The following is a 72,089-nucleotide window of genomic DNA, read 5'->3' as shown; positions in this document are numbered from 1 at the left end:
CAACCTCCTGCTGCTGGAAGAGATTGAGCATATCTCCCACAGTTATCCCAAAGCTTCTATCACCTGTGATGCTGTGGATAAGGAGTCCACCCTCACTCTAGAAGAGCTGCCCCCACCCATCCCTGACCAGAACAACAGAGGAAGGTAGTATCTGTAGTGCACATGCAGTTGAGACAGGTAGAGATACTGTCACTCAGTCCAGGGTAATATTTCCACCCTGGTGCTTTGCTTTCTTTAGGGAAAAACAAGAAAGATCTGTCTACAACTTTTCTACAAAAACAAAAAGAGCAGAGAAACATGAATGGTCCTCTGTGGAGCCAGACTCCTGCATATTTCTTGCCAGGTCCTCTTTGAATATAAGAACATTTGTAGGATTGGGGGAGCACAAGATGTTTTTCCACTAAAGCTCTGTTTGACTATTAAAACATGGTTATCATCATAATTATTATCATCTGTATAATTAATATTATTATTTCATTCTACACCTCAATTCATGATCACACATTTCTACATTAGCCTCAGGTGCCTTTTTCATAAACCCCGACTCTGGCCTTCTTCAGACCCAAGAATGTCTGTTCCCACCATGGACAAAGCATACTCCTGACTGAGCTCTTTCCCTTGGATTCAAATGGAGAGATCACAGGACCTATCACTCCTTCCTGAGATTCCCACTAAATCCATCTTTAATTAGTAAGACTCAGTCATTGCTTTATGTCATTTATGTCTGAAAAACAAGTTTCCAAAAGTCACCAGTGGGGATTCTGCCATGCTCTTTAGCACTGGCCTGGCTTTTGCTTGTTCCTGCTTCATTGTTGCCTAATCCCATTTCCTGAGCAGATGAGTGACAATTGTCTCATGGACACTTCTATCTGGGGCAACTGAGTCTTAGGAGATACCAGGGGCTGAAGGTTGAGGAGACTGTAGGGCTCATCCTTAGGGTTTTGCCCTGTTCAGCATGTGCAGGGCTGAGCTCAGGGTCTAGGTCAGGCTCTGGGTTCGGTGGGTGGGGCTAATCCCACGTGCAGAAACTTGGTAATCAACTGTGCAGAAAGGAGCAGGAGAGCCAGCCATTCAGGTCATTGTGGAGATACCCCAGAGCATTGTATCTTGAGTGCACAGTTATACAGGCTCCTTGTCTTCTGTCATCCACCTAGAAAAGATGAGGCTCTGGAGTCAGTGGCCTATATTGAGGTAGGTCTGCTGTACATGGTTCTAAGGTAGCCATCCAGTACCTACTGTTGGCCCACACTCACACCACAGAGGGCATAACCACATTGTCGCAATGGCAATAGTGGGAGGAACCATAATGAGTATAATGAGTATATGAGAAAATTATCTAGAAATTTTAGATTTTTCTCTTCAAATATTGCCACATTTTCACTTTGGGGTTCAGTTCTGGTGAAATTTAGATTCTTTACAAGCATTACACTGAAAAAAATGAATGAAAAAATGAATATTAATAATTTATCCTTGTTAAATTCATTGTCTTAATTTTTATTTTGCAGTAAATTGTTGAGTTACCATGAATAATAAGGATGGATGCCAGGGATACCGATTTGGTTACAAAGAACCTTTATCCACATAGGAGATTTGGGCAGATGAAGCGAGGCATGAAAGCAGGAGGCATCCAAGATGACTTCAGATTCTCAACTGAGGCTCAGTTGGTCAGGGACTTGCTAGGGGGGTCCTGCTAGAAGGTCCTGGTATATTAGATGGTTCCCAGAGAGCACAGGCCAGAGAAGCAGTGATGACCAGGCTCCAATCCTCCTGTGTTTTGCTATAACTCAGATCAAAATCTGTGAGCCTCATTTAGTCAATCCTGGTCCCACCCTAGCATCCACTTTGGATGACTTTTGCAAAGTCATTTGAATCTGGGGGAGGATAAGACTGAAGGTTGGGCTTGCTGATCCTAGAGCTAGAGGTGTGTGTGTGTGTGTGTGTGTGTGTGTGTTTCCCTCTGGAAACCTCACATTTTCCTCCATTGTTTTGTTCACTGTCATTCTACAGTGAATCTATGTTGGGGCTATGAACCACTTTTATCATCTTAAATATTGGACCCATGGCTCTTGTGCCCAGGAAGATGAGGAAGCAAACAATAACTATCTGCTTCAGGACGTTTCTGAAAAGCAACTGAACACAAACAGTTGGCTGCTCTGTTTTTTTTTTTTAAATGAAGAGAAGGGAGGAGAAGATGGTGGGCCAGAGGTAGGCAGCATTCTATATCACTCCATGATACAGATTTCACCTTGTTGGAATACTGCCTCTCTGAGAGTATTAGAGGACCCCTATACAGCTGATTTCTGCAGAAATTACCAGTGCTGTGACCCCTGTTCAGGGCTCCAAGTCTCAGCATTAGAGTAGGACTCCAGAAAACCCAAAGCCCAAAGTTCTAACCCATGCAGGGCTTGGGAGTACCTTAGCAGAATCATGGATCAGCACCTCTGCAGAATTCCAGACTGTGCTCAGCTTCCACGCAGGCCACTCAGCTGCTACTTACCCCCACACAACACCATTGCCCAGCTCCCCTGCCTCACCAGACACCCCAGCGTTGGAAGCAGGCTGCCTCCATCTTGGATAACCTTTCTCACCATATTTGATGGGGGTAGTTCCCAGATTGGATCTCCACCTGGCCAGGTACCAGGTTTCCAACTCCACCTCCCTCTCCCTAGTGGTGGTAACTCAACAGAGTAACTACCCATCACAAAACAGCTCTCAGTTGGACAGGTGTGCAGTGCAAACAGGGAACCACCCTCCTTGGTATGAGAGGTCCCGCAGTTGGAAACTGCTAAGGGAGAGGGAGACAAGGCTAAAGTTCAGCGAAGCCTAACAGAGAGACCAGGAATTGCGAAATTTCCAGGCAAGATAGGGAGATAGTACTGGGCGCTCAAGTCATATGAGTGGTCCCAAAAAAAGAGCCTTGTGAGGGGCTGGAGCTGTGGCTCAGTGGTAGAAAGCTTGCCTGTCATGTGTGAAGCACTGGGTTCGATTCTCAGCACCACATATAAATAAACAAAAATAAAATGTCTAATGAAAACAAAAAAATATTTTTAAAAAAGCCTTGTGAGGTGCAGTCTCCCTGCAGGGACTGGAAAGTGGCACTCCTGCTTCCAGGCACCCTGCACTTGGACCAGTCTTCCTACCCTGGCCACCTCCACCATCCTGAGGGCAGTGACACCAGCTTACAACAGACACCCCAACTATTGGATGAGAAGAGAAGCAGGAAAGAAACAGATCTCTCAAACCAGCAAAAGCTCTGGTTTCTTCCTTTGAGTATTTTTTTTTCTCTTTTTCTTCTACCCCTCTGTCCTCTGGCCCCCACATCAGATAGAGCACAATCTCTAGGGTATATGAAGAACGCCAAAAGAAAAGCACCAAACAAACAAACAAACAAAATGAATAACCAATCAATAAATGGGCCAAGTACATGAATAGACACTTCTCAGAAGAGGATATACAATCAATCAACAAAATATGAAAAATTGTTCATCATCTCTAGAATTAGAGAAATACAAATTAAAACTACTCTATCATCTCACTCCAGTCATAATGGCAGCTATTATGAAGATAAACAACAATGAGTGTTGGCGAGGATGTAGGGAAAAAGGCACACATTGCTGATGGGACTGCAAATTGGTACAGCCAATATGGAAAGCATTATGGAGATTCCTTGGAAATCTGGGAATGGAACCACCATTTGACCCAGCTATCCCTCTCCTGGGACTATACCCAAAGGACTTAAAACAGCATACTATAGGGACACAGCACATCAATGTTTATAGCAGCACAATTCATAGTAGCTAAACTGTGGAGCCAACCTAGATGCCCTTCAGTACATAAATGAAATTTAAAAAAATGTGGCATATATACACAATGGAATATTACTCAGCAATAAAAGAGAATAAAATCATGGCATTTGCAGGTAAATATATGGAGTTGGAGAAGATAATTTATCTAATTAAATTTAGCCAATCTCAAAAAAAAGCCAAATGTTTTCTCTGATATAAGATGACTGACTCATAGTTGGGTAGGGAGGGGGAGCATGGGAGGAATAGATGAACTCTAGATAGGGCAGAGGGGTGGAAGGGGAAAGGAGGGTACGGGGGTTTAGCAATGATATGGAATGTGATGGACATCATTATCCAAAGTACATGTATAAAGACATGAATTGGTGTAAAATACTTTATATACAAACAGAGATATAAAAAATGTGGTCTATATATGTAATAAGAATTATAATGCATTCTGCTGTCATGTGTTTAAAAAATAAAGTCAATTAAAAAAATAAAAGATGGCTTGAGGTCATCTCGGGAATTGCCAGGACCACTCCTATCTCAGGCTCAAGGGTGTAAAGCTAAAAATCCCTTTGAGAAGAGACCTGTCGTCCACCATACTTGCATGGGATGGCCCAGGATGTAGCTTCACCATGCTTAGCTGCCTAGGCACTCAGAGACTGCTCCATCCAGGGTCTCAAGAGATTTGGCTACTGTTTGAGATCATGGCAGACCTTGATATCAACAGCATAGTGCTGATTCAGCAGGATTACAGGATATTGGACTTAAGGAGTCATGAAGGCTTCCACCATGATATCAATGGAAGGTCTGGAAGGCCAGACTACATGTAGCAGGGTCTGCATGCCTGTGGGCTGCCTGAGAGCGTGATGCATGGAGATACTGGAGCTAAATTGCATTGGAGACCTCCTAGATTAAGAGATGACAGTACCATGGTATGTCTGCTGAGGAAAGTTGCAAGGATGAGCAGAAAGAAGTCAAGAGAGAGGCCATGGGGACTGCACCCAGCAAAGCCATAGGAGTGTAGCTACATAAGCCCTTTGGAGAGAACATCATGCTGCTACGTGCCCCAGATGATGGATATGGGGCTACAGGACTTGTTTGCCCGGTTGTGGATTTTGGTTTTATTTTGCTTTTATTTCTTCTTTCTTATGCCCCTGTGCTCCTGTTTCTCCCTTGGGAATGGAAATATTACTTTGTGCCTGTGCCTTCAGATGTTTTTTTTTTTTTTTTTTGCACTGAGACTTGAACCCAGAGGCATTTTACTTACCACTGAGATACATCCCTAGCCCTTTTTAAATATTTAAGATAGAGTCTCACTAAATTGCTTAGTGTTTTCTAAGTTCCTGAGGGCCTCACTAAATTGCTGATGTTAGCCTCAAACTTGCCATCCTTCTGCTTTAGCCTCCAGAGTTGCTGGGATTAGAGGCATGCAGTGCTATGCCTAGCTGGAACTTGCTTTTGATTTTTATTAGGGCTTGGGTGGAGAATTTGCTTGAGTCTCAGAAGACACTTTGAACTTAGATTTTTAGACAATGCAAAAATAAAAATGTTAAGACTCTGGGGACTCTTGAAAATGAACTAAATGTATTATTCATAGTGAGATGAGTGTGAGCTTTTGGGGACAAGGGCAGAATTTTATGGTTTAGATATGAGGTGTGCCCCCAAAGCTCATGTGGGAGATAATGCAAGAAAGTTTATTGTGAAACAATTGAGCTATAAGTTTTAACTTAATCAGTATATTAATCTCTACTAGCTAGACAGTAACTATAGGTAGGTAGGGTGTGGCTGGAGGAGGTGAGTGATTGGGGGCATGCCTTTGGAGTATATATTATGTTCTTGGTGAGTGAGGTCACTCTAAGCTTCATAATAGTCATGTCCTGAGCTGCTTTCCTCCTTCACACACTTCCACCATGATATTCTGCCTTTCCTCACCCCCACAGTAATGGTGTTGGTCATCTGTAGACTTAGACTCTGAAATTGTGAGTCCCAAATAAATCTTTCCTCCTCTATGTAGTTCCTGTCAGATATTTTGGTCACAAAAACAAAAAAGCTTACTAAATCCATGTTCCCACTAGAACTATACACCTTTAGATTGCCCCTGGCCTTTGTGTCAACACAGCAAGGAAATCTAGAGTCAGCCATGTCTGATCCAGGTATAATGCCTCTAATGGATTGGGAAATCTTAGGGATGCCAGCCAGATTCTGAGGCTCAAACTCAGAGCCTGAAACTCTTTATATACAATCTTTCTTCCTTTTCTTCCTATTCTTTGTTCACAGATATCAGATCTGCATTGTTATTGCTCCTTTACTTTCACTGGTGTTTCTGTAAATACATCTGTTGAACCTTTCATCCTTCCATGTTGTCTACTTCATGAAATTTCTGAATGTGGGCAAACAGCTGGCTTATCAAATAGAAATTTACTAATCAACACCCACAGCAAAGCCTCCCGTCCCTATTGTGCACCAACTCCATGCAGTATGATTCTGGTTACCTGAATACTAGTCAAACCTTGACAGACCTGTCTTAAACCTTCCTAAGGCACATCCTTCAACACTTGAACCATTCCTTGTTCTTCCCCTTCACACCATAACTAAGACCCTGCCATAGTGGAATTCTCGTCAATACTAAGACTGGGTTTTGTATGACGGAAGACTTTCTGTGGCCTTTGGGAGTTGGCAGTTCAGGTTCCATTGGAATCAACTGATCATGGAGAGGTGCAGGAACCTGACCCCTATCTCAGAAACATGGGGGCATAGAAGGGAGCAGAAATCTCCACTCAATGTGTTATAGTCTCTGCTATCAGGGTGGCCAGGGCAGGGAGGGGCCATGGGTGCCATGCTGGTAGCAGGTTTTTGTCTCACTTCCCTGTCTGCCTGTGTCACTGTGAGCAACAGGGTAATTCCACACCTGACAGTAATAGTCAGCCTCGTCTCCAGCCTGGGCCCCACTGATGGTCAGGGTGGCTGTGTTCCCAGAATTGGAGCCAGAGAATCGATCAGAAATCCCTGGGGGCCTGTTGCTACTACTATAGATGACCAGTACTGGGGCCTGTTCTGGCTTCTGCTGATACCAGTGCACGCTATAGCTGCCAATGCTGTTGTCTTCACAGGTGATTCTGGCCATCTGTCCTGGGGTCACAGATACTGAGGATGGCTGGGTCAGCACATAAGAGGCTGTAGTTCCTATAAGAAAATAAAAGCAGAGGGGGAATTAATGGTGAAGTAAACTTCCAATGAGATGCCTGCTTTCTATGTGGTCTGGAGGAGCTTCAGGAATATTGTATGCCCAAGGGCTTGCCCTGGCATCGAAACCAGCCATAGGGGCCCATGAGCCTGACTGGAAGATGGAGGTTTTAACCCATGAGCAAACCTAACCCCTTCCCTCCTGAGGCTCACACAAGTCAGAGAGCACAGGGTGGGAATTTCAGCCCAAATTCTCATCCTACAGCAGATTCCTGAACATCCTTCCCACCACAGATAAAGCCCTGCTGAGCTCAGAATTGGGACCAGGTTGGTTAGAGGAGGTTTGGGCTGGGGGAATCGGTTGGGGCCTTGGAACAGCACCTGTGCAATGAGCCAGGAGGCTGAGGAGAAGGGCCATCCAGGTCATGGTGTCCCTGTGGCTGCTTCTTGAGTCCCACATGGGCTTTCTTAAACCAGGCCTCTCTTATTCCCTTGTTGAGGAGAGCTGCCCATTATGCGAATCATCCTAGGTTAGGGCTGCTACTATAGGAAGCTGTGTGGTGTCCAGAGCAGGGCTCATCCCCAGGGACAGATAAAGGGGAGGGGAAGCTCTGAAGATCTACCCTCAGCCCACAGAAGACTTCTTTTTTGATGGTCCTAATTTCTGGGCCATATCTCCACCCTAGGTAGTCTTCTTGCATTAATACTGGGATGGCCTGGTTATATAGAGATGAGTGTCTTTGTTATCTGAACCAACAGTACAGTTGACAGAGGCTTTGTCAGCTTTGGGATCCTGTCCCAGGTACAGATCCTAGGCTGTGTGAGTCAATCAACTTCTTCTGAAAGTGTACATGGTATCTTAAATATTCAATGTGGTGCTATAACTCTCTGTCCCTGGTATGAATGCCTCACGCAGATCTTGGGTGTTCTGCCTCATATCAACAGCAGGCTCTAGGCAGATTCAACACCTATGTTGTAATACTTACTGAAAATTATAAAGCTTCAATGTGGACTGGGAAATACTAGACATTCTACAAAGGTCAGATCAGAAAGACACAGACCTCAAAAAATAGTGCATCCATTTTGAAAACAATACTGGAGAAAAATCCAGCATATTCTTCAGGTCTCATGTCAAGGTCACTAACCCTCCCACTTGTGAAATCTCCCTTCTAGGATGAGATCTGGTGTTTGGGACATGTGTGGTAGAGCCAGAATTTAGACGAGCTGGGTGTGGGAAGGAGGTGTCAGGAAAAGCAAGAAATTTCCTGTGTAAATACCTAACAAATAGGAAAATTCTAGAACAGGTAGATATGAGAAAAATGGAGACCACAACTTTTTACTTGTTTCAAAGATGATGTTGTAGCAAAATGATGCCTTTTCCTCTAGATTTCAGTCTATGCTTACTAACCCTCCTGTGTGTTAGAATACTGAAATCCAGGCCCAGCCCCATGCCAAGGAGGCTTTGTCAGGTGGTTCTCCACTGCCACATGGTGGCCACTCCACGCTGGCTGCTACATGTCAGGGCATCCTTGGTCCAAGTGAAGATTCAGAACCTGCCTCTCAGGCCCAGGATTTCTTGATCTTTGACCAGGGGAGGAATTTCATCTTCTTAATATGGTTGTAAGAAGTCTCAGGACCAGAAAGGAGCATGCTTATATTACACAGGAAAATATGAACAGGTGCATTTGAAAGAGGAGGATCAGAGCCCACCTGAGTTATCTCAGCATATTTCTCTAGGGTGGTGAGTGGTCATGGAAATGATTCCAGGGCCTGGTGCTGGGTGACACCAGATTCAGGAACTGGCTCTTCCTAGGGTCAGCTGCAGGTGCAGAGTCAACGTGGGTGAGTGGTGACTCCAGAACCACAGACCCAGGCAGGAGTCCATTCACTACCAATGGTTATTCAGACCCATTGTGATCTCCACAATGCTGAAAATTCAGGAACATAATGAATCCTTTGCTCTAGGAGCTTCCATCTTCTGTCTGGCTCTGTGCTATGGACACAGTTTGCCAGCTAAGCAGAATCTCCTACCCACCAAAGCCTGTGCTTTGTATCCTCTGTTTCTTGAAAGTCCATATGTTTTTCCAAGTCTCAAGAAGCTAGGATTGACCATATAGTACATTGCATGAACATGGAATGGAACACTCAGTTGACTGGAGTTCCTTGTCAGTGCAAGTCTGCACTTGTGAGGGAGAGAAATATGTTGGTTTTTGCATCATTTTGTTTTGTAAGTATGAAAGTGATGACTAGAGCTGCAAGAACCATCCTGGGGTCTTAATTCAACAAGAAAAAATGTAAGAATAAGATGGTAAGAATGGTGGAACAGAAGCTGAAAATCACACCAGGTCCCAAGTTAAATTGGTGAGTAATTGAAATCAACAAACATTATGCCTCAGACTTGTGTTTTGGATGAGAAAAAAAAAATAGTCTCCATGTGCTCATGAGTCTGTTTTTGTGCATTTGATCTTGCATTTAAAAAAATTCCATGACCCACTAGGGAAATAATTAGCATAAATAAATCAATTAACTAAAATGATTAGGGAAAGAAACATGCAGGGGTAATGATAAGTGAAAAATTAATACAGTTATTAGAGAGAGTGACAGGCAGGCTGAGATATAACCTGAGGCTGGAATTCCCCTGCAGATGTGTCACTGGAGCTGCCCTCAGGACTGGTGAGAAATCACAGCACATGTGTGGGGACTGCAGAATCCATGAAGTGGGGGAGGAGTCTGGGTGTGTGATGATGGGAGAAGAAAGTGGCAATGTGAGGGGACCAGGACTGTAACCTGTTTAGTCCAACACAATATTTTCTCCTAAGGAGGTTTGATGGTAGGACAAATGCACAGTCATAGCTGTTGATGGGGAAATTTCCAGGTAATAAACTTGGTTCAATGGCATCTTTGTAGAACATTAGGAGCCTCAACTACAGGGAGAGATAAGACACAGTGGGTTCCCCAGTCACAGTCCTGCTTACCTGAACTCAATATACCCAGAGGCTGGTTGCTGGTTCCTCTCCTCTACCCTGTACCCACCATGTAGCCAGGTGGGAACTTAGGTTAGAGCCTGTGCCTCCTTTCCTGAGACAGGTGTTGAGTGTCTTCTAGTGTCTGGTGAGTGACAGCAATGTTTTCCTTGACAAGATTCCCTGACACTGGTAGTACAGAATATGGGTAGTGTACTTCATAGGAAAGAAAAGAAATGAGACTGAAAAAGGGAGTGACAATCCCTAGATGACTCAGGGAGGAGATCAGAAGCCAAGGTATGTTGATGGCAAGGGGGAGCAAATAGTCCTCCAACTATGGGAATAGAGAATATGCATCCTGTGTGATGAAGTCAAGGTGCTTCGCATGAAGATGGCCCTGGAAATGTATCCCAACTCAGGTATTGTGGTCATATTGCACCCATAATGGCTTTGGTGTGATCAGGTGTGTCCCAGATGTTGTGGTGAAAGGTGGATACAGACAAGTCTCCTCATACATATTTCCTGGCTATGGATATTTTCTATCCAGGTATGACCACATGCATTGATGGATAGCCAGAAGAGATCCACTTGGGTCTTGCTCCTGCCTAGAACCACACTTCTGTCAGTAAGTTCCCAATAAATTATACTTTGTGAAGATCTATAACTGTATCTTTTTTCAATCTCATGGCACCTTGAGCCCAGTTCTCTTATACTGTGGCTGGATTGTTCTTGAACCACGCCTACTTTCGAGTTGGTATCCCCAAACAAATTCAACCAGTTACATGTGAAGTTGTGCAACATCTCTGTAACTATATGTTTAGTGCTTCCTCCATTTTATTGATAATATGTTGGATAGAATCAACAAATGATGACTTGACCAGAGGTTCCAAAGTATACAGAATTAAAACAGGTCTTCTTTCTTCTTGAGTTTATTTAGATAACACTTAGGCTGTAGGCTGGGAGGCATACTTTGTTTATGTGCACATGTATGTGTGTCTGTGTGGGTGTGTGTGTATTTGACATGGAGTTCTTGCTGTTTCCCAGGCTGACCTTGAACTCATGGGCTCAAGCAATCCTCTGGATTCATTCTACCAAGCATTGGGACTGTAGGTGCATATCACCAGGCCTGACTATATAACATGTCTAAAAGGAAGAAATCATTTTTTCATTTTTCGATGAAATCCAAGGTGCTTACCACTGAGTAACATCCCCAGTCCTTTTTGTATTTCATTTGGAAGCAGGGGCTCACTAAGTAACTTAGGGTTTCACTAAGTTGCTGAGGCTGGCTTTGAGCTTCTGATCCTCTTGCCTCAGGCTTCTGAGCCACTGAATTCCAGGTGTGTACCACCCACACCCAGATAAAGGATGCAATTCTTACAGGGCTTCTCAATGACAAGGGAGAATCTTTCCTCTTAAAGTAAGATAATATGAGATGCATAGCTGTTTTCATGTGAAACAAATTGTGTGATTGCAATATAAACATTTGAACATCTGGATACCTCTCTGAACTAAAATTCAGAGATGAACACTATTAATGACATTGTCAATGTGGGGTATCTGTGGATGATGAGTGAGAAAAACGGGGGGCATGAAAATAAAGGATCCATTTCCAAACAATAGTCATATGGTTTCATGTTGAATTTCAAAATTGTCTGAAAATTCATTCCCATTGATCTCTGTTTTATTTGTTAAGTCAGAGATGTGTTTTTCTGCATTTTTTTTGGTGTGTGCTCCTCTGTCCATGGTAAAACTGACTCTGAAACTTGCAACACAGGAGAAACAGAACCTGAGAAAATGTTTCTTCCTGATGTTTCTCATGAAAATTTATGAAATTATCTTTATTCTCTGTATTTTCAAATTTATTTGGATTATAGTAATTAGATTTTCATGATGAAAATTATTTATTTTTTGCAGGTAAGATGAAATACTGCCCAGAATGCATAGAGCAGCTGTATGTGAACCCTGAAACACAAAGCACAGAAGGGAAGGTAGAGAGAAAAGACACCAGGGTGTCACTTAATCAGAGATGAGCTGTTTGCTTGTCCTTTCTTCCTCCTTGGTCTGGACTCCACACAGCCCTGGGACTTAAATCAGCACCACACGAGACAGGACAAGACCAGTGTTCAGTGTTGCATCCTAAGAAAGTGACTCCTCATGCTCAGAATAGGATTGAGAAATCATTTTTTGTTTCCTTTGTCTTCCTACTGTTCATTTTCAAAACCCAGCCACCAGGACATTCTGCTCCACTGACAGCAGTCACAGCAGAGGGAAGAAGGACCTCATCTTCTAGGAAGAGGATGGCATGAAGCTCCTTTGGTTTTGTTTCTGTGTCTTCTTGGTCCTCAATCTGAACATGTTCACAGACACAGATGTATTCAGTAATAAATGTGCACATTGTTTTAGCAGAGGAAGAAGGGAGATTACCACAGATAAGGTACAATTAAGAAGGTTGTTGAAAGAGATGAACTTGGGAAAGCACCTACCTGGATCACTTATGAGCTTCTAGTCTTATGTCTATACTGCATACACAAGGATCTGATGCTAAAGAAAATAAAAAAAAATAAAAAAACAAACAAACAAAAAAAGAACTGAAAACAAGATTTATGGGTAGTCCACAACCAATTCCCAGATGGGAGACTGCATGGTGTATATACCAAGTTAATGGAAATAGTATTGAAAAGCTTTTATAAAGTGACCTGACATAGAAACCATAACCCACCCATGGAAAGTTAGAACTCATATCCTGAACTCAACTTGGCAGACTGCCTGCTAAAGCAGAAATATGCAGATATGATCTGAACAAGATGCAGAGTTCTATAAAATAATATTGGAATGGGATAGTACAACTTTCTTGATATATAATGGATTAAGAAAACCTCAACATTCATGTGAAAGTGAAAAGGAGATGACAGAGGTGTGGGGTTTCTCTGAGAAAGGCTTTAGGCAGCCATTGCAAAACCCATCCCAGAAATAAGTTCAAACACTTTTCAAGTGAATGGAAGTCTAAAAAAATATAGGAAGGAAATTAAAGTTTAAAGGCAAACAGTTTGAAAAGATTACAGATGGAAGCTCTCCTGGAAAATATGAAATGAAGATTAGATGCTATACAGGAGTCACACTGATAGCCTTACAATATAAAGTGATCAAGGAAATACAAAGAAGGGAAATTAAGAAAGCAGAATCCTCCCGACTTCCCCAAATAAAACTTATCAGTAACCTTTGTTATTATCATGTGACCTATTATATAGGAAATGAGTGTGTTCACAGAAGAAGAAGCAGGCAAAAATTATAGTCTAATCTCTGGTTCTTCAAATCAACAAAATCCACACATTTAAAAAGTTCAGTACATGTCAACACAGGAACACGGAGGGAGCCACATGGAGGCTCATCAAATGCATCTTCTTGTTTTCATGAAAACGTTTTGGAGCCTCATCAGGCTTCAGCAATATTTTTATGGTTAGTAAAATGTTAGCTCTGAACTATGTTCCCTGGAGATTCTATAAGAAAGTTTCCTTTACTCTCTCACTCTCCCCAGCCTCAAGCACAACATAAACTCCAGCCCTGAGACACCTCCTCACCCTCCCAGAGTGGGTGCTGGATTCTGTTCATAGCATCACTGGTGAGCTTTTTATTCATGGCCTTGAAGACTATATGAAAAAATGCCTCTGAGGCATGTTTTTAAAAGTTTCACATACAGGGCTGGGGATGTGGCTCAAGCGATAGCATGCTCACCTGGCATGCATGTGCCCAGGTTTGATCCTCAGCACCACGTACAAACAAAGATGTTGTGTCTGCTGAAAACTAAAAAATATTAAAAAATTCTGTCTCTCTCTCTCTCTCTCTCAAAAAAAAATGTTTCACATACAAGGGTATCAGGAACAGGATAGTGGAGAGCTACACTGATTTGAAGCATTGAACTACAATGAAAATTGTCGATGGACTTAGACTTGAGAATGCCATGATCCCCATTGTGCAGTGAGAGCCATCCTGAAATGCTTGTACTAGTCTCAAGGCCTGTGGATAACAGGAATGGCCCTAGAGCTTAATAAAATTAGAATCAGTGAGTGAAGCTGGGTAGAGAAGCCGGTCAGTTTCCATCCTTTCCCTCTCTGTGGCTCTGCCTATCAGGCTCTCTCTATCCTGGAATTTTCTCTGCAAAAAGTCAAACACAGATTTGTGGAAAGTGAGACCAGGTGGAGTTGGTGATATGGTATCAGGGAGAGAACCCTGTGTGCCTTGTGAATGCTAAGTGTGACCATTTCCTTCTCAGAAATGTCCTATTCAGACTTGTTCAACTGGGGAAGCAGACTTTCAAAGGCACTGGCAGCAAAGACATCATGTACTCCTGAGGATGCAATGCCTGGTTGAGGCTCAGATTCTTGTCTGTACTTTCCTATCTCTGCTAGTCTCATGAGGATCCTGAGCAGGAATTTCCTAATTTTCCTTCTTACCTGAAGCCCCATGTTATTGTTTGGATGTGAGGTGTCTCCCAAAAGATCACATGTGAGACAATGCAAGAAGGTTTGGAGGAGAAATAATTGGGTCAGAGCCTTAACCTAATCAGTTAATTAATTCCTGTTGGGATTAACTGAGCAGTAACTGGAGGCAGGTGGGTTGTGGAGGAGGTGGGGCAGTTCCACCACTGTTCCCTGAATCCAGGAACAAAGGAAATGAAAGGATAAAATCTGGCATGAGGGCTTAACACTGTCACCTCATGCTGCTTATCATGAACCTGAGGTGGAAGCTTGGTCGTTCCTCCTTTCTTCCTCCTCCAGTAGGTCCGGGACAGATCCAGGCAGCAATTGGAAAAGAAGAAAAGATGCATCTTAAGGTAGAATTCTGGAGGTTCCAAGAATGAGGCAAGAATGCAGCCTTGGCTCTTAGTCATGGAATTTCCTAAGGAAAGTGGGAATTAGACTGAATGCCGAGTCCCCTATGGCATTAAAGAGTGAAACATTGGCAGGCATTTTGAAATATGAAAACTTTAAAATTCAAATTTCTCATCCATATTAAGCATTTTCTCACATATATACACATATACATACAGTTTAATTATTGGAGAAAGCACAGGAAAATATTGATGTGTGCTGAATCTTCACATCCAAAAGCTGCAAAGTGCAATGATAGGTGCAGAAATGATGTATTGGAGTTAACATATAAGATGTCAGGGGATGGAAATTTCATTGCTAACACTGGAAATTTTTTGTCAAACTAGTAAAGGTTGTCCTATCTTGTCTGGGGCCTCCACCTGCTGTTTAAAGAAATCCTGAAAATATAATCAAATACATATACATATACACACACACATACAGACATTACAGTGAGCAAAATTTATATTTCCAGTTTTCAATTTTGATATTTTCCCAGTGTAGTTACGTGTGCATTGTAACTTGACTGTGATGCTGGGGAGCTCCAGTAAGCCTTGCAATCATGAGAGAAAATAACATACTGCACAGTATTTGGAAGTTATAAGTAATAAATTTCAGCAGGCTAGGTGTATGAAAGCAGTGTTTACCTTTATTTTTTATTTATTTGTTTTGTCATGATGTAACTATCATTGCAGACCAAATGCCTGTACATATAATTAGCCTTTCAGTCTAATTGGGGTTCTTCCTGGTCATTGGATTTGTATATTGTGTAAATCATATATATTAAGAATCCCTGAAGAAAGGTGTTCTAACCCACCCAATACCTTTTCATTACTGAAAAAAAAGGAGCCCCTTAATTAAGAGTTTATACTATCCAAGAGAAAATTCAGGTACAGTAGTTGTGAGTGTATAAAAGAAGGAATTTCCACTCTCATTCTATCCCACTTTGTTTCTTTCATATGAGTTTAGAAATGAGTAACATTGATGAAAACCTGCACTTACCCTTCTCTCATTCCCTTTAAACATCATTACAACTTGTCTAAATTGAACTTCCTTCAAGAAAAGCAAAAGAAGATCCCGGACCCCAGGCTCACCATGACTAGAGTGTGGTAGATATAAAATGAATGAAACAATGTCACTGATGCAAACCAAGGCAGGCCTGCACCATGGAGGAACCTAGAGGCATTTACAATGAAGTTTCCCCTGAAAACTGGAGAAATTGTACCTTTAGGCATGGACTTGGTCCTCTTTCAACAAATGAAGAGGTAGAGAGATATACATCTGCTAAGACCACATCTCACAGATTAGAGCAAGCTGTCACTGTCAGAAGGATATAAAACAGTGGCTACATTTTTTTTTCATTATTTCAACGTGGACAGGAGGGAAGCTGAGAGAAAACTGAGTTTCTAATCCATTCATAAAGCAGTCTCTGTATAAAGTTGAGGAAGCCTTGTCAAAGCAAGGAGATTGTGTTGAATCAAACCTTGGCCTAGATAAATCTGAGCAGGAGGAGGCAAAAAATTACTCCAGATGTCCCCAAAACCCCGTTTCTGAAGATGTCACACCTGTACCCTGATTGAGGAGTTTGAGGATAAGCAGAGTCTAGGCCATGATGGTGATGTCCCAAAGCACTCCCACCACTGGACCTGGCACCTCCAGAGTTCTTTTATACCTTCCATTGCCTCAGATAAATGAAGGAGGTCCTCAAAACAAATCTGCTTTCTGAACCTGCCTCTCCTCAACCCACTCTGGCTTGTCCTGGACTCTATACATTTTTGCATCCATTTCCTGAGGAGTTCAGTGGAGGGGATATAATCTCCCTGCCTTAGATTTCCTGAGAATCAGAAACTTGAATTGTCTATCCTTGATTGCACAGGAGAGAAATATCTGCTGGAGTCCATCATCTCTGTGATCTCCTAGCTCTTCAGTGTCTCTGCTGAGATCTTACTGTGTCTCAGACCTCCAAGTCATACCCCACAGTGCCCTCTTCTGGTGTTCATCCTCCAAGATCACTCTACTGCTAGTAAACTAGGTTGCTGGCCCCAGGAAACACCTGCTATGGTTGTTGTTGGTGGGGTGTGAACGTCTAGAGCGTTCGGGTCCCTGGGTAAGGGTCACAAAATAACCGGGACACAGGGGATGCAGAGTCAAGGCAGCAATCGCAACTGCATGCTGAAGTTTATTTGTAAGTTCCTTTTATACACTTCTTCTAACAAAGCAAGCAATTCTTTAATATCACGTTGCCCACATTGCCCAAATATCATGCCTCAGCGGATACACAGAGCTAGATTCAGATTGTTCCTGTTTATTTGATAAGTACACTCTTAAAGTTCTTTGTAGACATTATCTACTCCTCTGAGGATGCATTTATTTCTTCAGAATGTACTGTTCCCAGGATAAGTATGCAGGAAGCTTCTTCCTCTTGGCCAAACCATGCAGAACTTGTGACTTGCGATAAGGGGAAGAGAACTTTTCCTCCTCCTAACTGAGGTTTGCCTCAGCTGACCTAAATCACAGCCACAGCTCTTGCAAAAAGTCAGGCCTGAGGGAGCTAAACTCTGCACACTTAAACCCCAACAGTGGGGTCTCCCCAGAGGCAGCTGTGTTTCTGCCCCTCCCCTGTGCTATGTGTGGAAGCACATGCAGCATCAAATTCCACCAGTATGTCAGTCACTCCCTGGTCACTCACCACATGCCTCATGGACCATCTAGTTGTCACTGGGAAGGAGTGTCATGGAGGGAACAGGGTGCCACACCAAGGGTCATAGTCCTGACCTGATTTTGCAGCTTTGTTCCTGTCTGACCATATCCTGGTAATGACCAGTTCTTGCTAAGTGGCTGAATCTCAGTCTCAGAAGTGAGTTCCCAGAATCCTACTTCGTGCGTAGGGTATCTACAAGGAGATGAGGGAAAAATGGGAAGGGAAAGATTTAAAAATGGGTTATTTCTATTCAAACAAGGGTTATTTATTTATTTTAAAATATTTTATTTTATTTGGTACTGAGGATTGAACCTATAGTTTCTGAACTACTGAGTCACATCCCCAGCTGTTTTTAATATTGTATTACAGGAAGGGTCTCATTGAGTTCCTGATGTCCTAGGCATGTTGCTGAGGCTAGCTTTAAACTTATGATCCTTCTGGGTCAGTTCCTCAAGCTGCTAGCATTACAGGGATGTGCGCTAACTTGCCTAGCCAAATATTTTATATTTTATATCACATCTTATGTTGTCTGGTACAGTGTGGTATTATTATTGAATGATGCATAAATGTTGAATGATTAATTCAGGCTAATGCAGTTACCTCAAAATTTTTAAAGCAGCTTTACTGAGTTGTAGCTCACATATCAACAACTCTACCATTTCAAGTAGACATGCCAATGCCTCTTATTGTGTTTAGAGTTGTGCAACAATCACCATAATTAATTTTAGAGCATTTTTGACACCCAAGAAGGAAAATCCATGACCATTAGCAGTCATTCCCGGTTGCTTTCTTCTTTAGCATATTCATCCACTCTGCCTACCTGTGAATGAAATCACTTATTCTCTTTCCATGGCTAGGTGATTCCCTATTTTAAAATTGCTTTTATGTGAGGAGAATATGTAAGTTACATTTTATTCAATTCTGAAATACATAATATATTAGTATTAACTATAGTTACCCCACTATTCAGTAGAACAACAAAAATTATTTCTCCTGTCTGACTGAAAATTTGTCACCTTTTACTAAATCACACTTTATCCTGTTTCCTTCCCCACCTCACCCCTGTTTTGGAATGATTTTATTCTCCACCACTATGACTGCTTCTCTTATAGATTCCACATGTAATTGAAATCATGTAGTTTTTGTCTTTGTATGCCTCTTTTATTTCACCTAGCATAAGAATCTTTTATTTTTACTATAGACTTCATACTTACCTAAACATTACATTCAATTTTATGTTTAACCTATGCGTCCAGTCAAAGAGAAGCAGTTATTTAGATTATTTTCTACCTTTGTAGTTTGTTTCCATCCTACCCCATGAATGTGGCATGATCAAGCAGAGTCATCTCAAAGATAAAATAAAATCTGCACAAGTGTTACAAAGGGTCTTCCATTCATTTTCTGAAAGCATTTTTAAAAGTGTTTTCTATCTTCCTTTGTTTGCATGGCATGTGGTTCAGATTTATTAAATTTCCTAAGTAAAATTATCATTATTGTTTTTAGATTCCATTTAGGATGGAGTAAGCACACATCATCTTTTCAGATTGAATCCAGCAATTGAACCTCAAACAGTGCACAGGTATGATCTTTGTGACCACCTAGGAAAGAAGATCACAGAAGGCAGACTGGAGGAGACACCAGTGCATTAAAAATACTCAAAGAGCACAGAGTCTTCCACTTCTACCCTATGCCCTTGGCCTGTTCTTAAGCAGCCTGGGACCTGGGACCTGACTGAATTCCAGGAGATGTCCCACTGTTAGAAGCTGTGAATGAATTGTGGGCTTGTCTGAGCCATCTCTTAAGTTGAGGTGTACCCCTCAGACAACTCTTGGTGTTATCTCACCAATATGAGACCACTCTGTTGCCTTGGCAAAGTCCTGCTCAAAGATAATTCTGTAATAATGTGGAATTTATTGGTTCAGACAGCCCTAGTTTCAATCACAACTCCCAGAGTTGGAAATAGATAGATACCAGTGGGCCTTTGAGGGGGCCAACTGCCTGGAGGAGGAAGAATTCCTGCTCATGTGATAAGTCTCTGATCAGGCAAATTTCCCTACAGCCTCTTGCTTCTTGTTTATCTTGCAAAACTTTTCTCACAGTAAATCCTCCTTTGATATGTTTTGCTATAAATAATGCATTGGTGGGCTTTTTCTCTTTGTTAGGGATCAACTCATCAAGTCTGATCCACCCACCAGAACCCCACTGTGAAATTATTTTCTATGTCTTTGTTTTTATCTCTAAATATTATTTCAGATTTTTAATTTCCCAGCGGATTCACATATTCATTTGGTTTACTGATCCCTTCTTGTGCAGGACACAGCGACACCCCACTCTTGTGTCTCCTAGAGAAGAAAAGGAATGCCTCATGCTCTGAGAAATGTGGGATGGGCACATTTTCTTTTTCTTAGGGTTTTTCTCTTCTTCATTGATCTCTTCTCTACTTGATCCTGAATTGGAAAATTCTCTCTGGTCACAATTGTAAAAAAATAAATAATAAAGGGGACACAGAAACAAGGTGCAGAGGCAAGAAAGTGGTAGAGAGACTCATTGTCCAAGTGGCCACATTAATTTATACCAATACGTTACATTGGACCATTAGTACCATAACTACATTACTATTTAGAGTAACATCAAGGTTGCTTATTATGCAGTTACATTCTGCAGTTACAATATGCAATATTAGGAGGTTTGTGCAGTTCTCAAAAAACTTCATTGTCTGAAGTTACTGTTAGGCAGGCAGATCCAGGAGCACCAGAGGTTGGTGGAATGTTGTAGTTATTAAGCAACCAAGTTCCTTTATTCCCAGGAGTTATGTACCTGAGATCAAGGTCGAAACCCTGGTGAAGAACACTGCTTCAGCGGCCAGACATCCCATGTCTTTTACACAGAAGTTTCCCAGCAGCCAGGCATTCTGTACCTTTGCACAGAAACTTCCTAGCCACCAAGCATGCCACAATCATGAAGTTTATCAGAGACCCCAATCTCAAACACAGAACCCCTACACAAAGTGGTGGCAATGGACACTGTGGGGGCTTTCCATTCTCATTTGAGAAACTAATTTCTCAACATATTGTCACTTAATTCTACTACTTTTGTTACTCTGTGTTTTCTTAGTACTTTTAGTGGGATTCTGGCCTCTGTGACCCATATTTCACTTTTACACCCTGTAGTCCATTCCTCATTTGTCAACCATAGAGCCCTTGATAGCATAGCAGACTCATGGAGAACCTATAGGAGATCCCTTTGATATGTCTCTGTGTCCAGATTGAGACCACATTCCTTCCCTGCAGGATCATCTGATTCCATCCATCAAATCCCTTTCTCTACTGAAATCCTGTTCACTCCAATTCTTCTTCAAAGTGTTCCTTTCTGCTCTTCCAGATCCTGAGATGTCCTTGGCCCTTCCTGTTGCAGTGTACCACTCAAGACTAATTTCTGAGAATGGAGGGAAATAAACCTGTTCATTGTCTCAGAAAAGGGCTAAGGAATGGAACAAGTTTTGGATATCCTTAAGTTCAGACAAACTAGGTAGAAGTAATTACTGTATCTCATCTTCTGAAAAAATAAGCCTAAACTCGTTCTCTTGTTCAATGAATTTGTGGCTATATTTCATATTTAGTGAATCTTATAACTGGAATTCTAACTAGAAATTGGTTAGGGTCACCATTGAAATCACAAACTGTTGGGAACTATTGAGGGAGGAGGAGTACACCCTCAAGACATCTCTCTTAATTCTGGAATAAAAGGATCCTCTTAGGACAAGATCATCCTACTGAGAGACATTTCACCTGCAGGACACAACCAGGAAAGGGTCTCAGGTTTCTAAGGGAAGAGAGAATCGTGATTAAAAATACAGTCTCCACTTGACTATGATGACACCTTCCTTGACTATGATGACAAATGTCTTATGACTTAAAGAATGACAGCATCTTTCCCTTTGTCCTCATTTCCTCCGTAATATTCTCAGATTTTCTCAGTGGTTGTTACTTCACCAGCAGACATGCCCTTGAGAGCAAACAGAGGGATGTTGACCTCAGCATGGTGGATGCAGAGTTTATGCAGAAGAGATTCCAGGCAGATTTGCACAATATGGGAGTAGAAGGCAGCAAGAGTGACATTTTCCCTGAGAACTACTGGGACTGAACCAAAGAGGCATCTTCATATTATTCTGCCCCTACTGTAAGGATGTGAAAAAATTTGCACATGTAGATACAGTGTCACACAGCAAATAAAAAGCTGTTGTTGTCCTTACACAATAAATAAGAAATTGTATTTCCTTTTGCACTTCTTGGTAGAACAAAGGTGGAACTTCATGAAAGATAAATGGATTCTCAGGGCCCTGTGCAATGAAGCCCTCTCTGTGCAGGGCTGAGGAAGCATCTTCAGAGTGAAGAAGAAAATGTGAACTCAGGGAAGGTTTTAGACCCACTTCCTCATGAACTTGGAGCACTGTGTAAAGTACTGCTGCTTGTGTATGAGCAGCAGTAATAATCAGCCTCATCCTCAGGCTGAAGTCTAGAAATTGTCAGAGAGGCTGTGTTGCCAGACTTGGAACCAGAGAAGCGATCAGGTATCCCAGAAGGACGATTAGTGACTCCATAAATCAGAAGTGTGGGGGATGCTCCTGGGAGATTTCGATACCAGGAGACACTATTATATCTCCCAATATCATTGCTGGTACCAGTGCAGGAGATGGTGACTGTCTGTCCTGAAGACCCAGAGGCTGATGGAGGCTGATTCAGAGCAGACTGAGACCAGGATCCTGAAAAGAGAGAAAAACACACTCTGGTATGTCAGTGCTGGTCCCAGGTGAGCCAGAGCTGGAGAAGACATAATATTAGCCCATATTTCCTTGTGTCCCTTCCCTGGAGGTGTCACCTGTGCCTTGGGAGAGGAGGGTGAGGACAAGCAGAGCCCAAGCCATGGTGGTGATGCCCTGAGAATGTTGCCTTCTGAGCCTCTAGCTCTGGGCCTGGCTCCCCAGACCTCTCTTATCCCCTTACCTGACTCAGAGCAGGGAGGGGCCTTCATGCAAATTTGTTTCCAGCTCCTTCCTCTCCTCCCCCTACCCTTAGCTGCCTTAGGTGTTCTGGACACCTCTGTCTCCTAGATCAGAAGAGTTCAGTTGAGAAAATTAAATTGTTTGATATTTATTCTCTGAACCAGGACAGATGGAACCTGTGACAGCATCCAGGAATTAGAGCCCCTTTGGGATGTCCCAAACCTTCCAATAGTGGAAATTATATAAAGGTCACCTCATGTTTCCAGGACTTCTGTGTGCTTTGTGGGATGATCTTGAGGACATCATACCAGGATGGTGGTATAGATCCAGTCTCTATTCTTCTCAAGGAGAGAGGTGGCTGGGAGCACCACACATTCTCCTCAACCTGCTCAGGATCCCCTGACCCTGTCAGTTAGGATGTATGTTCAGAGTTTACTAAGTCCTCTGCCTCAGGAAAAAAATGTGGCTGGATTTCTGAAGCTGGGACTGTAATTAACAGTGCTTCTTGAAAATAATTTGTGGCAGTACCACATATTTAGTGCTGCCACCCTAGTGGTACTTTAGGTATAAACATGGGAAAGCACCTGTTTGGACCTCATTATTGTTGGTGGTATACCAGAGCAACTGCTCTTCAGACTACAGCCCCTACTGCCCCCTGGTGGACTCACATGGAATATCCCAGCCTTTGGGGAAGGGCAGGGAATGGAGCTGGGTAAATGGCTCTGCTTCCTCTTCTCAGTTCAGCCTCCATCCCCAGCTCAGGACAGCCCCTAGTCCCTTCTAGTCCCCTCCTGGTGCCTCTTTCTTCTTTTTTATTGTTTCAGTGGTGTACTTGTACATAATGATGGGATTTTTTTTCACATATTTGTAGATGCACACAATATAACAATGCAATTTGGCCAGCATCACTTTACACCACCTAATTCCTTTCCTATATTGATCTCCCTTTGATTTTCATGAGATCTCTGCCCCCTCCACCTTTCTTTACCTTTTGCTCTCTAGCATCCACATATCACAGAAAACATATGACCCCTGACCTTCTTTTTTGGCTTATTTCACTTAACTTAATGATCTCTAGTGTCATGCATTTTCCTGAAAATAATGTAAATTTTATTTTTTGTGGCCAAATAAAACTGCATTGTATACATGTACCACATTTTTTTATCCATTCATCTGTTGATGTACACCTAGTATGACATTCTAATGCCCAGTAGCCACATTATTTGCCTCTAGATAAAAATAAAGAGGCTTGTATCATTTTTAAATAATATATATTATATATCCCAACATAAGAAAAATAATATCATTGTCATGAGAATTCACCGTTTGGGTTAAAACTCTCACAACCTAATCATTTCTCCTCTGAACCTTCTTGCATTGTCTCACACATGAGCTTTTAGGGAACACCTCATATTCAAACCATAACAATGACATTCTCCATAGGACCCCTAAAACTCAGGAAATAATGCCAAGGGTTAACAAGTGGGAATGACATCAAATTAAAAAGCTTCTGGAAAACAAAGGGAACGATTAGCAAGGTGAAGAGAAACTGTAGAGAATGGGCAAAAAATCTTTGCTAATTACTCTTCTGTCAGAGGATTTAGGTCTAGAATATAAAAAGAACTTAAAAAACTTCACACACATACACAGAAAATGAATTAATAAACAGGTAGGTAAGTTAAACAGATGCTTTTCAAAAGAAAAAGCATAAGTGGCCAACAGATATATGAAAAAAGTTTAACATAATTAGCAATGAGGGAAATGCAAATCAAAAGTAAATTGAGATTTCATCTTACACCAGTCAGAGTGGCAGTCATCCAAAATACAAACATAAAATGCTAGAGAGGATGTGGAGAAGAAGGAATACTTTTATACTCTTGGTGGGATTATAAATTATTACAAACACTATAGAAATCAGTATAGAGGCCCCTCAAAAGACTAGGCATGGACCCACCATAAGACTTGGCTATAACACTCCTCAGTATTTATCCTGAAGAATCAAAGCCATCTTACTACAGTGATTCATGCATACCCATACTTATAGCAACACAACTCACAACAGCACAATATGGAATCAGCCCAGGTGTCCATCAGTGGATAACTAGATAAATAAAATGTGGTATATACAGCAATAAACAAAAATGAAACTATGCTATTTGTAGAAAACTGGATGATACTAGAGACCATCATGTTAAGTGAAAGAAGTCAAACTCAGGTTAAGGGTAGTTTTCTCTCATAAGTAGGAGCTAGAGAGGAAAAGGAAAAGAAAGCTAAGACAGGTGGTGGTCCCCCTACTCTGCAGGGTACTAAAGAAGACTGCTTGCTCCATGCAGACAATGTCTTGAGTGCTATCCCCACCTGAGACTGCACCTCAGTGCAGGACTGCAGCCCTCAGTGCAGATCCACTGGGAAGTGGGAGGAGAGGCAGGGAGAGGTGTGCAGCATCTGTGGAAGTGCCAAAGATAGAAAGGTTATTTCTGGGACACTGCTGGACAGTAAGAGAAAGTGCTCAGGGATTGGGCAGAACTCCCAAGCAATAGTCCTAAGAACACAGGCTCTCAAGTTCCATCTTCTCATATGGAAATCCCTCCCAGAGGGATTTTGGTTTGACCCCCTATTGTCTCTCAGGCAACTACCAAGGCTGACACCTGGGGACTAGGCTCCTCTGGGAAATGTCCCAGTTGAGGACCTCACTTTTCCCAGGCTCCTGCTAGTATCCTGGGTAAACACTGTGTGTGTGATGGGCAGAATGTGGTCACAGAAGGTCAGGCATGTGATGTACTCTTGGGACTTCCAGTACAGAGACTATGATCTGGAGATCTGTTGATCCCCCTGGATGGGACTGCCTCTTGTCCTCCCCTTGTACTGCCCCAGCCTCTTCCTGGCTGCTCCTCACTGTAGCTTTACCTCTCCATGCTCTGGAGGACCCTAGGAGCAGTAGCTCCCTTATCTATGTGATTCTAAAGTCCATGTTGCCTGAAATGGTGTGTAGGATTTTCAGCCTCACTCTGAGCTAGCTGCATTCACCTTGCCCTTCCAAGCACAGAATAGAGAGTTGGCATTCATGGGATAGAGTTAGGTGGGTAGTGTGCATTTTCTTTCACCCATTCTGAGAATGAAAGATTGTTTCCTGGTGCTTTGTTTTCTTTAAAGAAAGAAGAGAGAGCTTGCCTTTCAGTTCTTCTGAAGAAACAGAGCTTTAGTAGCTTTGGCTGCTCTTTGATAAAACACCTTAGCAGCATTACTTGGCTGATCTCAGAGTCAAGGCTGGGTTCAGGGTAATGTGGGTTTGTTCCTTGGGACAGGTTCTAGATATAGAGAGCAGAGGTTTTGAAGCAGGGGAAAGGGAGGGAAGTTCCTATAGCTGAGAGAAGTAGTGAGAGTGGTTGTGGAGAAGCAGGCCCTACAGAGGGAGGGAGGAGCCCAAGGAGGCTGCTGGAGTAAAGCTCGAGCAGGGAGGACAGGCATACATCCCTGGCCAAGTCCAGGCATAGAAGAACCTATGGATGTCCATTCCCATCATCTGAACCCTGCATCCAAAACCCCTCTGGGGGACCCCAACTTGGTCATTTCTACACTTGGGGCATAAGTTCTTCAGGACTGGGGCAGCTGAACCAGCACCTCTCAGCCCTGTGCTTGGAGAGGTGTGTGTGTATGTGTGTGTGTCTGTGAATAGCTCATGCTCCTCCTCTCACAAGACCATTGTCAACCTGCAGTGAGTGTGGTTCATGCTGAGAAGTGAGGCTAGGCATTTGTGTCAGCTTCACCATTAGACATAGGAGACTCATGCCCAGGAAGGCGAGGGAGTAAACAGTAACCAAGTCCCATTTTGCTTCAAGCCATTTCTAAAAATCTGTTGTCCACAGTTGAATCCTCTGATTATGCAGCTCTTCCTTGGCAAACTGGAAGATTAACCAATGAATGTTTCCTAAGCATGTCCCACAGTGAGTCTTCTTCCTGCACTGTATCCCCGAGGTCCACCCATCCTATGCATTATGCTACAGATGTGTCCCAATTCCAGGAAGAACCAACCTTGAAGGACTTCCTTAAATCCTAACAAGAACCATTACCTAACATCCTCCCCTTTATAACCATAATTCAGACCCTGTTAAAGTGAAATTCTCCTTACTAACAAGACTTAGTGTTGTATAATTGAGGACTTTTGTGGCCTTTGTAAGCTGGCAGTTCAAGTAAATAAAAATGAACTGCTTAGGTTCCAATGAAATTAGCTGAGCCTGGAGAGGTCCAGGGATCTGCCCCCATGTTTTAGAAATATGAGGGCAGGGGCAGGACTAGAAGCTTAAACTCCATGTGTCAGGCAATCACCTGTCAGTGTGACCAGGGCAGGAAGGAGCAGTGGGGGAGGCAAACTGGCAGATTTCTCTCAATTTCTATGTCACTCTGTGAGCAATGATGCTAATTCCACACATGACATTAATAGACAGTATCCTAATAACATAGGTCCAGTGGATGGCCGGAGTTGCTGTGTACCCTGAGATGGGGCAAAGAATTGATCAGGGAATGTGAGGAACTGGTGTCGTCATTGCAGATGACTATTACAGGGCCTCATCTTGCTTCTGCTGGCAATAGTGCATGCTTTTACTTTCAATAATGCTGCCTGCTTATGTGATCCTAGCCGCTTGTCTTTGGTTCACTGAAAATGACAGTGACAGAATCAACATGTGAGAAGATACAGAGCCTTAAAGAAGAGAGAAGGAGAGGAGGTGGGACTAAAGATGAAGGACACATCCCAAATGACACCAATATTTCACCATGTCTGAAAGAGCTCAGAAATTTTGAAGGCCCTCAGGGCAGCCAATGGCATCAGCATCAGCCCCTGTGGCCCCTGAGCTGCTGGAAGATGGAGTTTCTGAACACTTTAGCAAACCACGCAAAGTAGTGAGCATAGTATGTATTTCATCCTCACAATCAACCATCCTGCAGCAGGTTCTGAGCATCTTTCCAACCACAGGCATAGTCCTGCTAAGTAGAGTCAGGGCCAGGTTTGTCCCACTTTCTTGGGCCTGATGGGTAGGCTGAGACCCTAGGGCATCATCTGTGCAGAACAGGTTGGGGAGGGGGTGACCAAGCCACTGTGGAAGTAACCTTAAGCTATTTCCTTAGGCCCAGGCTGGGCTGACTTCTACCCAAGCCTCTCTTATCCCCTTGCTGGGAGAGCTACCCACTATAGTAAATTAGATCAAGCTCAGGATTGCTTCTGGAGGAGGTTGTGTTGTCTAGAGCAGGGCTCAGCCTCAGGTATACACAAAGGGGAAGGTTAAGCTTACAGACCTACCCTCTGCCCACAGAAGTCTGTTTTCCTTCTTGGTCCTATAGTCTGGGAAGACACATCTACATTAATCTGTGTCTTCACCTTGCTTCAGGGATGGCCTGGCCATTCTGAGCTCAAAAGTAAGTCTATCTGTGTAATTCAACCCAGTCTCCTGATAACAGTGAGAGGCTTAGTTAGCTGTGTGTCCTGCCCAGCTCTTAGCTCTTGGGCTGAATAGTGGGAATAAAATAAAATGTCCATGAAACTTTAAAAGTTCACTACAATGCTATAACTCTGTCCTTGTTGTGAGCTCCTCATGAAGATCTTAGGTGCTATGCTTCCCATCTCCAGCATGCTCTAGGGAGGGTCCACACTCCATGCTTCGATACTGCCCAACAGTTCAGAGAGATTCAGAATGAATGTTGGTCTTGGGTGAGATGAGGAGCCAATTTCGTTGTCCATTTCTGCACCAGCTGTGAAATGTGCCAGAGCAGTATACTTCTCAGGTACTTGGTATAAACCATTGATAGGAAAGCCGCATTCTGCATTCCTCTCAGAGAGCAGGATATGAAACAGTGTGCATTCTTGTGGAGTGGACAAGAGCATACATGGACATTTTATTCCCTCAGATATGTTGGTTCTCCTTTCCATGTCATACACAGTGCCTGGGGGCTTGGCCCATCTGGAAAACCAGGGTAAACTTCTTAGGTCTCTATGTTGTCATGGCAATTGTGCATGAAGTGAAAAGAATATTGAGAAATTTGGGGAGACACATACATTCCAGAGATTATGAAGGAAACCCTAATTTTTACCCTATAATCTAAAACATTCTATGCTTAGCTGTTCAGATCATTTTGAGCCATCTCCCACAATAATGAACAAGTTATTTCTTGTTTCTACCCAGAAGAAAGAAGCAAAAAGCTTCTAACATGACTATGATATCAGGAAATATCATATTTTAATATTGGGGCTGTTGCTCCTATTCACATATTATAAGCAGTGAAATTGCCAAATGAATGGAGTTTCCAGAGTAAGGAGGCTCTGTGGCATATCCCATAATGGTTGCAGTTGTCCAACTATATAATCAATCATATCCAATATACAGAGAAACAGAGGAGTTGCTGATGAGAACAGAAACATTGTTTTTAAGTCCAGGCCCCTAGGAAAATTCCACTGTAGATTATGAGATTTTGGACTTGAGGTGGACTGAAAGTAGGAAGTATACACCTTTTGAAAAATAAGTCTTGATACTTTCCCAGGTTCTTACAAATACAGGATAATGCAATATCATGTGGCCATGCATCCAGAACTGGGGAGATGCACCAATCATAAGGGCAGGCAGTAATGATTATCATAAGGTGGATGGTGTGTGTGCACAGTGTGTCAGGAGCAGAGCTGAGGCTCAGTAAGCTACTGGGCAAGTGGTCCTCAGCTCACATCTCTATTGGTACTCGTGCTTCTCTCTGAGTTCCCACTGTGTCCTATAGATGGTGGCATATCTCCCTGTACCAGATTACTCTGAAGGGACTGTTACTTGAGGGGTCCTGTCCAGTACTGTCCAAAACAATATAATGAGAGCCTCTTATGCATCCTACAGTCTGGTAGCCACATCAATCACTACTAGATAAAAATAATTTTAAAAAATAATACATATATGTTACCAAACACATGAAAAACAGAATCTTTCCACAAGGAATTGGTGAAAACTTATTTATGATATGTATGAAAGTCTATAATTGAAGAAAAATAGTGTTATAATTTCTAAATCTAACAATTTCTATGTTTTTCAGTGTAAGAATAAAATCCAACTTTTAGTTATTCAAAGATACAAGCTGACAATATAAAAATATCATTAACATATAAGGTCATTAAACTATAAATTAATTTTAGGTGTCTGCTTTATTTATTTATTTTTTAAAATACAGAAAAATGCTTGTCAAATTTCCTATGTATTTGCACAGGTTGTGAAGATGCCTGTGTCTTGTATAATGTTAAACAAAGGTAAAAAAAGGATCTAAATGATCAGGCATCTGATGGCTCATTTTTTCAGTAAGCCTCCTCTCTAAAGCACACATCATTGTTCAGGAACAATGTGTCCTTGATGGCAGGAATGGATATTTTTCATGGAGTTATCAATGGAGATTTTCATTCACAACAGTAACCCTGACTGTAGCTACTGCTCTATGTGCCAATGGGAGATTTTTTAAAAAATCCCAAAGTATAATTTTTCATCATGGCAGGGCAATAGAATTTATTCTGGACAGGGATATTTTCTTTGCCTGCAATGCTTACTGTAAAATTGCTATCTGTGGACTTAGAGAACCCCTCCCTCACAGTCACAATATTCCACATGAGACTTTTCAGCACATAACTGAGTTCACAGCCAATAAAGGGCATCAGTGACAGAGTTAGGCTAGACAACAACCTCTGAGCCTTCCACAGCCCAGAAAGAAAGCAATGACAGACACTTGAATAGAACCCCATATTGGACAATTTGATACATAGAAGGACCTGAAATTTGGGTAGCAGAGCAGAAAATAAGGACACAACTCTTTGACAGCAAACTCTAATGAGGATGGTGCTAAGGGGGAAGGGTAACAAAGAAAGAGGGAAAGGAAAGGTACATTTACCTATTTCCATAGCAACAGCTGGAAAGAATAGCAGATCAAGTTAAAACACAACAGAACAGCAAGGACAGTGAAGGAGATGAGGCAGTTTAGCCAAAATGTGGACTGAAAGCCATGTGGGCATCACATTCATTTTGTAGAGTCCACAGCTAGCCAGCCTCCCTAGAAGAAATCAGTTCAGCACAGCTTCTGCTCACCTCCATATAGCAACAAATAAAACTAGAATAGCTCTGAAAAGGTCTCAATAATCTGTCCAGAAGGAACTTGCAGAAGGATCTCTACTAGCCAAAAGTGACTGAAACTCCCTTCCCCTCACTGTGGACAAGGAGCATTAGGCAAAGAAGAACCAAGAGCTAATCAGTCCTGGGGAGAGCTCACCCTGACCCAGAGTACAACACAGCCTTTGAGGAGTCCAGGAAAATATGGGCCAGCTGTCATCCTACCCTCATCATGGTGACAGGTAAAACCCCTGTGAGCTATGCCAGCCATGATGGAGATCTTTGTGCCAGAGATAGCCCACAGAGACCCTACTCCCAAAGACACCACAGTTCTACAGATGTTTATTTAGAACTGCCCTGAGGATATTACAGCATCAGAATAAAGCAGATGCCTGCAATTTGTGGCCACAGTTGTTAAGAACTCAGACTTAGGTGGGCTAACAGATTCTTTATCCCAGTCACAGAGATCTATATCAGCCTGATAGGGAGCTTCTGTGCCATACACAGCACATGGAGAGCTTGTATCCACAGGCCCTGTGCTTGTGGGCAGCCACCAGTGGCTTAGATAGCACCACTCCAGGGGACACCAATCAGAGTGGAGGGAGCACAGAGCTTCAAAACCTGACGCAGTAGGAGTTCAGACACAGGAGGGCCAACTCTCCCTATATCCAATCATATGGATGGTATCCTGGCAATCTATATCAGCCATGGGGGAGGCTTCTGCACCTCAGATGACCCACAGAGAACCTGCAATCACATGTCTTGTGCTTGCCCATAGTCACCAGGCTCTATGCCACTTTAAGGAAGCCTCAGTTAAGGAAAGGGAATGCACAACACCCTACAGCCGTCAGCACAACAGCCGTCATCCCTGCATCCTGTGCCCCTGCATTGAAAAGAAACAGCCAGCAGACACAACACAGCATCCACCCAGCACACAGGTTCAGATATCTGGACTGATGAACAGAAACCAGCTGGTGAGAAATCTATTACAACCAGGGAAATAGCTCCTGTTCCCAAGTAATCTAGGAGGATCCAAGCTGAAGAGTGATGGGCATCTTCTAAAGGTGCCAAATCTTTTTTCTTAATAGTTTTTAGTTGTACTTGGACACAATACCCTTAATTTTTTTATTTATTTTTATGTGGTGCTGAGGATCTAACCCAGCACCCCACACCTGCTAGGTGAGCGCTCTTCTGATGAGCCACAATCCCAGCCTAAGTTGCCAAAACTTGATGAAATCCAATCCAACAAGACTGAATAAGAATTCACTACCCTGGCATGGATTGCTATCAATTTGGATTTTATATATATTATCCTTCATTTTTATTTGATAGTTGCTTTCCTAGTATTTTATATTTTATTCTCAATCAATTTGATTGTATTTCTTCTAATGCTTTAAAGCATTAACTGAAACCATTCTCTGTTTTCTTTAGCTCATGCATACACTTGCTTCTCTAACACTGTAGCCACATTTCCCTTTTATGTTAACAGTGATTGCCTCCAATTCCACCCATCCATAATTTTTCTTTCTTTCTTTTTTTAAACCTTGGTTGTCAGGGTTTTTAGCCCTGTCTCCTCCTGACCAGAGGGAGAAATGGGAAAAGCACGCCATGACCAAGATGAGCCAAGAAAGGTAAAGGCCAACTGGCCGCCCACACCCAGCCCTCCCTCCCTGGAGGACAATCAGATGTGCCAGGGACAACAGTCAAAGCAGGATCTTGTTTAATAAGGAAGTACACACAGCTTATATCCTGCACAGGAGCCAATCAGAATAAAGGTCAGAAGGGTGGAGCAAGTTCACGTGTACACCCATCCCACAGTCTGTAAGGGAAGACACTAGCTGTCCACAAGGGCAGAAGAGTCCTGGACCTATCTTGGCGGTGGTCTGCCTGCTCTGTCACCGCCCACAGCACCGCCTCCTGGCTGATTGCCAGAAGCCATCCCAGCCACATGTGCAGCCTCAAGACCAGGAAGCGGGAAGCCATGCCCTACACTTGGTTGGTATTTTTTCTATCTTTTCTTTTTTCTCCTAATTTAATTTTCCTGTCCTCTTCTTCACTATGTAATGTAATAGCAATTTTTCCATCTTTAATAATTAATTTTTCAACAAATTCCAGATCATTACTACAATTTTATGCCTGGGGTTAGAGGAATTGTGAAGAACATTTTCAACTAGTTTTTGTTTCTCCTAAGGTTGATTAGCTTATGATTTGTTCTGGAGTGATTGTATTAACAGGGTTTAATGTCCTCTCTCAAAGTAGTGCCAATGATGAGAATAGCAGAGGACACACTTTGAGTGTAGTGAGTATGAATACCTGGGTATTTCCTCAACCTAGTTCTCTTAAGAGAAAGCAGCTCACAAAATAGTACCTGGTATAAAAGTAGAAAGAAGTATCATCCTAGCAGATGGATAGATACATAGGTTAAAAAGCACAGGAACAAACCATCTCCAAATAGCCCACAACACTGATCAATAACTGATCCCATTGATATTACAGTAGAGGAAATTATGGAAAGTTCTTAGTTAAAATGTTAGCTAATAAAAGATGTAAGGAATAAACTAGATAGAAAATAGAGGAAGTAAAAGACCATTTAAATACAAAGATTCTTAAAAAGAACCAAATGGAAATCCTGGAAATGAAAGACTCAATAAATCACTTTAAAAATCCTATGGAAATCATTAATAATAGATCAAGCCACTTTGAAGGCAGAATGTCAGGCTTTGAACACAAAGTATATATCTTGAACATAGAGTCAACAATAAAGAAAAGATGTTATGTAATTGTGACCAGAATATTTAAGAAATCTGGGATAACATTAAGAGATCAAATCTAAGAATCATTGGTGTTTCCAAAATACAAACTAAAGGAATGCACAATCTTTCTAATGAAATAATCAGAAACATTTCCAAAGCTTCGGAACAAGAAGAAAAACCAGACTGTAGCCACCTGAGAGGAGCTGGGGGAGGACCAAGGGTCCACAAGGCTTACGGCAGAAAAAGTGGCTGCAATATGCAGGAGCAGGTGGCAGTCAAAGTTGCAAGGCCTTGCTCAGAGCAGAGTGGCCTGGGTTTTAGTCTGTCTCTGGTTCCCTGGAAGCAGACCAGTGGCCAGTGTGGGAATGGCAACAGCAGCGAGGCTGATGCTCCAATGTATATCTCCACCCTTTAGCCTGAGCCAAAGAGTCCAGGCCAGGTGGCCCAGGTAGCTGGAGGGGATCCATTGTACAAGAATGGGAATTCTCTTCACCAGGATATGGAGGCTATTCAATCACCAAGGTCACAAAATTATCATTATTGGACTGGACAATGCAGGGAAAATTACCATCCTTTAATAATTTTCTTTGAAGGAAATTGTACTTACATCCCCTACAATAGGGAATAAGGTAGAAGAGATAGTGATTAATGATGTATATTTTCTAATGTGGGATATGGTGGCCAAGAATCTCTTTGTTCTTCCTGGAATACTTATTCTAACATGGAGTTCGTAATAGTAGTTGTGGACAGTACAGAGAGAGGATTTCTGTAACTAAAGAAGAACTCTACAAACTATTAGTGCATGAGGACCTAAGAAAAACTGGATTACTGATTTTTGCTAATACACAACATGTTAAAGAATACATGACTGTAGTAGAAGTCTCCCAGGTTTTGAAGCTAACTTTTATTAAATATCATCAGAGGCCTATGCAGGCTTGCTGTGCTCTTACTGGTGAGGGATTATGCCAAGGACTTGAATGGAATATGTCATAATTTAGGATTAGATGACCTCTACTGACCTCATAGACTTTGTATAGACAAAGTGCTGGACTTCATCTGAAAGCTGCAAAAAATAATGGTTTAGATATCTTTATAATAGATTTATTTATTTATTTTTTGTATAAGAAGAAAAATTAAGACCTCTTATTTGAAAACAAGATAAAGTCTCACCCTCCAATTTGCTTTCTCATTAGTTCCTTCCAAAGTATAAAGTTGTGATTAATATTTTTCTCAATGAATCCTCTTAAGACAATGTTATAGCCAGTGGTAAGTACAAAGGAACAGGAAGACATTTTGAACATTAAGAACTTTAAAAATGGAATACCCCTCCCTAATGATGAATGTTGTTTTCTTCTTGTTCCATTAAGTCAAAATACAGATCATTACAGATACTGTTTCCAATATTCTAAAATATCATGTTACTTATGAAAAAAATGTATTTTTCTTAAGGTTTTATATGTATTATGTATATGCCTCAAGTTCAAGTTAATGGCTTTGATTTACGTTCTAAAGAAAAGCAAATAACACAAAAATAGTGGTAACCTTAATTATTGCCCCAATGAGATAAGTACTGGCATTTGTGTTAAATGCCACTTTATATTTTTCCTGTATGTTCTCTGTATTATTCTAACCACCCCACCCCAAACACATACCAAATTATTGAGCTGCTCTCAACAACAACAACAAAAAATAGATCCAGAAAAAACATGACAGTGATCAATAACACACATCATGGAAACATGTAATCTGAGTAAAATAACTGTCAAACTCTTGACTTTACCAGTGGACAGAATTGCACAATGAGCCATTATAAAATTATTCCTTGTATTGGTTTAAATTACTGAATATGTTGTTAATCCATTTATCAATCAATCATAAATTTTGAGTAAAATTATCAAGTGATTTCTTAATTGTGATTTCTTTTTTTATTAGTTGTTCAAAACATTACAAAGCTCTTGACATATCATATTTCATACATTTTATTCAAACGGATTATGAACTCGCATTTTTACCCCATATACAGAGAGGGGATAGTAGAGGATAGGAAGGGCAGCAGAATACAACATACACTAGTATGGCAGTATGTAAAAAAGTGGATGTGTAACCGATGTGATTAATTGTGATTTCTTAATTGTGATAAACATCTACCCAAAGAGGTAGCATTCTAAAAATATTATTAAATAATTTAGCTACCATCTTTTCAAGCAGTTAAAATGAATTTGAGAGTACAAATAAGGCATAAAAATTTTCCAAGCAACATTTAAAAATGTTAACTTGCAGATTTCATATTTCTCATTTTAGAAGGTGAACTACTTTTGAGATTTTTGTGTTTCTGTAGATTTTTTAATCTTATTTTATCATGTAAATATATTAATAATTAATAATGCAATTTTTAATGCTGCTGTTTGAAAAATTGATTGAAAGTCATATATTATTTGTACTAAGATATGACTTGATCCAAAGTTACTCTGGTTTGCTTAGGTTTTTTTTTTTCCCAATGTCTGAAAATTGAAGGTATTTTTGTGTTAATTGTAAACAGAATTACCTTGTGTTAAAACACATTCTTAAATACTGTGTTTATATATATTTTTACACAAAAAAATCTGAAGGTTTATCTAAACTGGCATGTTTTATAATATTTAAGAAAAAATAACTACTTTTAATACCAACCTTTTAAATTTCATGAAGGTTTTGGTACAAATTATATACTATAAGCATTGTCAAAATTTCAACAACTTTTTCTATAAAATATAAAATTCTCAGTGTCTAAATCAAAGTCAGGTGTGATATATCAGTGTTAACTTTAGATGTTTTGTGTTTTATATTTATATTATGATATTTAAAATGCAAATACACTTAATATTATTTGTGCTTTTACAAAAGCAAATCCAAAATTACTAAGCACTGAGTACTATGTACTCAGACTTTTGAAACTTTTGTCATATATTAAAAATTTCCTTCAACCCCCATAAAAAAGATGGAAATCCAAATAGTGGAACCAGAGGTATATCACCCCCAAATAGACAAAATTCAAAAAAAAAATCCTACCCAAGACATATTAAAAAAAAAAAAAAAAAACAGGGATTGAACCCAGACAGGCTTTACCATTGAGTCATATCACCAGGCTTTTTAATTGATTAACCATTTTTTTTCTTTTTAGACAGGGTTTTACCAATTTGTTACTATCCTCATTAAGTTGCTGAGGCTGACTTTGAACTTGCAGTCCTCCTGTCCCTGCCTCCTGAGCCACTGAGGCATGCATCAGCATCAGTGTGTTGGCTCCAAGACAGATCTAAATTAAAATGTCTAATGTGCAGAATAACAATAGAATTCTAAAAATCACAACAGAAAAATGAAGGTTACATTTAGAAGTAAGTTAATTTGGATTTCAATTGATTTATTTAAAAGCTAACAGGACTTAGAATTATATATACCAAACCCAGCAGGAAAATAGGTGCTAAGCAAGATTACAACATCCAGCAAAACTATCCTTCATAATTGAAGTTGAAACAGAACAGTCCATGATAAGCAGAAACTAAAAGAATTCAAACAACTAAGCCTCTGCTAAAGTGAAATATAGAAATCCAGAAGAAATAAAGTATAATAGAGATGAATCTCAATGTAAGAATAGTAAATTAAAGGAGAATCAATTCAGAATTAACCATTAGAAATAAATCAAATTATCAGAAAATAAAATTTTCTCTCTCTAGTAACACTGAATATAAATAGTCTAAACTCTCCAAACAAAAGTTATAGATTCACAGGTTAGATTTAAAAATGAGGCCCAATAAAATGTTGTCCACAAGAGACTCACCTTATAGGCAAAGACATCCATATATTGAAAGGTAAAGGGTAGGAAAAGATATATAATGGAAATGAAAACTGAAAGCAAGCAAGTGTAAATACTCTAATACCACAGAAGGTAGACCACAAGTAAAAATTCATTAGAAAAGATAAAGGTCACTTCATACTTGTTAAGGGAATCATCCAACAAGCAATTATGCTAATAAATATTCATTCTCTTTAAAATGATGCACCTATAAACATAAAAAATCCTTCTCAATAGAAAGAATCAAGTAGACCATAATAAAGCAATATTGGGCAATTTCAAAATGCTTCTCTCTTCATTAGGTAGGTCATCCAGTCATAAACTAAAAAAAGACTCTTCAGAAAAAATATTATTCATCAAATGGATCTTACTGACATGTATAGAACATTTTATTCATCAACAACTGAATTCACTTTCTTCTTAGTGCCACAGGGAAGTTTCCTAAAATGGATCATATTTTAGCGTGCAAAGCATATATTAGCAAAAACAAAAATATTGACCTATTTTCTTGAATTCTATAAGAAATTAATGGATTAAAATTATAAATCAGCAAAAAGATTAAAAAAAAACAGGAAACATTTTTACATTAGGAGATTAAATAATTCACTTTTTTTTTTTGTTTTTGGATACCAGGGATTGAACAGGGGCACTCAACCACTGAGCCACATCCCCAGCCCTATTTTGTGTGTTATTTAAAGCAGGGTTTCACTGAGTTGCTTAGCACCTCACTTTTTCTAAGGCTGGCTTTGAATTCTAGGACCTCCTGACTCAGGCTTTTCATCTGCTCTAATTATACGCCACTGAGCCCAGCAAGATAATTCAATTTTGAATGAGAAATTAACCATAGAATAAATCAGGGGAGAAATTATTGGAAACAAATAAGAATAGAGGTACAATAAATCAAAATCTCAGAGACAGTATGAAGGTGCTCTAAAAGGAGAGTTTATAATATTGAGTTCTTACATTAAAAAAAATGGATGATTCCAGATAAATAAGGTGGTGCTACACCTCAAGGGCCTAGAGGAAAAACTTAAACAAACAAAATTCAAACTCTGGAGAGGACAGGAAATAATTAAGATCAGAGCCAGAATTAATGAAATTGTAAAAACACAAAAGATCAATTAATTTTTAGTCTTTTGAAAAGATAAACAAGATTGATAAACTCTTAGTCAAACTATCCAAAAGAAAGAGAAAGAAGAGCCAAATCAACAAAATTATAGATGAAAAAGGAGATATCACCACAGACAATTGTGAGATTCAGAGGATCATTAGAAACTGTTTTGAAAACTTATACTTCAATAAACTAGAAAATCTAGAATATATTGACAAATGTTGAGACACATATGATTGACTCAAATTGAATCATGAGTATATAGTAAACTTAAACAGACTATGATCAAGCAATGTAATTGAAACAGCAATTAAATCCTTCTAACAAAGAAAACATAGAACCAGGTGGATTCTCAGCTGAGTTTTATCTATGAGACTTTTAAAAAATAACTAATGCATCTTTCCTCAAATTATTCCATGAAATAGAAAAGGATGGAATACTGTTAAATTAACTCTATAAAACCAGTGTAACCCTGATACTAAAACCAGATCAAGACCTATCAGACCAATACCCCTGATGAACATAGATGTGGGAACTCAAGACAAAATATAGAAAAACAACATTCAAAATTGCAGTAAGAAGACAGTACAACATGTTTCATCTGTTTCATCCCTGGAATGCAAGGGTAGTTCAACCTATGCAAATCCATAAATGCCACTCAACACATGAATAGAGTTAAGTAGGAGAATCACATGATTTTCTCAAGAAATACAAGGAAACTACCCAAAAAGGTCCAGCACCCATTCATGTTGAAAACACTAGAAAAACACTGGTGTTTAAAACACCAGGGATGAAAGAAACTTATTTCAATATTGTAAAGGCTATGTAACACAAAACCAAGGCCTACATCATAGTTAGAGAGGAAAACTGAAAACATTTCTCTAAAATCAATAATAAGACATGGGGTATCCACTTTCAATCACTTAGTCTTGGAACTCTAACCAGAACAATCAGGCAAAAGAAGAAAATCAAAATGATACAAATAGGAAAAGAAGAAGTCAAATTATCTGTTTGCTGGTGACATGATCTTATATTTAGAAAACCCAAGACACTCTAGGAGAAGACTTCTAGAGTTGATAAACAAATTGAACAGAGTAACAGGATAAAAGATCAACATATATAAATTAATTTCTTTTCTCTTCTGCAATAATACATTTGCTAAGAAAGAAATCAGGAAAACTATCTCATTCACAAAAAATACTTGGGAATAAATCTTATCCCACCTAGCCAACCAACTTATACCACAGACCTGCCCATTTCCATCTATCTCTGATGCTCATTTATACACTTCAGTCTCAGAGAATAGACAATTTGGTAAGACATTAACATGTTTCAAATGTATTCCTGCTCCCCACATTTCATGCATTGGAAACTTAATCCCCTAAACTCATGTTTATAATATATAGGAAGTAGGACTTTTGGGATATCATAAGGATTAGATAAAACTATGAGGAAGTGGCCCCCAAGATGGCATTGGTGACACATCACATGTGTCTTATCATGTGATGATGAATTTACCCTGTTGTGATGCAGCAAGAAGAAACTCACCAGGTGCCAGGGCCCTGCTCTTGGATATCCCAGCTTCCTGAACCAGGAGTCAAATAAATTTCTTTCTTGCTTTTTTTTAATTACCTGGCCTCATTCATTTTGTTATAGAAACAGAAAATAAAATGAGACAAGTATGGCTGATGTGTGCACGTGGATCAGAAGTTTACCACCAGATGTAGGATACGAATAACCATGCCTTGGTATAACTTGTTACGTATCTTGCCATAGGCAGCTATGGTTTGAATTGCTCCTGGTGTTCATACAGTCTGTAGTATTCTGTTATGCTAGCAAAAAACAGACTAAAACAGAAACCCTAGGCAAAGAGAAAATATAGAAATTCTTACACAAAATTCAGGAGGAAAATATAATTATGGATACTGAATTATGAATATTTTCCCTTAAAATGTTTTATTATTTATACAACCTCATACAAGTAATGAAGATGCATTAGAAGAAACATAAATTTATAAATTATGAATAATATTTTACATCAATTTTTATATACTACAAAAATAACTCTTCCTCAATATTAGCTTGATAAATCATTAAAAATTTTAGCATACATTTATGTAAATTTGTTCATTATTTCATGAAAATGTATAGTATACATTTAGCCACTTTATTGTCAATTGATATACTTGAAAGCAACATCAATCACTCCTTGAAGGAACTGCAAGATAACAAGCTCAGTAGCTGAAGATCTGTCAGAGCCCAGTGTGGAAGGAGCCCTGAGGGTAATGGGAGTGGAGTGTGTGGCTTTCTGGGGGCTGGTATACAATAGGCCCTACTGGGTTTTCAGTTGCCAGGAGCAGCAAGGCAGTGAGGCCTAAAGCCATGGAGGCCATATAGCAAAACCAGCACCCTCCATGGACCCCCTCTCAGCTGTGCCAGGGCTGCAGAGGAAGCGGACACAACCATGGTGGAAGCAAGAAAGTGGAAGTGCTTCTCTGCTGGGCTTTTGGGCTCTGCCTCAGCACTTTAGGCAGCAGCAAACACTCACAGCAAGGAGGAGGAGAGCTTCCAGAGCAAGCACTTTTGGAAGATCATCTATGCCTTCCGCTATAATGGCACCTGTATGCATGAGCCAGTGAACCAAACAAAAAGACAGTTTACATCAGTTCGAGATAATCAACAGAAACTCCTTGCTCAGTTTCTTCTTTACTTGGACAAGATTTGAAAATGCATGGATTATAATCAAGAAATATTACTGATCATTGTGAATGATTGCATACATATTTTTTGAAAAAAAGAATATGGAGAAGATGATAGATACAGTGTGGCAATTCCAATATGAGTCTCTCCATGCTGTCCCATCAATGACCCAGAGGGACTTTCTTCTTTCTCTTCTGTTAGAAGAGAGGATGTTTAGTCTCCCTTGTGTGGGCTCTCTCTTGTCCAGTGAGGAGGCCCACAGAACAGGGTAGAGGAGAGTGTGGCTGCAGAGTCGCTAATCAAGACCTCCAGAGACCAAGCTGGAAGCAGGTCTGATTTTATTGTGCAGTTACCATGTATATATATTCAGACAGTAGCTAAGCAGATTACAAGCAGCCACCAATACAATTTCTGGCCAACTGTCCCTGCAGCAACCAATCAAAGAGTGGGCTGTGGAGCAAGTTCAGGGACTGCAACATGCAGGGTTGTGCCTACAAGGTAAACGGTTTGCAGCTCACACGCTTAGCATGGGGGAGTGGTTTGCTACTCAGACACCCTTAACATATGCCATGTATGCAGTACTCCATGCACTTGTCCCCACACTCCATAGCAATTCAGTTATGGACCTCTCCTGAGTAAAGATTGCTTAACTATATTGTGGTTTTAAGATTAATGAACCTTAATCTATTGGGTAATGTGAGACCACCATAATTTCTTTCATTTAGCATCTCAAGCTTCACTTGAATCCCTAATGAGGGGAATGGAAAGATTATGCCAGCCTCAACATTTGATATGGATAAGTTTTAATCCACATTGAAATAGTTTTTGAGACACTAAAGTGAAACTAGAAAAGTAGAAAGCCAACTGCCAGCCAATCATAAAACTAATTTTTTTTCCAAAAGAGAGATGCTCCTTAAGTAAATATTCTGGTAACTGGTGCTAGATTAGGAAAACTGGACTGGGAATAGCTGTGCTAGGTCATGCTTATCAAGAATATGAATGGAGATTTTTTAATGCTCTTTTCTTCCAACTTTGTTCTGAACAGATGTTCTGAAATTAACAAATATAAACTTTATCCCTTGGATCCATCAGTTTAGCAATAACCAGAGTTTAGCTGATCAGATATGACCCATAACCTTCCCCTGATATTGACCCCTACATTCTTCTTCTTGGTTTTAACTTTTCTATGTCAGCAGAAGATTTATTTAAAATGCAATATTTGGGACTGCATTGCCACCTGTTTCTTCATAGGCACAGCTCACAATGTGATTGACTATATTGATACAATATGGAAACTATTCAAGCCAGGTAGAATTTGGATAAATCTTGGTCCTCTGTTGTACCACTTGGAAAATTTGTCAAATGAACTTTCCATAGAACAAAGCTATAAAAAATGATGTTCAGCAACAGATAGAGGTGGAAAAAAGAATCCATATTGTCAACATATACTGTGAAGGATCTCTCTATGATAAAATACTACTATGAACTTGTCTTATTTGTGGTATGCAAGCCCCAATAATGGTCTTACTTGATATCACCAGAAAAGTTTACTAAAACAAATCCTGAGATAAAAACTCGAAATCAACTATCAGTGATAACAAGACACAACCTCAAATCAGTGGTGCCTTCTTATTCCTAACAAAATTTAGAAATAGTGTATATTCTCTTAAAATGTCTATTGCTTTTTTTCAGAAATATATTATGCTATGAAGATTTGTATTACATAAGTAAAAATAGAGGAAATAATCTTCATGTTTCATTTTTCATTGAAGCACACAATTGACTTTCAGCAGAAAAAATCTAATCTCCAGTATCTTCATGAAGCTGTCACAATTCTGCCATATTAATTATTTGTTACTATTGAAGTTCATAATAATCTCCTTTTTATTGTTTTATGTTTATTTCATATGCTGTTTTTAGAAGTCAAAGGGTTCTTTTATATTCAACATGTGGAATTGGTATTTTTTTCACTTTCTTTCTGAATAATCTATATATAAAATAAGTATTTATTAATTTTTCATCCAAATTTGTTGACTTTATTTTTTTCTGGTTCAGGTAAATTTAGAGAAGAATCAGATATTTCATTTTTATGAAGTGTTAACCTTAATTGTATCATTAATCATTAAAATGTAATTGAGAAATTAAGTCTTTCATCCACATTAAATGGAACAATTTATGAAAGCATATGCATTATGGATCACTTTGAAATGTAAGGGATCTCAACATAATTAAGGCATTCTAAGTAAGCCTTCTTAAAAGTAGTGCTACAAGAGTGGAAAATAAAAATATGCCCATTTAAAATGTATGATTTCAAATGGGAAATAAATACAGTTTGTTAGTGTAATATTTTCAATCATGTCTTTTTTTAGATTACCAAGATTATGAAAGCAAGCACTTTCTTAGTTAATTATATACTAGGAAAAACTGTAATAATGGTTTTAATGTGTAAAATATTAAGTATGAAATTCAGGGATAACTTATCACCCATAGTTTGTCCTTAAGTGCAGGTATTCATGTAATTTCATTTTAACACCAATTTTGTTTCCTGATAGATGGAGCCTAAACATTATATATGCTGCTGTAAATTCCTATGTCTAGCAGATCTTTATTGGGGGAGTCTTTCTTTCTTTCTTTCTTTCTTTCTTTCTTTCTTTCTTTCTTTCTTTCTTTCTTTCTTTCTTTCTTTCTTTCTGTATGTTTCCATGTATAAAAAAGGCAGCCATATTATTCCTAGAACAGTATTCAATCTTTTAAAAAGATGCAAAATCTGTTATTTACAATAGCATTTGTGAACCTATAAGACACTATGCTAAGTGAAATAAGCAGAGAAGGAAATGATCTTCCTTAGAGGTAAAATCTACCCAATTAAACACATTGAAGCAGAGAGTAGAATGGTAGTAGCCATTTTACTTTCGTTTTTTGTTTTAGTGTTTTTTTTTTTGTTTGTTTGTTTTTAGTGTTTCTTATTCTGTTTCCAATAGCTTGGAAAACAAATATGAATAGTGTTTTAACCTTTCCTTGGAGAAAATAAGTTATTGAATATTTTCACAGATTATTATGATTGCTTTAGTTATCTCTTTGGCAATTTGGATTAGAGGGACTTAATGTGATAGTGGCATAAATGTCATGGTTTTGATAAGAAAACGTAATTGAAAATTTTAGACCACTATTGTCCCATGGATTGTGGGAATCAGTACTGGATTTAACATCTTTGTGGTTGAGGGCAGGTTCTGCATACAGTGAGGGAGCATTTTTATCTTGACTCTTGTTATGCAGGATAGGGTTCCATGGAGCTAATTTGAGTTGTCAATTTAGGGAAATCCGAAACCTGAGGTTTTTAAATGCAAAGTAAAACTATGATGTTTTTGTGTTCCTCAGTACTTGGCAGGCATATATTTGGAAGGAATTCTCAGTACCTATATGAATGAAATTGAAATAAATTAATTGCAAGCGCAAAATTATTATTTAAAGAAAAAAAGAAACTTACAAAGGAGTATAAGTATTTAACAACATCCACTGAACAGCAAGAAATGCATGCAGTTTTGAATAATTTTAAAAATGTCTTTTATGTACTGACTAGTATTTTTTACAACTTGTATCAAAACAAAGGAACTTTTTCTCAAAAAGACAAAAACAGATTGACACTGGTGGATTTGTTTTGTTACCTATTATTTATGTTTACTATCAGGGATAATTCTTTAGTAATGTTACCTATATTTCTAAATAACAGATACATTTTAGTTAAGTCAGAAGTTATTTACTTCATTTGTTTTATTTCTCCTTCATATCATGGATATTGATTTTAAATGTTTTATATAAATTTGCATCACTTTTTTCTTGTAGCTCTTTCAGTTAATATATTCTAAACTTGAAAATGTGGTACCAATCAATAATAAAAGTGTCACTGGAGGATTTATTTACTTTTGTATTCCTTATATTTAGTTTTAAGATACTAAAGTATATAAGCCTTAACATTTTTTTCTTAAATTAGCTCTAAATACAAATGATTTTTTTTTTCAAAATTATCAGTACATTAGCTCTGTTACCTCTATTTTTTTTTCATTCCATATTCTGAAGTGGTGCAAATTTAGGGAATGTTAAATGAGCAAGGTGATATATATATATATATATATATATATATATATATATATATATATATATATATTATAAAGAGAAGCTGTATAAATCACAGTCTAAAATTATGAAGTTTGGGAACTATAAAGTGTATTGTATTTATATGTAATCCTCTTTCTAAAAGTTGCCACAAAGGCTGATTTGGAAGCTACAGATGAGCATGAAATTCCTTGCAATTTAATGTGTATGATTGACTTAATTTTTCTTTAATATTAATTTTCTTGAATTTCATAGACAATTGCTATGAAGCTGGAAAAAATAAGCTTGATAATCATGATTTGAAAGAGGATCTTTCTGTTGCTTCAACTGTGAGTTGAGCTTACAAAGGATTTTCCTGTGCTGTAACAACATGATGAATTTCTGAACAATTATTTAAAAATACAAATTTTACTATACTTGCAGATGATGTTTTTTTTAAAATTTAATTGGTTCTTTCTAGTTATACATAACAACAGGGTGCTGACATAATTATAAAAGCATGGAATAGAATTTGCTCAAATTGAATTCCCACTATTCCCCCTTTCCCTCGCCTCCTTCCTCTGTTCCCCTCTCCCTAATCCACACATCTTTCTGCTATTTACATTCAGTTTTTGCTTGCTTTAATTAGTGTCTTGTGGATATACAAATATTGTGAAATAGTTTTTCTAAAATGATTTAATTATCTAAAACTAAACAACAAAAACCTAGCTTTTGTTGCAACATTTTTATCTGTATTCAGGTAAAATTTGCAAACAAAAATTGTATGTTTTAAGGAGTACAATGGGATGTTTGGATGTTTATATACATTGTGAAACCATTGCCACAATTGAGCTAATTAACACATACACCAGCTCACATACTTGCCTTCTTTCTGAGTCTGTATGTTGAGAACCTTTAAGATCTACTCTCTCAACAAATATCCAGATACAATATTACTAACTGCAAGAAGCTTGCTGGGGATGAGCTGTCCAGAGGTTACTCATTCTGCATGAATGAAACTTGAAAACTTTCAACCAACAGTTTCCCATTTTCCCCGACTCCAATCATCTGGCTGTTACCATTTTACTTTCTGCTTCTATGTGTTTAATTGGTTTAGATTTCACATCTAAGAAAATTTCCTTGTCCACTTATTTCACTTAGCATAATGTCTTCTAGGTTCACAAATTCTGTTGTAAATGACAGGTTTTTCATCTTTTAAAAGACTGAATATTGTTCTAGGAATAATATGGCTGTCTTGTTTATACATGCAAACATATATATTTTAAAAATGCCAAGAAATTTGACAATAATTTTTCTCTACAAATGTTAAAAAGGTTTATCAAATTGACACCTACTTAAAGGGAATGACTACAGGTTTTGTTAATGTGGTAGCAGTTGTCTCCTAAGAAAGACCACAAGTGGAGGAACAATAATTAAGCAAAATATCACAATCAGGAAATCTAAGTACAAAGGAGGTGATGAGAGAAAAGACTTATTAAAGAATGAATCTAGAGCTAGCAAATGCAGTAGACAGCTGGCAAATTCATAAGCATTGCACAGAAATTTCAGATGGAAACTCTGGTAAGCTGGAACAAATTTGCTAAATCCTGACACTCATAAAAATTCACAAAACTAATTTCATATCAAAGTGACCAACATAAATATATGAATTCCATTTCCCTCAAAAGATACTGCAGGGAAAGAAAGAAGAACTGAATAATGCCACTACAAAACACAGAAGTTTTCAGCCTTCATAGGACTTATTTACTGAGTAATGTACTTTTCTAAAACTGAAGGAAAGTTTATCAGGAAAGATAAAGTATAGAGGTTCATGGGATTAGACTATGTGGAATGAAGGGAAGGAAGGTGGGCTGGGAATAGGTAAGACAGTATAATGAATGAGCTGTAACTTGCCTATGTTCATGTATGAATACAGGACCAGTGTAAATCCACATCATGTTCAACCACAAGAATGGGATCAAAATTGTAATGGGTGGCACTCCATATATTCATAATATGTCAAAATACACCCTACTGTCACGTATATTTAACAAAAATGAGAACCAAACGATGAAATGGGATTAATGATCAGGATGAGAGAAGTGTATGGACAGAAATCAGGAGAGAATAAGCAGACATTGGAAGATTACTTCAGTACTACGAAGTACAGCAGAAGAAACAGTGGAGGTTTGGCCTGACAAGAAACAGAAGGTTAAAGAGAAGGAAATATTTCAAAGAAATTAAGTAAGAGATAATGAGAGATCTGACCAAAAATGCCAAAAGCCAAAGATAATAACCACAGGAGATCTAACCGGTGCTAAAATGAGAAAAAAAAATATAAACAAAGGTTCAAAGCAAATATTAAACACTAATTCAAATTATTTTTTCTGGAAATAAAACAATGCTTTGGGCTGGATTTTTCAAGAGAATTCTAAGCACTGACTGGGAAGGATGATACCCTATCGACATCTGGCCTTTAAAGAAGAAAAATCCTTTGTTGCATCTAGAATACAGGAGCAAATGATGTATGAATAAATGTCAAGTAGAAACTCCTCACCCTCTTAGAGAGAAACCCTCTTCACCTGAGGGAAATAGAGCAAGATACTGAAGAGTCTCAAAGAGAGCTGTGGGGAGCCATGGATTTGATAACATCCAAGCTTCTTTATAAGAATAAATGCCCAGACATCCAAGGTGTCATGGAAGACCTCTAGTAATATTGCTCCCATTATTGAATTCAGTCAATAAAAATCCCTATAGTGCCTTTGATATGACAGATTTCGAGTGCTAAATTTTAAGTTACTGTGTTCAATTAAGAGAAAATGGGAGAAGCATTTGTGGTGCTGCAACAGGAGAGGCGCCCTGGCCCAGCACCAGCATTGGCCTGCCTCCACCTCCAGCCTTGCAAGAGAGCTCCATCCAGGTGGACTAGGGTGGCCTAGGGTGGCCTAGGGTGGCCAGAGCACATTGGGAAGAGGTAAGTGAGGGCTGCTGTGGATTTGGCATTGGGCCCTGTGCTGGTGCTCTTGCAGAGCTGGATGCAGAGTCTTCAGGGATAGGCAGCCAGGGATGGGCAGCCAGGGCTGGACCCCCACCTTGATTCCTCTTCTCTGGCGCCAACTGCTGGGGCAAAGGGTGGAGTGAACCACGGATCCTGGAATATGGTTGGGGAAATGGAAACCAAGAAGAAGCTGAAACCCATCCCAGATTACCAGATGCAGCTAAGGAACAACAAGAAGCTCTTGAGAAGCCTGTTCAACTTCTTTTGGATCTTCAACCACCTCCAGCAGCTGCTGGAGGAAGAAATTATCAGAGTATAGAAAGGCATGTACATACTGAATGTCAGTACAGAGAAAATGAGCACAGAATCACCTGTTTTGCTGTGAGATCTATTGTTCAATTAGAGGAAAAATTTATATTCCTGTGAAAGAATGCCCACATTTTAATTTTGTTACAAGAATCTTTGGACCCAGAGGACATACAACTAAACAGCTTGAAGCAGAAACTGTATGTAAAATAATGGTCGGAGGCAAAGGCTCAATGAGGAAAAGGAAGAGGAACAAGTTAGATGCAAACCCAATCGGGAGCATCTAAAAGAACTACATATACTAATTACGTATACTAATCACTGTGAAAGATGCTCAAATCAGAGCAGAAATAAAACTGAAGAGAGCAGTTGAAGAAGTGAAGAAACTACAGGTACCTGCAGCAGAAGGAGAAAACAGCCTGAATAAGATGCAGCTGATGGAGCTCCTGATTTTGAATGACACCTGCAGAGATTCTAATGTTAAATCACCATCCCTTGCCTATTCTCTTGTGGCCATAGCCCAGGCTGCTCCTAGGATCATAACTTGTCTTGTGCCTGTCCTCCCACCAGCTGCTTTGAGTACTCTTACCCAGCTGACCCTACCTTAATGCCTTTGATTGGACAAATACAGACCTCTGTTATGCCAAAAGGAACTCCTCAACCAATTGCTGCAATAGTCCCTTCAGGGCCTGAGGCTGGGTTCAATCTACATCCCCTACAAATACCCTTACATGGTTGGCACCCACTACATCAATCCTTGAGTGACCTATTGAACACAGTGGTGTATTAGGTGTGGTGGCAACTAAAGTTTCAAGGCATGATGTAATCATAGAAAGCTGCCACTGGCAACTAACCTATGAACTTCTGACCTCTGAACTCTTCACCCAGTGATGATTCAACCATGCCTGCCTGCTAATCATTTAATGGTAATTGCCTCTGCTTGCCTGTGATCAGTGTTGTGAGCTGAGGCGCTTGTCTGTTTGTCTTACCATCCAATCAAAAAGAGACAAAGAAATTGTTGTTCTCCAACTCAGCTTTTGTTTCCTCCGTTTGGGTGAAAGTGGTTCTATAAACTGCGCAGAATAGAAGTAAAGCAATAAAGCCCAATTTATCCCACAGCACTGACCATCTTTCAATGTGCCACCCCCAAGCAAGTGGCAAGAAGGCCTCCTTAAGGAGGGAGACAGATGGCCCCTAACTACTCAGTGACAAAGGCAGTTACTGTGAGAGACTTCTAGGAACCTTTTCTTCTCATGGGGAAGTCAAGCTGTCTGAATGAACTGCGTGATGATGCATCATGCATGAATCTTCTTCAGTAAGGTAAGTCATTGGTGAAGTGATTCAAAAAATATTTCAAATTTGATGTGTGGTTCAGTTGCTTCAGTGCCCCTTCAGAGCAAAACTGCAACACTCTTTTTAAAAGATGGATATCTAAGTTAAAATTACAGAAAGTTTATTTCATATACCCTTAAAATTTTTTGAGAGTAAGGTACATGCATTATGTTACATTACTGGGCAAAATGTTCAAGTATTTTTTTAAACTTCCCTTATAGAAAAGAACCATTAAGGATGTAAAATGTGTGCTTACATATTGCTGTGTTCATGTAATGAATTGTAGGGAAAACTGTAGTGCATTGAACATATGAACATATAATAGATACTTTTACTATACAAAGGTGCTAGTGAAGAATAAAATGTATAAGTTTTTGGAAATTTTATACTTTCAAGTGATATAAACAAGAAAAATAACAAAGAGACCCTTTATTTTATTAAATGAAAAGGCCAAAAGAGCATTTTCATCTTTCTTTATTTTTTAAGTATTGGAATAAGTCTAAAGAAAAGAAAGTGCCTTATTTTCCTTGATGGTCATTTAGTCCAGTGTCTTTTAAGATCAGCTCCTGCCTCAGAATAAAAGTTAATGCTACTCAGTCACCTCATATGTGAACAAAGATGTGAAGGGAACAAATGAGTCGAGGGCTTGAATTATATGATTTGTGCCACATTACGTTGAGGCAAATTTGCCAAATATGATACTGTGAAAAAAAAAATGATAGCTGTTATAATATCTGACTAGTAAGTTTTTAAAAACATATCATAATTTAGTACTTTTTTGTTACAACCTTCAAAGCCAACCCAAAGAATTTTGAGATAAAAATTATGGGTGATCTGAACAACAGTTGACAGAAAAAATTAGAGCCTTATTCTATTAGGAGAAGGGGTGTGTTTTTTTTTTCATACTGGAGATAATAATATACCTATCAAAATTTTCACAAATATGAATTTTGTGATTTTCATTCCAGACAACAGTGTTTTTAAATGATCCAAATTTAACCAGACTTGTTGATAGCATACCAGGTAACTTGCATAGTCCATCTCTGATAGCTTCAGCAATATCCCTCCATCTTTCCACATATGCCCTTTTTTGCCACTTTTTTTTAACTTTAAAAGAATGTGAAAAAGGAGCATCATTGTGCATATGAATACTGATTCAGTTTAAACCTCCAAATTCTCATAAAGTAGTTTTATATTTCAAAATTTGCATATAAAGCCTATATCTAAACACTAGAGTAAATCATTAACTGCTCAGTACCAAAGGTGGCAAATCTCAAGTGACAAATATTACCTTATCTACTCTTCCCTCTTCCATACTTTCTTGTCTTCTCAGTCAATGTTAGCAGAAGCTCAGTTAGCACCTTCCTAATGACCTCTCTATAAAGTTGTCTCACTTCGATCCATTTTTCAGTTTGTGTCCTATGCAATAAACAGTCGTTTTGTATTCTAGCTTTGGTTTAATGTTCCACTGCTCTTTCTGTTACATATACCTTTGTTTTGATTTATTTACAATATATGCTGTGTCATTATGATTTTTATTTGTTTACTGGCTGAATAAATTTGTGAAACTCAAACATTTGAGGTGATAGTTTAAAATGATACCAGTATCTTATACAGCTTCATCTTAACTATGTTAAACCTGGACATTTAGATGTTTATCAAAGGGCTTTTATGGGGAAGGAAGTAAATGTATGACATAACAGATGTGTGATATTAATGAGTAATGTTGGCTGTGAACAAACTTTTGAAAATTTAGTTGAAAAAATATTGGATCAACAGAAAAAAAAGTATGATTTTGAAATATGAATGCCTTGGTTCTTAGTATTATAATTGTTTATTGAATTTATTTTTTATTAAAGTATGTAGTTTTTAAGTCTTTTTTCTGACAGTATTATGCAATTTTTAGCCTGGGCAATTGGGTGTGTCACTGGTGTGTTACCATAGAGCTGACGTGTGTTTTTTGTCTAGTGTTTATTATCTTAGTAGCTGACATGCTCTATACATACCATAATAAAAGTAGTGCCTATGAGAAACCTGTATTTATAGTCATGGTTACAAGTTTATAACATATTTTTCTGTCTTGTATTATATATATATATGCAATATGACATTTAAAAATAACTTTTTCTTGATTGAAAAAAGAATACAACATGCAAAATCCACAATTTGATAACTGAAAATTGCCAATTGTTTTGCAGTATGTTATTGTATTGAGTGTCTTGACTTTCTTGGGCTTTTAGTTAGTTAGATAATAAATGAACACATTAATTAGACACCTTTGAGTTTTAGTTGGGTTTCTGCAATAGACAGTCGTTTTGTATTCAGCTAGCTTTGCATTTTAAGTATTTGATTCTTTGCTGTTTCCATTAACCCATAGCATTATTTTAATAAATGTTTTAATAAAAAATTAAATGTAAAATAAAATAGGAAGGTGAAGATATGGGAGGAGAGGAGTGTTGGTGATGGGGGTACACTAGGGTAACTGCTTAGTAACTCATTAAGATCAACCTCAAGGAAATCTACCTCTGTTTAGTGTGTTTTCCTGTGATGTTTTATTTTATAAATGGGTAAATGTTGTTTAATATAAAGCTTTAACATTAAATACTATCATTTAATTTATTTAACAAAGCAGACATAAATCTGTACAGTTCTACATGATACAGAACTGTGTATCATGTGAGAGAGGAAAACCAGCAAGGCAGCTCCTGCACCATGTCTTGATGGCTAATTCCAGCTTCTCTATACGGCAAGCTTCACCTCTTCTGAGCCCCGGGACCAAAGATTGTTGTCCTCCCAGGTGTCCTCATAGCAATCTGTAACAAAGAATCAGGTGAGGGGTAACTTGGGAGGAGTTGCTGTCCAGGAACAATTTTCCTCAGGTTATGCAAGGTGACTTTGGGCCCTGATCTCCACTGAGACATAGTCAGGGAGCACTGAGGCTAGTATGCTGCCCTCAGCTGAGGGTGTTGTCTGTGGGCAGAGTGTCTACAAATGTCCTCAGGAGCAAATTCCCATGGACATTCACCTTCAGAACCTTCTGAGGCTGCTCCCCTAGAGAGTGAACATGAGGCAATGAGAAGGGTTCTCTAGGAAATTTGGGTGTAAAGGCTGAGTAGCACACATCTGGCACCCTGAGGAGCAGCACCTGTGATGACACAGGGTGGAGCAAGGACCCTGCTCCTCTAGCCCTACTCTCTATAGCTCCATCCTCAGACAGCTTCCTGCACTTATTTTAACCATAATTGTACCTCCCCTTGCATGGTCATGGTCACATGCAATAGGGGCCACTTCAATGCTCTCCTTGCTTCTGATGGATTGCATAAAGTGCAACAAAGAATGTTAGAGGAGCAGAGGAGAATATGTGCACTTATCTGACTTCTGCTTTCCCTCCCATTCTCTCCACATTCACATTTCCTCTTCCTAAACTTATTTATCACCTTTGTTGCCTTGAGCCCATATTTTAAGTCAGGACAGGATCCGTGGAACCAGGTTCCTGTTGGGAGAATTACTTTCTAATTGTGTAATCTTGACATAGGAAAGGAAGGGAACATCCATGTATGATCAGAGCCAGCAAGGGCAAGAGAAGCCAGTTGTGCAGAGATGGCTAGAACAGAGAGACATTGTGTCCCATGTATCAGGAAAGAATGCAGTGTTTTTGAGGTCCCAAAAGCTCAATGCATGGCCATGAAGGTTTACTCAGGATGATTCGGTGGTGCAGCGTGAGGTAAGAAACCAGGGAAAAACTAAGAAAATTGATGTAGAGAGATTTAACAGACATTAAAGTCCAAGAACTTCAAATATCTGAATAAAAATTCACCTTTAGAAAACTCATAAAAAGTTGGAAAGAGGAAATATGGAAAAACTACAAAGAATTTCTACATAAGAAAGGATAAATAAGAGACTCCAATAGAAAATCAATTACTTGCAGATTTCTGGTCCTTTTCTCCTCATCCTCATCCTCAGAATCTGTTACAATGTCTTCTCTATGTATGAAGGCCATATTTGTGAAGAAGTGGCCTTGGATAAAGGAAAGGCAGAGTTAAAGTCAAGGTGAGAACTTGAGTTGTTGCTGCTTATGGTGTTCTGTAGCCCAAAGTCAAAGCTCTCCATTCTTCCTCTTGTCTGCACTCGTGTCTCCTGGCCTCCATTACCTCACCTCTGCAATGAGGAATAGATCTGGGATCCCAAGAGCTCTTTTTCAGTTCACATCTTACCACTGTACTCAGTAGTGATTTCTGTGCCATCCTGTTCCTCCAAGAGGAAGCCACTATCTCCCTGTGTTTCTGGACATAGGGCTCTTGAATACGAGCAAATTCAGATTTTTCCTTCTAGTCCCAGGGTTTAGAAATTAGATGAGGACCGGAGGTGAGAAACATGTTCAAGGATGAGCTTCTCTTACTCTTTTATAGGAGAACACAGAGGCCTGTCCAGGTAGCACTGAGGAAATTTTCTTTAAATCCTCCAAATGTGGAAATGTTTTTTAAATTAGGAGTATACAATAAATAGAAGAGAAAGTGCTGCTATATGGACAGAATATGCAGAGGGAATTTATCCACTGTATAGAAAACGTTAACTCCACATTCATAAACTACCACTTAGAAAGTGTTTCTCACTAGATTCCTTCCATTACATTGTCAAACCCAAAGCCCAGATCTAAATTTTTCATGCACAATTCCTAAGAAATGTCTGCCAATGTAAGCCAACCTATTTGATGGTTAGTAGAGGAAAATGCAGGGCAGAGTGGGTCTTATGGGGAAGATTTTGTTTAACTAGCAAAGCAAAAGGATATTATAAACAGAATGCTCGAAGTAAGTATGTCTACTAATTCTTATTCCTATGTAATTATACTATGAAAGCAATACATAATTTCTGTTAACTTTTATTTCATACCCATTCCTCAGTCTTCACAAAAGTAGGTGGACTAAACTTCTACCAGGAAACCTTTCCCATTGGATCATACCACAAGGGCTGTTCCCTAAATGCAGGCTCTTCATCCTCACTGCTCTAGCAATATGCTTGGCTGTACATCCCACCTTTAGAGACACAAACTTCAGCAACATTAATTAAGATTGTCTCATGCTTTCTTCCACACCAATTAAGCTCACAATGGGTGTTAGGGTTGGCTGTTTATTGTCTGCCACAGGATCCTATGATTTAGACTTGGTTCTCAATGTGGCCATGGTGAGAGTTGTGAAGCCTCTAAGAGGAGGGGTCTGGTTGAACATGACAAGGTCATTTGAGGGCATCAGCCTCAGAGGAAATAGAGTTTTCTCATACCCTTGTTAGATTCTACTTATATTAAAAGAGCAATTGGGACCTCTAATCCCTGCTGTCTTCCTGTCTCCTCATGTGATGTCTCCTTCCTGCACCCATGATGACCCCCAAAATCATTACACACAATTAAGAGGAACTTCACAAAGCCAAGCAGATGCCAGTGCCACATTCTTGAATCTCCAGAACTGTAAGCTAAACACACCTGTATAAATTATGCAGTCTCAAATGTTTTCTTAATACCAAGAAAAACATGGAAACACTAATATTAATAGGATCACCCTGGTCTCTCCTATAATTTCTCAGACCCTCTATGAGCTCTGTAGTTTCAGAAGCCTCCAAGATGCTACAAAGAATTACAAACTTTCAAGAGAGAGAGTGGAGCTAAAGGAGTGAAATTTCAAATTCTTACTTCCACTGGCACAATATCACTCTCTTCTGGAAACAGATCAAATTGTCATGCAGAAAGTTTGAGGAATATGAATTCATGCAACAGACACTGTGCCAGAATCAGATGAGCTGCCTACAACAAAATGTCTACTGGGCACTTGAAATGTGGAACTAGGATGAGGCTCTATATGTTAAGTATCGAAATTTAAATTAAATTAAATTAGCACATCCATGTAGTTACTGTCATTTTGAATGGCAAAGACCTGGAATTCAAAGATGAGGAAGACATGACTTTAATTCCCTTGGATTTCATTGCAGAGGTGTTTGCTAGATTAATAATACAATTCACTTGTAAGTAGATTGTGGACACATGCCAAAGGGCCATTCTCTGAGGGACTAAGAACACTACATCAATGAAGTCAACATTCAGATCCAGATGGCTCCCAGCAGGGTCTAGCACATCCTGCCTAGAAGTTATGAAAACTGTCAGAGTAAGGGTAGGACAACATGCTATCTTCTTAATTCCTCTACCCTTTCTGCCTGATCCTGGTCAGATCCCAGGTGAATATCTGGCTCAGTGTGGAGCCCAACACTCGGAAAAAGTGAGATCTTAGCACAGAGAGGTATTCATCCAATGCTCATGGGATCTAAGAAGAAGATACTCTGCACAGGGCTGAGCTCAGGGATGAGCAGGAATGATAAGGACAGTGGTTCCACCCTCACAATGACCTGTCAGTGTCAGTATCCATGTATGTATAATGGGAAGGACCTAGGTAGCTTTTGGATCTGACAATGTGAAGATTTATCAGAGACACTGTCAAAGTGATATCCTCCAGGCCATACAGGGAGCAGCAAGAACGTAAACTGTGGGATGGGATCAGACACCATTGCTATGCTGACCTTGTCCTTCACTAGAGCCCATGTGCCTGGTCTGCAACTAGATGTGTTGCAGCTGTTGTAGCAAAGGCCCATGACATCCCTCCATTTTAAACATGTTTCTCAGAAAGCAGTGTCTACAAAAGGAACCATCATAAGGCAACTTCCAGAATCAATTGAAACATGAAAACTGAGTCCTGCCTCAGCTTCAGGGAACTCAGGCCTGGGCATCTCCTATATCAGACTCCCACTATAAGTGAGTGCAGCATATTGTGGACTTGAGAGTCACTGCTCAGGAATGATCCTCTCTAGAACTTTATGCTTAAAATGGGTTTGGGAAAATGAATTCTGAAGCCTTTCACAGAAAATGTATATAAATGAGAAAAACTGTCATGAGTGAAGTGTTATGAACAATAAAATGCCATTACTACATTCAGAGCCCTAAGGACTGGTGAGGACAGAGTTGTTTCTTTTTTTTGCAAATCAATTTCTATCACCACCCCCTCACTTCTAATCTGCCTGCAGAAAGTGGGAATCACTGAGATTCTGCATACATAAGGGAGTAAGACCATCTTACCCTTGGCATCATCTACATTATACACTAGCAAGAGAGTGAGGCCAGGATGGATACCAGTTATGGTTCCTCTTGAGTCCTCCTGTAATTAAAAAAAGGAGTCACTGTGAAGATCAAGCCATGTGTGCACAAGTCCTGTGTGCACAAGTCTTTTGTTTACTTGGTGACATTAGAAAAGCAGATGAGAAAGTGGTCAAGTCAAGGGAACTCAAAAACAAGAACAAAGCAAACCTACTCCCACCAGAAGACACAACTACTCAAGCGTGATTTGTATCTCAGGTATTTTAATTGACAATTATGGAATTCTTTTGCCAGAAGGGAAAATTGCTGCTGAGCACAAAGCTTGCTAATGTACAGTATGTAGCTGATGCTGGTTGTTGTTAATGTTGCCTTCAGTGAGGTCTCAGTTGGCAACAGACTCCCCCTTGAGAATCTCCCCATTGAGAAAACTGTGTGTGTCATCTCCAAGAAATCATATCATGTTACAATAGAAAGAGAAAGTAAAGAGCAACATTTGTATTTCAGAGGAAGATAAGCAAACTCACCATGGCATTTTATGGGTCCTCCTGACCCATGTGTTCTGCAGGAAGTGACTGCACCATACCCTTTGAGGAAACTAGGAGGATACAGAATGATGGTTATTATAGTTTTGTTATTGATTAGGGATTATTCAGGGCATTTCCTTTATTTTCTTTTTACTTTTTTTGTGGTACTGAGAATTGAACCCAGGGCCTTGTGCATGCAAGGCAAACACTGTACCAACTGAGCTATATCCCCAGCCACTTCAGAGCATTTCTTGATATGGACTTTAGTGAAAATGTATGGCAAAAAGAGGAACAAGAAACAAATGAGAAACAGAGCCTTTGGTTTTACAACTATACTGCAATCATGCGGGCTATGTATGTTTTACATTTTGCAGCCCTAGGAGGATATCTGCCTACAGAGATGACCACTGTGGCCACCTTACAATAATGAACAATATTTCAGATCTATGTAAGGAGATATGATTACACAACTATATCAGAACAACCTGCAGTGGGGAAGTGTGTTTGAGTGATGAATACAGTTCTCTATTCCAGAGCATCAACATTGGGGCCCATTACTGAACACTTATTGCCTCTCCCACTTACAGAGTCAAAAACCTGGATTATTTGGCTAGGCATCATCTCTATCTGCAGAATGAGCATGATAAAATAGCTCTAATTGACATTTTTCCAAATACTTTATACAACAATGAGAAAATGAATTTTTTTTCAAGGTTACATGATATATCCATCAAGAAGGAGTATATTTTGGCCCTCAAACATATTTTGACATCTTGAAAAGAATAGAAGTCTTCCCATGCTTTCATGGGAAGAAAAGATGGCAGATTTGAGGAAGGTTGTGCCCCCCGGTAGTTCCTCAGCTCCAGACTTACAAGTCAAGAAGACTGCTTCTCAGTGAGGTGGGAGGAACTCACCAAAACTTAATAGTCAACTAAAAAAATCATAGAAGATATAGGCACCTGCTGCAGGACCTAGGCTTTGCCTAGCAGAGCTAGCACAAAATGCATGGAGAGCATTCTACCCAGGGGTGCTAAAGTCAGACATGTGGAGGAGAGCCCTGTTCCCTTCTCTTTTTGAGTCTGGTGGCTCACAGGACCAGCTGAAGTGGGTTGAGAATTTGAACAAGCTGGTGTGAATACACGCTCAGTATGGAACCATAAAAAATCTGTTCCACAGACAGAGAGGGAATGAAGTATTGGCTCCCCCACCATACAAGTGGAATCCCGGGGAGACTCCAGAAATAGTCTCCTGGCAGAAATTTGCAAATGCTGGACCCAACTGGTACATTGATAGAATTGCTTTAGAGCAATACCCACAAGGCAAAGACCCTGGGGCCTGATTGGACCTAAGCCCCATCAGTGGGAACTTTACCTATAGGAATTCCTCTCACAGATCTCCGAAGTGAGCCTCCCTAAAAGTGCATCAACTGGCCTGTGCAGACAAAACTTCAGCAGACTGTATTTCCCATCCCATCGTACCTCACAGTGGTGAGGAGGGAAGCTGAGAATTCCTGAACTCTTGGCAACTTGGTGAGCAACACAAAAAGAAGAAAGGTTTAACAACCATTGGCCCTCATGCTTATGCTCAGTACATATCTCAAGAAGAAATGGAAAGAAACACAGTTGGGCATAGACAGTGAACATATATTTTTATTGACTATTTTGACCACTTCAGTGGAAATGATTCTTTAATTTTTCATTAATAATCTCCTTTTTTTCTTCATCAGTTTTTGTTATTGTTATTTGATTTTGTCTTTTGAATGTGTGTATGTATGTACATGCATTTGTGTACTAAATGATTCATATATGTATACTTACTTGTTTACAGTTTCTCATTTGTTTCATTTTTAAAAAAGTGTACTTATTTTTCCTTGCCTTATTTTTAAGGGTTAAGATTTTTTATTCATATATTTTGGGTTTATTTTATATGGGTGTTCATTTTTCTTTATGTCTTATTTCTCTTTCTTTTATTCTACTAACAGCCAAATACTATTATTCTCACTTTTGCTCTGCCTTTAATATTTTACTTCTGTTTTTTCTTTCTTCCTCATAATTATCACATCCTATATCTTCTTCATTCTCTTCTTTCACCTTTTGAGATGATAAACTCTTTTCTACTTTACTGTCTATTTTATCCTCTTAAATAACCCTAGTTTTACTATCTTTTTTACTGATTGGTTTGTATAATGCCCACCCCATCATTAATAGTGTTGCAAGTATTGCTGTTGATACCATAGATAACACGTTTTTCTATTTAATACCAGATATAACACATGATTATTATTGTCTTTACTGATGGCATTGCTGAGCCTACAATTTCAAGTGATGAACCATACAAAACTTGGTATTTTGAAGGAATAAACAAAATTGAGAAAGGTTTAGCCAAGATAAGCAAAATAAAGGAATAAAGTTGACATATTAAAATCTGAAAAATAAGGAAATGTCACCATTGACGCTACTGAAAAACTGAGGATCATCAGAAAGTATTTTGAAAATGTATATCCCAATACACCACAAAATCTTGAAGACATTGACAAATTCCTAGAGACATACCACCTACTCAAATAGAAATAGGAGAATAGAGAAAAAAATTTAAAAATCTATTTCAAGAAATAAAATTGATTACAACATCAAAATAGCACCAATAAAGAAAAGCTTGGGAGCAGATGGATTCTCAGCCAAGTTCTACCAGAACTTTAAGGAAGAACTAACACCAATTTTCCTCAATTTTTCCCAGAAATAGAAAAGACAGAACTTCTCCAAACACATTCTATGAATCCAGTGTCATTCTCACAACAAAACCAAACAAAGACACATCCAAGAAAGAGAACTTCAGATCAATATCCTCATATCATATAAGCAAAAATTCTTAATAAATTACTGGTAAATCACTTACAAAAATACATCAAAAAGACAGTGCACAATGATCAAGTGGGTTTCATCCAGGGATGTATGCTTAGATGTATTCTTAGAACATATGCTAATCGATAAATGTAATTACCCACATAAATTAATTTAGACAAGAACCACATGATTTTCTCAATAGATGGAGAAAAAGCATTAGGCAATATATAACATTCAAACATGTTTAGAATTTTGGAAAAACTAGGGATAGAAGAAACATACCTCAACAGGTTAAAAGCTGCATATGACAAACCCAAAGCCAACATCATTCTAAATGGAGATTAACTGTAAGTATTCCCCCTAAAAATAGGAAAAAGAGAGGAATGCCCACTTTCACCACTTGTATTCAAAATAGTCCTTAAAAGTCTAGCCAGAGCAATTAGGCAAGAGAAGAAAATTAGATGAATAGGAAAAGGAGTGCTGAAAGTATCTTTGCTGATGACATGATCCTATATTTACAAGATCCATAAAAGTCCACCAGAAAATTTCTAGAACTCTTAAATAAATTCAGCAAAGTAGCAGGATACAAAAATCAATACCCATAAATCAATCACATTCCTACACTCCAATGATAAATCAGCTGAATGTGGAATTAGGGGAACTATTCCATTCATAAATAGCCTCAACAGACAATACTTGGTAATCAAACTAACAACAGAGATAAAAAAAACTTCTACAATGAAAACTATAGAACACTAGAAATAGAAATTGAAGTGGACATTAGAATATGGAAAGAAGTCCCTTGTTCTTTGAATAGGCAGAAGGAATATTGTCAAAATGGCCCTACTACCAAAGCAGTATACATTTTTAATACAATTCCCACCAACATTTCAATGATGTTGTTCATAGGAATAAAAAAATCAGTCAGGAAATTAATGTGGGAAAAAAGAGGCCCAGAATAGCCAAAGTCACTTTTAGAAAAGCAAAGCCGGAAGCATCACAATAACAGACCTTAATTATACTCCAGAGCTATAGTAATAAGAATAGCATTGTGTTGGCGTGAAAACAGGAAAAAATGATCAATGGGATACAACAGAACTCCAGAGACAAAACCCATCAAAACAGTTCACTCCTACTAGACAAACGTGCCAAAAATGTACACTTGAGAAAATATAGCTTTAAAAAAAATGATGGTAGAAAAAGTGGAAATCCACATATAGAAGAATAAAATTTAACCCTTATCTCTTGTGCTGCAAAAAATCAACTCAAATTTCAATAAAGACCTAGGAATTACCCCAGAAACCATGCACTGACTATATAAAGGTAGGCCCAACATCCAACATATGAGGTCGGGAACATAAATGATTAACTACACTCTTACATTGCAAGAATTAAATTAAAAATTAACAAATGCCAGCTGGGATTGTGGCTCAGTGGCAGAGGGCTTGCCTCACACCTATGAGGTGCTAGTTTCCATCCTCAGCACCACATGAAAATTAAAAAATAAAGTTTAAAAATGTGATGGCATTAAATTAAATGTGATGGCACAAATTAAAAAGCTTGTTCACTGCCAAGAAAATAAGAGAGTGAAGAGAGTGCCTACAGGATTGAAGAAATTCTTTACACCTTGCACTTCAGATAGGGTAATACACAAAGAGCTCACAGAATTAACTCCAAAACTTTCCAATAACCCAAAGGAAAAAAAAATGGACAATGAAACTGAATAGATACTTCTGAAAAGAAGAAATACAGATGGTCAACAAATATATAAAAAAAGATCAACATTTTGAGCAATTAGACAAATGTAAATTAGAACAACATTTGAAATTTCATTTTATTCCAGGAAGAATGGTAATTATCAAGAATACAATTAACAATATGTTGGTGAAGATTTTGGGAACAGGGTACACTCAAACATTGTTGGTGTCCCTGAAAATTGGGGCAACCACTCTGGACATTTATAGGCTTCCTCAAAAAACTAGAAATTTGACCCAATTATCCCACACCTTGGGCATCTATCCAAAAGATTAAAAATCAGTATATTAAAGTGATGCAGCCATATCAAAGTTTATAGCAGCACAATTCACGATTACTTACTATTGTTTTAGTCACCTTTTTCACTTCTGTGACTTAAAAAGAATAATTATAATTGAGGAAAAGTTTATATGAGGGCTCACAGTTTCAAAGGTCTCAGTCCATCATCAGTCAGCCAGCTCCATTCCTCAGGATTCCAGATGAGACAAAACATTATTGAGGAAGAGTATCAGGGAGGGAAGCAGCTCACATGATACTCAGACAGGAGAGAGAGAGAGAGAGAGAGAGAGAGAGAGAGAGAGAGAGAGAGAGAGAGAGAGAGAGAGAGAGAGAGATTTGCCAACTGTAAATATAATCCCAATGCTATGCCCCCAATGGCCCACCTCTTCCAGCCACACCCCACCTTCCTCCAATTACCACTCAGTTAATCTCATCAGAGGATTAATTAAATGATTGTTAAGGCTATTACAACTCATTTCCCTTCTGAACATTCTTACATTTTCTCACACATAAACTTAAGGGGATCACCTCACATTCAAACCATACAACTATGGAGCCAAACTAGGTACCTTTCAACAGATGAATGGTTAACAAAATGTGGTATAGATACACAATGGAGTATTAATCAGCCATAAAAAAGAATGACTTTATGCCTTTTGCTGGTAAATGAATGGTATTGGAGAATATACTGGTAAGTGAAAGGTTAATCCCCCAAATGCCAAAATTGAAAAGTATTCTATGATATGTGGAAGCTGATGCCCAACCAGTGGTTGTGGGTAGAGATTAGTTTAGTACAATGTACAAAGGGAAATAAAGAGAAGTGAGAGAGAAGGGGAAAAGGAAGGACAGTGCAATAAATCTGACTTAAATTTCTCATGTACTGACATGAATACACCACATTGAATCTCAACATCCTGTAAATCCATAAAAACTTAATATAAGAAATTACTACCAGCAAGTAGCAGAAAGCTTAGGCAAGAGAGGAGTGGGTAGGTAGAAGGAAGAGGAAGGAGAGGTACCACATTTTTAATTACAAGAAGATATTTTCCATGCCTGTATTATTATGTAAAATGGATTCTATTGGCATGTATAAATAAAAGGAAGCCATATAAAAAAGTAATAATACATTTCAGTTGTGCCAGCTTGGCCAACAGTGATGATACTGATGAGAAGGAGGGTACAAAGGAGAGTGTGGCCAGTGGATAATTTAAAGAAAAAAAAAAACTTAGAGAAACCTGTGGATTAGAGATGAAGAGTGATTTTAATTGTCAGAATCAGCTGGTGAAGTTGTTCAGTGAAAGCAAATCCATGGGTAGGAAGCATTCTGTACATGTAAAAAACCCTCTTTGATGGGGAAAGTGGCTGCCACATACAATGTAGCAAATAGAGATGTAATTGGGAATTCATAAAGGAACTTACTAGCAGGTGACTAAAAAAGTTCCTAGAGCTTGCCTGAACCAGTAAAGCTGACTTAAATAGGCGCAAAGGGAATTTTACTTGGGTACTTCAGGCTCTGGATCATGAGAAAGTGCCCATTGCTGCTGATGCCCCATAATACCTACTGGGAAGATGCTTACTACCACAAAAGAGCATCTGAACCCCATGGAAGATACTCAGCATTTCATATTGATAGCAGAGAAGGCAAAACCTGTGGATGTTTTGTCTGAACACCCTAAAATTTAATTTTATCAGAGGCCCTATAAATCCAGATGTTCTCCACAGGAAGCAGGTGGGGGTGAGTGGATCAGTGCTCAAACTCAAGCACACAAAATTCTAAACTTCAGTCAAGACTAATAACTGGAACCCAATAACTGGAACCTCCAATAAAAATCTCTGTATTACCTCTGCTACAGAAAGACACAATGTATCAGCACCCCAATTGTGCTAAGCCACCCTATACTGGGAGAATAAAAACTGAGATCTTCTACAACCAACTTTGCCTCCCAGTCACAATAGCTAGACTCTGAGTGAGAAACACAAAGTCATTGGACTGAACAACCCCTAATCCTCAACCCAAGGGTTACAAGTTAACAAAAAGAATGAAAATCCACCTCTGTCAACATTTTGACTACCTCAGTGGAAATAAGCCCTTTATTTCTCAGTAAAATTTCTCTCTCTCTCTCTCTCTCTCTCTCTCTCTCTCTCTCTCTCATATTTGCCTTTTTTCATTTATTTTCTCCATACTCCCATTTTTATTTTTTATTCTTTTTAAAATGTTACCTTTGTAAACATAACTTCATCATATTTTGTTAATTTTTACCACTATATGGTAAAAATCATCTTATGTGGGGAGTTATTCTCACTTTGTGAATAGGCTCAAACAAATATATGTGTATTCATATAATTTAAATTTCACATTAATAGTTTCATTTGCACTTATTGATTATGAAAACTTGATTGGACTAAGATGCGGTTCATTTATACCTGGATACAAATTGTTTTGCTCCTACAGTTACTGGTTAGTTTATGGCTTGGTTCATGGCTCTTGTATCTTCTAACTTCTGCCTCTTTTCTGATAACTTCTAATAATAGTTCAAATTCTCTGTCATCTTCTCCATCCTATTTTCTCTTAACTTAAGGAAGTATAATTTAAATAAGTAGTAGAATTATATAATTTGTATAATTTTTACCCCATCCATGTTGCTCTGATTATTAATATAGTAGAAGGCAAAGTAAACACAAGATACTGAATGTCAAAATTAATATTATTTGAGAATAAAAATACACAATATCAGTGCAATAAAAAGTTGATTGTTCTACAAGATAAATAAGGTTGATAAATCCTTTGCCAAGCTAACCAAAGAATGATAGGGAAGACAAAAATTAACTAAATTAGTGATGAAACTGTGATATCAACACAGCCCCTTCTGAAATCCAGAGGATCAGTAGAAACTATTTTGATAATTTATACACCAATAAAGTGGAAAATCTAGAAGACACTGACAAATGTTGAGACATATATGACCTGTACATGTTGAACCAAGAAGATAGAGGAAACCTTAATAGACCCATATGTATCAAGTAATGAAATGGAAATGGCAATTGAAAGCTTCCCAACAAAGGAAAGCCCAAGCACAAATAGATTCCCAGCTGAGTTCTACCAGACCTTTACAGAAGAACTAACACCAATCTTTGTCAAATTATTCTATGAAATTGAATATGAAAGAACAGTGCCAATTACATTCTGTTAATCCAGTATAACTGTGATATTAAAACTATAAAAGATGCATCTAGGAACAAAATCCACACACCAATATACTCGTTGAATATAGATGCAAAAGTCTTTAATAAAGCATTAGTAAACTGCACTCAAAACCATATTAAGAAGACCGTACACTACCATCAAATGGAAGTGGGTTTCATCTCAGAGATGCAAATATGTTTAAACATGCAAATTAATAAATGTAATTCACCACTTTTTATGATTTACATATGAGAGTTCCTCAAAAGCTCATGGGTGAGACCATGCAAGCAAATTGGATTATGGGAGCCTTATCCTACTCAGTGAATTAATACCCTGAAAGGGATTAACTGAGTAGGGTGTGGCTTAAGGAGGTGGGTCATTGCGGATGTACATTTGGTTATATATTTTGTCTTGAAGAGACTCTCTTTTGCTTCTTGCCATGTTCTGAGCTACATTCATCCACCACGCTATTCTACCATGATGTTCTTTCTCACCTCAAGTCCTGTGGGATGGAGCCAGCTGTCAGAGGACTTAGACCTTCAAAAACATGAACCCCCCAAAAAACTTTTCCTCCTCTATTTTTTCTTGTCAGGGTTTTGGTCCAAGCTGTGGGGAAAAAAGAATGCTGACACACCATAAGTGGAAGTAAGAACAGGAATCATAAGATCATCTCAATAGATGCAGAAAAGGTCTTTGATGAAATGCAGTAATCATTCATTTAAATAATGTTGGAGAAACTAGGAATAGAAGGCACTCAAACTCAATATTATAAAAGCTATCTATGACAGAGGCAAAGTCAACATCACATTGAACAGAGATAAAAATTAAAGGCTTTTCTCAAATGTCAGGAACAAGACAAGAATGTCCACTTTTACTACTTCTATTTGATATTGTTCTCAAAAGTCAAGTCAGAGAAATCAGGCAAGAGAAGGAATTTAAAGGGATACAAATAGAAAAATAAAAAGTCAAATTACCTCTGTTTGGTGATGACATGATTCTATATTTAGAAAACTCCCCCAAAAATTCACCAAAAGAATTCTAGGACTGATAAATTTAGCAATCTACTAGGATACAGGATCAACATTAATAAATCAATAGCATTTCTATAAACCAACAAAGATTAAGCTGAAATAGATTTTAGGAAAACCATCCCTTTCACGATAATCTAAAAAAAAGCACCTGAGGATTAATATAACCAAGGGGGTAAAATATCTTTAAAATGAAAACTATAGAACACTGAAAAAGAAATTGAAGAAGAGCACAGATGATGAAAAGGCCTTCCATGTTATTGGGTAAACAGAATTAATAACATCAAAATGGCAATACTACCAAAAGCAATATCCAGATGCAATAACAATCTCCTTCAAAATACCAGTGAAATTCCTTAGAGTATTGAAAAATCAGTCCTGAAATTTATTTGTAATAATAAAAGATTGAGAATTGCCAAAGCAACTCTAAGCAAGAAAAGCAATGTAGGACACATCACAATACCCAATCTCAAATTATACTACAGAGATGAATAACAAAAACACATGGTATTGGCCTCAAAATAGATATAAAGATCAATGGATTAGAATATAGCACACAGAGGCAAAACCCACATACTTACGGCCACATGATACTTGACAAGGGTGCCCAAAATATATGTTAAATAGGAAATAATGGTTTAAACCAATGGTGCTGAGAAAACTGGATACCCAAAGAAATACTGGCAGGGATGTGAGAAATAAGGTACACTGACACATTGTTGATGGAACTGCAAATTATTACAATGACTCTGGAAAGCAATATGGAAATTCCTGAAAAAACTGTGAGTGGAACCCGTATGACCCAGCTATTCCACTCTTTTTGGCTTATTCAAAAGAACTAAAATCAGCAAGCTTTAGTGATACAGTCATTTCAATGTTTGTAGCAGGCCAATTCATAATAGATAAATTAGGGAATTAACAAATATGTCCACCAATAGTTGAATGCATCAAGAGCACAAAACTAAGTGGTAAATAGATATTAATTTTGGAGCTCAATTTGCACAAACCAAACAAAAGAAGAATTGAAATCTGAATAAATTATAATCCTTATTGAAACCTTATGGACACAATGACTGGATTTCCACAGTACCTTTGTCTGACTTTTCTTTCGGATAAACACTATTTGGTGGTCACAGGCGAACTCCTTTGGACCAAAGTCTGTGGAAGTCTTCAGGATGTTTTGACTCCTGAAAACCCTTACATGGAAAGCAAGAGCCTGGAAAATATGATAAAACAGAGTTAACTGTTGACAACATGCTGGCAAGAAAACATAGGGTCATCAATAATAATTCAAATAACAGTTCAAACAGCTTTAATTGACAGGTGACAATTGTAAATATCCGGGAGTACAATTTGAACTTTGAATTCAAATATACATTATACAATAATAGCATACTCAGCAACTTAGATATTTGTATTTTTTCCCAGTGACAATTCTGTGTTTTTTTGACATTAAGAACATTCCTATGTTAAATGAAATAGGTAAGGCACAGAAGCACAAATGCTACATAATCTCACTCCTTGGTGGAAGTTGAAAAATTGATCTCATAGAGGGGGAGATTAGAGTATCAGTTACCAGACTATGGGAGACAATGTTACAAATAAATATTAGAAAAAATTCTGGTGTAGGTTTTGCTGTCTGTTTCCAGAGTAAATAATAACACAATCTGTGTTTCAATAAAGTTAGAAGAAAGGGATTTGAATGTTATTAGAATTCATACTTTTGAACTCATTTTTTACCACTGGGGAAGAAAGCACCTGAGGCAGATTTGGGCTTTAGGATGATATTGCAATGTGGAGCAGTCTAAAACCCAACAGACTTTTGTGTGCACAAACACCTTTATTAAGGTGAAATCATAGAAAGGCAGAGAGAACAGTGACCAAGAGCAGAGTCTGTAGCCACGTAGCTTATGTTCAAATCCTATCTCAAAGCTGTACATACCTGTGAGAGTTAAATAAACCTCTCTGTGCCTCAATTGCTTGTTTGTAGATACAGAAGTGTTCATCTGATCCATGAAATGGTATAAAGCTGACAATGATCACATACAGGCAGCCTTAAGAAGACTGGTGCTTCATATGTGTGCTAAAGTGTCCTGTCATTAAATGTGTGGAAGAACAAGCTCAATCTTTGACAGTGTTTGAACAGAGAGGAGTCTAACAGATGTCATCCTCCAGGGCAGTTGATAAAGAAAGTCTATTCTTCATCCTCTACAGGTGGATATCTGTAAAGCTCATGAAAAATGTTATTTTCTGTGACCCCCATATCAGCCTGGAGGGATGGATAAAGCACAGTCTGTAACCCACAATTTTGAGTTTAGGCATTTGAAATTTTTGATGAGTGGTGGATGTGCTACAGTAATGTATCTGTTTACCTGGGACTAATTGATACCTTAGGACTATGAACCCAGAACTCTTCTCACTCTTTCTCAAATACTCCTCCCCTAAGGCCTCCTTGGTAAGACTGATGTCCCAGAAGGGTTGACTGAGCCAAGAGTAGGGCACAAGTCATAATCTAGTCTCCTGCCTCTTTTATTATAATTACTGGCCAAAAATATGATTTCATCCAAATGAAGCCTATCTAAAGGTCAAGGGTAAGGTCCACACTTGTGGCCAACCTCTCCAGGGTCTTTTCACTGGCAACTGCCTTCCTGATGAGCAGTTGAACACCAAATGATCAGAGCCCTGTGTGGCTGGTAAACTGTTTAGAACTCAGGACATTCTAAATCAACTGCCACTGGATAGCTATGCCCAGAGTTATGTTTCCATCTGCTGTTCACTGGATAAGCTGCTATGGTGAATTGAGGAAAACGGATATCCTGGGTTGATGCTTTGGTGGATCACTGTAGGAGGTAACTTGCCCCCATGTCTGCAGACTAATATTTTCTGAGCCATCATCTCAGCACCTGGATAAAGGTTTGTTTGAAAACCCACTGCACATGCACCAGTCTGATCAGGCATATTCTTTCTCCTGAATTTCCCCATCCCTTCTTAGATCCTGCAGGGCCAGTGGCCAGAAATTTATCTGCCTTAGAAGGAACTACCCATAACTACAGCCTGTGAAACTGAGAGTCCTATGTGGACTTTCTCTGAAGTCCACCTAGGCCCTCATTTCCTCCATCATCAGATGTCCACTTCACTTACTTCATGGTGCTGTCCTTTGTTTCTCCTTCCCAGTAGCTCCCAAATACCAGGGATCATTTAGTCATAGACCGCTTAGAACCAGCATCTCAAGCCTTTTGTTTTTCTATAAATGTCCTCATTTAGATTTCTCTAACATTAATTTTAGAGGTTCACATATTTATTTAGAAGAGTTTGACCTTTTATTTCCCTTTCATGGTATATCTATTGCCATAATTAGTATTCATATTCTCTTTTTTAATCTCATGAAAACAAGGTGGGTGTTTTTCACTCAAAGATGGCACATGATATTGGTATTTATTCACTCAAAGATGGCACATGGTATTGGCCTTGTACCCTACTGAACCCAGTGGTTTATTAGGTACAGTGTTTACTAAACTTTGAAGAAAAAATATGTGTGTCCATCATTACCAAAGGATTATGACTTCAGGGCAAGCTTCCATTGTCAACTAACCTATGAACTTCTGATCTCTGAGCTTTTCACCCAGTCATGACCTGACCATGCCTGCTGGCTGATCAATTAACTTGTAATCACTTTTGCTTGTCTGTGATCAGTGCAGCAAGCTGAGGGATTGTCCATTTGTCCATCTAACTGAACAAATGACAATGAAATTGTTGTCCTCCTACTCAGCTTTTTCTCCCCATGTTAATAAAAGTGGTTCTTGAAACTCCACTGAATAGTAGTAACATATTAAGGCCCAAATTATCCTACAGCACTGATCATCTTTCAATGTCTCACCCCAGCTGAATGGTAAGAAGGCCTCCTTAAGACAGGAGACAGATGGCCCTTAACTGCTCAGTGACAGAAGCAGTAACTGTGAGATATTTCTAGGAATCTTTTCTTCCCATAGCGAAATCAAGCTTTCTCTTAATGAATTGTGTGATGATGCATCATGCGTGAACCTTCTTTGGTCAGGCCAGTCATTGGTGAAGTGATTCAAAAGTATTCCAAATTTGATATTTTGTTCAGTCACTACAGTGCCCTCCAAGGGCAGAAGATGCAACTTTTTTTTAATTGCCTGCTACATTTGAAGTATTAGAAGATTGTGCCATGACAGAAAAACTTGAGAAGTTTTGAAAAGTAATACAAAAAACAAAACTGCAACACTATTTTTTTAAAAGATGGATATTTGAGTTAAAATTATAGAATCTTTATTTTATACCTCCCTAATAAAATTTTGAGAATAAGGTACATCTATTATGCGTCAAATTACTGGGAAAACTGCCTCAAATATTTTTTTAAACCTTCCTGTATAGAAAAAAAAAATAAATCATTAAGAATATAAAATCCATACTTGCCTATTTACTGTATACATGTAATGAAATTGTAGATAAAAGTGTAGTGCATTGAAGCAAATAAACAAAAACTGGATACTTTTAGTATACAAGAGTACTTATGCAGATACATATGTATGTGTGTGTGTGTGTGTGTGTGTGTTTATATATACACACACACACAAGTGCATTTTAAACTTTCAAGTGTTATAAAATGAAAAAATAAACCTATTTCATTAAATGATTTTTTCTGGTGGTTGTCAAGGAACAAAAGACAACTATTTTTTATCTTTGTCTTTCTCTTTTATATTTTAACATGTTGGAATAGGTCTAAAGAAAGGAAGTACCTTTATTTCCTTTATGGTCATTTAGTCAGTGTATGGTGAGATCAATTCTTCCCTCAGAATAAAAGCTAATGTGTGTTACTCAGTCAACCAGTATGTGAAACAACATATGGGGGGAAATGAGTTGAGGCTTTGAATTACATGATGTGTTCCACATGATTTTGATGCAAATTTGTCAAATTTGATACTGTGAAAAAAATTGATAACTGTAACTGTTCTAATATTTAACTAGTAAGTTTTAAAAAACACGTCATTATGGACTACTTTTGGTTGATACAAGGGTCAGTGTCAACCCCCCCAAAATTATGTGTGATCAAAACAGCAGTTGACAGACAGAATTAGAGCTTTATTCTATTTTGAGAGGGCAGATGCATTGGAATTTTTTTTTTAATTTGGAGATAATAGTATACCTAGCAAAAATTTTCACAAATATGATTTTTTTAAAAAAAATTTCCATTCTGGAAAACAGTAGTCAGCAGGAAACTCATTTGGCACCATCATGTTTGACATCTCCATCAGCTTGTCTCACTTGGAACCCTTTTCATTTTATGCTATGTAGTAGACAGTTGTTTGTATTCAGCTAGTTTTCATTTAATGTGCGGCTACTCTGTCTTTGTGTTACACATGCTATTGTTTTAATTTACTTACAATACATGCTGTGTCATTATGATTTTAATTTTTTTGTGTTGGTTGAATAACTTGTGATACTCAAACACATGAGTGACAGTGAAAAATGATACCACTATTTGTTTCAGCTTTATCTCAAAAATGTTAAACTTGAACATTTTAGATATTTCTCAAAGGTCTTTATGGGGAAAGTAAATATGTGAAATAATATGTG

At 38.8% G+C, this 72,089-nt stretch overlaps 3 pseudogenes and 2 gene segments (V, D, J or C); 3 read left to right on the top strand and 2 right to left on the bottom strand.

The window, feature by feature from the left end:
• Positions 1-6,591: 6,591 nt before the first annotated feature.
• On the bottom strand, positions 6,592-7,426 carry LOC124108986 (immunoglobulin lambda variable 3-9-like). The segment is given in 2 exon segments: positions 6,592-6,974; positions 7,356-7,426. Coding segments are annotated over 2 exon segments (429 nt in total).
• Positions 7,427-21,939: 14,513 nt separating this feature from the next.
• LOC124108993 (immunoglobulin lambda variable 2-18-like) lies at positions 21,940-22,498 on the bottom strand. The segment is given in 2 exon segments: positions 21,940-22,268; positions 22,385-22,498. Coding segments are annotated over 2 exon segments (375 nt in total).
• Positions 22,499-33,854: 11,356 nt separating this feature from the next.
• Positions 33,855-34,371, top strand: LOC124108980 (ADP-ribosylation factor-like protein 5A; annotated as a pseudogene).
• Positions 34,372-40,748: 6,377 nt separating this feature from the next.
• LOC124108981 (carnosine N-methyltransferase-like) lies at positions 40,749-42,537 on the top strand (annotated as a pseudogene).
• Positions 42,538-48,268: 5,731 nt separating this feature from the next.
• LOC124108978 (KH domain-containing RNA-binding protein QKI-like) lies at positions 48,269-70,082 on the top strand (annotated as a pseudogene).
• The last annotated feature ends 2,007 nt before the right edge of the window (positions 70,083-72,089 follow it).

This window comes from Marmota monax, unplaced genomic scaffold, assembly GCF_021218885.2.
Source record: "Marmota monax isolate L192 unplaced genomic scaffold, Marmota_monax_Labrador192_F-V1.1 WCK01_AAM20220418_F8-fsc00462, whole genome shotgun sequence".
In the NCBI taxonomy this organism is placed as follows: Eukaryota; Metazoa; Chordata; class Mammalia; order Rodentia; family Sciuridae; genus Marmota; species Marmota monax.
This window is presented reverse-complemented; position numbering and strand designations above follow the sequence as displayed.